Here is a 61714-nt window from a genome sequence, read left to right on the forward strand (position 1 = left end):
ACCAACACATGTAATTTTAATGACGTGTGACTTAATGACACTCGCGCATGTTCACGAAAATCTCATCAGCCCTGTTGTAATGGCTGCTATTTCCATGCGAGTCAGTTTTTCCACATAGTTCGTATTTAAAACAGCATATTTCACGCCGAATGAGGGCATCCATCTGCCCTGCTCCAACCTCGCATTATGTTCCCTGGTCTATCATCAGAATACCAACATTATAAATTTAATCGACTAACCAGAGCATGCATGCTTTGATTCATCTGAATTTCAAAGCAAAGTTAAACTGTATGACCCAGTCCAAGAACTGCCTCATCTTTTACAGGACTTGCACAACTCTTAGCCCTGAGTGGAGGTTTGGGTGGCACAGGTACTACAGGTGGCACAAGCGGACTCTTTGGCAGCAGTTCAGGTAATTACTAGGGTTCTTAATCGAAACAATTTAGTGATTCACAAAGACGAGAAGAGCTAAAGAAGCACGAGATGGGACTTTGGTTTTGCCAATGAGTGACAAAATGCTTTGGTCCCTTAATTCTCGTATCAGTATTAAGATATATCAAGACGTTTGGAAATATCCACCAATGGCATAAAGTCTTCTGGAAACGTATTTTATTGCGCATCACCTTTCGGAGCGCCTAGGTCTATAATGTGTTTATAGTGAACGTTTCTCTTGCGGAAATAGTACATCACATTTACCACTAGCTAAATAGCTGTTTTTATTCTGTTGTTTGTAAATAATGCTTTTCAACTTATCGTCACCCTTTTTGCTTTCGACAGGTCTCAGCCAGCAGCTGTACCAGTGCCGAATCTTGACCCAGCTGTTCCAGATGGAACTGTGAAGCTGTTCTTGAGGCTTCTGGAAATACTAAAATGACAACTATTTGGCATGTATTGCTAAAATGCATGTACAATAAACAACGTATCGTTAACAACTGATGTGTTTAGTTCTCATTCTCTGATTAGGGAATTTCAAGATAGACCTGGGCACTTACTCTCGAAACGTTCGTAGCCCTAAGAATTCTTAACTTTGATGGTAGCCAATGTGTTAAGAATGGGCTTAAGAAGTTCGTAGGGCTACGAACGTTTCGAGAATAGATAGCCTGGTCCAGATCTACACATGCCTGATTTGACGTGATGCACATTGACTTAGAGGAAGCTTTATGTAGAGGAAAAGGTTAACTGATGCTATTTGTACAAACTAACAATTATGCAAATGGTGATGACAATCCAAGAAACTCCACAGAAACGAACATGTTCTTCTCCGTCATAACAGCATCATTATCCCGTCCATGAAGTATTTTGCCCTCAATATTCTGTGCCTAAGCGTGATTGTTTAGGTTCGTGATGATAGTGTTAACTTGTATTGGGTACAAAAGGCGTCGAGTCACAGCTTCATAGCGTTTTGATTATATTTCTTTATTTTATCTTAGAATAAACATGCAATATGCCATCCATCCACAAAATCACTGAAAACAAAAGAAAAATAACAAATGCAAATACGGACCCGAGTCCAACGTATTTGCCAAGAGACCGATCCAGTCTGTCAATCAAAGCTGGCGCATGCGTCGATTTCGGCCAATCAGCAGGCCGGGTGTGCATTGTGGATTGTGACTTATTTCCGGGGTCAAACGAAGTCTCCGAAGCGGTGTATGCCATTCACACTCGCAGTATCTGTTATACATTACTGCGATTTAATGAGTACCTGCAACAAAACCATTTTGGTGAAGACAAACAAAATTAAGGTGGATCAAGGAATGCGATAGGCCTCACGATCAGTTAATTGTCGGCACCATCGTTCTCGAAACCTACGTCTGCTCGAAGTTGAGAATTTGCATGAATTTCCACACTTTCGCACGTTTGCAAAACCATTACCATTTGGATGACAACAACTAACAGTTCTAGTCTCCGCAAGTATTATAAACACGGATAAATTGTAACTGCCAAATTGTTTTTGCATAACGTTGTAGTCAATTCTGGACATTGATTTGGTAGACCATAAAGCTGAAACGAGACAGGCGAGAAGGCCGTGACACAATGTAAAGAAATCTGACAGCGATCTGATTTCGGTTAAGGAAGACCGAAATGGCACAATTTGTTACACTAAAGAACAATGTGATGGATATGGTTGCTTTCGATCTTACATATTCTTAAATTTGTCACACATTTTATGATGCTGTCAAGTTTCAAAAGCACAATCTGAAGGGCTACTGTGCAGCACACTATCCGCCAATAGCTCAAAACATTTGAGGAGTAATATTTTTAATTCAAAGGGACAGTGTAAGCAGATGCCCATCACGCAATATCCAAAATATGAAAAGCATTGGGTGTCCATAAAACCATGCCTTAAATATTTCGGAATTTCCAAAAAGAGATGTAGATCGAGACGAAAACTATGCCAGAAGAATAGTGACTTTCTGGAGTATTGGAGGGATTAAATAAAATTGTATTTCTTAACTAAGAGAATATTATTTCTCTTTAATTTTTGTTACCACATGAATTTGTTCATGCAGGAGAGGTACAGTAATACACTTTAGGAATATTACAGTCATTAAAATTGATAGCAAGATGTATTTTAATGATCTTACACCCTTTTGTAAACGTACATAGAAAGGTAGAAAATAAATAATAATATAACCAATTATAAACAATAATTCCTAACTGACTGACATATTAGATTCATGTGATTTGAAAGCAGAACCAGGCATAATTAGACAACACAATAGACATGTCATGGCAGAGCAATAGCTTGGAACTAACTTAGCAAATGCTACGTTTTGGCCACACCCTGGTCTGGCATTATTCAGTCTTGAAACAGAATAACTTACAAAATCTTAGTTGACTATTCATGTAACTGGAATGAATATTGAAACATACATTTAGCCCAGATTTGATGTAATGCTTCTTAGAAATCATTTGAGGTGGTTTCATATGGTTTCATCACTAAGCCAAAGTGTTGTTTATTAAGATGGACAAATTGTTCTAGGTTCATTGGTGCATGGTTATTTGGAAAATTAGCTTCATATTAAATTGCACACTGCGGATGCTTTAGGACATTTTCCTAAAGTTATGTTATGACTTTTACCACATTTTGAAACAACTTGAATATGTTTTTGGTAACATTTCTAAGTATTCCAGAAAAGGAAATAGATATGGTCTCAGATATAATATAACAAAGATTTCTAGAATCATTGTTTAAGAAGCAATGATGTCTAAATGTAATTTTACTGACACAACCCTTTGAAACTTGGAGGTATTCTTTGCACCTTATGTACGTTAGTAATTATCTCTGAAGAAACCTAGTTATTTGTTTTGGTAACTGTGGATCCTCTGTTCAGAGATTATACTGTTTCTGGAAGATGGGTAAGTGTACAGGTGCAGAGTGTATCTTGGATCTTCTTTGTGTTATGCTGGTGTTATATACCTGAACATAAACACTGGCAGTTCATGAAGTCCAGTATTGTGGAAGTTTGTAAATTAGAATTGCACAACAAAGTACACACAGAAAAATAAATTGAAGAGGATGATTAAAAGAATATATTTCTATATATTAAGTGTCATTTTAGGATGGTGTAGTAATTTGAAGATTGAAAATTTACTGAGATTTGCTAAGATTAGCTGCTGAATATTTGCTTCTTAGTATATCTATGTCTAGATACATCGACTAGTATGTAAATATTTTTCTGCTTTGTTAATCAAAGGTATAGACCCATGATTTCACATAAATGCTTGAACTAAATTTGAACATTGGACTGAAGGACAATCTATTTATAGATACCGAAACGATCTGCAACTTGAACATGTGGCAGTGTTCACGGTTATTACAAAATTACGATGGGAATTTAAAGGGAAAAAAACCTAAACAACATGCTTCAGTTTCATTTCCCTGATAGTATCTTAGACGGACGTGAATTGCCAGATGGATGAATCATTTCGAAAGAAAACACGCTTCCTACACCAGCCACTGACCGAGACAATTTTTCATCGGGCATGTAAAATATGTTCACTCGCTAATTATGATATATTAAAAATAAAATACATGTAACTTTCCGCTTTAAATATCATTCACAAACGACGGATACCAAAGTACCTCAAGCAGAAGTCATCAACGCCGTTCTTACGTTTCGACGGCGGTGACGCCATTGTTATTAGTCAGAGGTTGTCCCCTCTAACGTCAAGAAAGTGGGCGGGGCTTATCGACCCGGACTGGATTGATTAAATTTCCATAGACTTACATGTTACTTTAGTGTTTTATAGGGCACTTCGGATTTCAAAAGAACACGCAAGCCGTAAAATAAATTCACGGCTTTGTGAGTTTTCAAAAACCTAATGACAATAAGTAGACTTTAAATATTTTTAGACACATCCTGATAAGACATCCTGATAAGGTCACTGACTTCGAGGTCAAGTGCCATCAATGGTATTGTGTTTGACCTGCGTGTATCACATGGAGTTGTAATACCAACCCTGCTTGTTCTCGGTGTTTCATTTAATGTGCGTACCCCTTGTAATACAAACCAATAATAACGATTTGAATTTATGATCGTTTGTTAAACAACTTTATCTTAAGGACAATACAATTCTGAGATTTGATTTTTGGTTGGCAAGATAAAATTAGCAATAAGACTAGCAATCTTCATTTCACTTTGTTCGATTCACTTTTCTTGTTCAAAGTGAAAATAATGGGTACATATTCACTACATACAGACTATAGTTGGTGACATTAAATTTCCTAGTGATACTGCCATGGATGGCTGATGAATGTTCAATAAATACACAACTTATTCAGGACTATTTCATTTCGACTACAAGCTGAGGTCATAGAAATATTCCTTCAAAAAGAGAAGGGCGCCATCAAATTGTTTCGTTCAACCATACGTAAATTAACCTTTACCAAAGTTTCGTTATTCCTGAAACTGACCAACTCGTATACAGCGTTGCTTAAAATGACCACGCCCATTAATTATGCAAGAATTTAATACATACAAAGGATTTCTTATTCTGGGATTTTGTTGATCTGTACCATATCACTCAGAATTGTACCGTCAGGATTATAGATGTTTCCCTGTACATGCACACAGCATTTCCGAACATTTCCAGAATATTTCTGAGTGTGACGTAAACTAACCTCACTCACTCCAAACATTTCCAGCACACGTAAACATTTCCAGGCCGTTCCAAAGCGTGACAAAGCTTGAACTTTTGTTTCCTTAAACTACACGCAAAACAGTTTTATCAAACTACACTTCATATTTACTTTCATGATATGCCAGCATTGCCTCATGGCAGTGCGATGACAAAATGGTTCACCTGTGCATACACAAGATACACACTGAAGTGTAGTATTATTTTGATTTAAGCTGGATTTAAACATGATATATCCACCCAGAGTAAGAGCGATTTGGTACATGTCATATTGTCCGCTTGGTCATGAGAGGTCAACTGTCGGCACCATAAAGTGGTGAGATCTACGGCATCTACTTGTTCTCATTGATGGGGTCACCTAAGGACAATGGACACGGAAACATGAACACGTCACCCATCAAGCGAGTGCCACCACAAAGAATCTATCACTAACGCTGTCACCTTGACCTTGCGATAAATCGTGATGACCATTAGCATAATAAACGACAAGGGGGAGCTATAGGAAAGTTGCATTACCTCATCCTGACTTTCATACAGTACTACCAACTCTCTTGCTTCTACCATAAATTCTTCAATAGCTCAAGCTAGATATATGTCAGCATTTCGGTTTGTATTGTATAGGACTGAAATAAATAGAGTGAATGATACAATCTAAAAAAAGCACTTTCACTATTTCCAATGTTTGAATGCTTTTTCTTGTTAATTTGTGTTTTTTAGTCAAAATGTGAAATGAAAACCTACCAACACCATATACTTTTAAAGATTTGCAAAGTTAAGACAGCTGATGGGAGCATTTAATCACACTCGCGCTCCGTACACTTACACACATGCCATGTTCATGGCTTAAAATAAAACTTACTCACTCGTGTTCACTAAAATTTCGTTAACTCTACTGAAATGATTGCTGCTTCTGTAGACTGTTATAGTCTTTTTGTCATGTAGTTCTTGTTTAACAAAGATTATTTTAAGTCGAATCTGGAAATTAATCTGTCTGGTTCCAACTTCCAGTTAAAAAAATATTTTTCAAATAAACAAAGCGTCTCCGATCGACTTTGGTTGCGTTTTTCCAACATCTAGAATACATGTTGTCATTAATCTGATTTTCAAAGCAATCTTAAATCATATCACTCATTCTGTACATTAACTCTCCCATCTGCCATAAGACAAGCACAACTCCTGGCCCTGAGTGGAGGTATGGGTAGCACAGGTAGCACAGGTACTACAGAAGGCACTAGGTACTACAGGTGACTGACTGTTTGTCAGCAGTTCAGGTAATTATAGGATTCTTAATCGAAACAATTTCGTGATTCACAAAGACGAGAAGAGATAAAGAAGTACGCGACTGGAAGTTTGGTTTTACCAATGTGTGGTGAAATGATTTGATTCCCTAAGTCTGGTTTTAATATTAGGCCACTTTTGAATATGCACTCCATGACTCCATCTAAATATAGCAATTCTAGGACTGCATGAAAAAGTTCACTTCAAATGTAATTTCGTTGATATGATTATCTTTACGAATGTACTTTCCCACACAGAATGTACTGCCTTATATCAAGAACTTGAAAATATCCACATCCGGCATTAAAGTATTCTGAAAGCGTTAGTTTTACTATCTGCTTTCGGAATGCCTTGGTCTTTAATGTGTTTTTCTCTGACCGTTGTATTGATGAGCGAGCTTGTTGGAGTTCAGGCCGATTTTGGTGCTATGATATTAGGGGGTATCTGTTTGGTGCATGGCATTTATGTTCGGGATTTAATGCAATAAATTGAAAGCCACGTTAAAACTGTGCCTTCCCTCCACTTAATAAATGACGGAAAAGAATCTTTGAGGTCATAACGAGGTAAACTGACACTCCACAATGGCTGTTTTATTTCCTGTCGCGAAATATGTGATGCAGAAATAGGGATCGTGTTTTGCAGTATGACTGATATCATATGCTCTTATCTATCAAAAGTCATTTTGCGTCACATGACCATTGAAGGCGTTAATCGCGCATTGACCCACATGGCGTTCATTCGTTCAATGGCATCACCTTATAAAGTCGTTATGGCAACAGCACTCCATGTGCTTATAAGCTGAAATATCGTAGTGTTTTGAGGAGGTTCCTAGAGAGGTGACATATTTCAATTCGTCTTGAGCATAGAGTTTGCCAAAATAGGCCTTTGCAGTCATCGGCATGCCAGTGCACAAGTCGACATCTTTCATCTTACCTCACCTTAGGTTGGTGAAGCCCTCTTCTATTATTTTCAATGTACCCACTTACAAGCCAGGTACATTTCAATGTACCCTGCTACCAATGACAACTCATTCGGTACCTCGTGGTAGTAATTCTTTATTGAATCACACGGAAATTGCAATTTCTTGCGAATGCAAATCGATGGAAGAGAGATATCTCTAAATCTGTCTTTTTGTGTGTGTGTGTCTTCTGCAGAATTTAGCGATGGTTAAGAAAAGATTTCCCCCGCATTAAAAAAAATTACATTTTGTCAAAACGTTCAAATGTAGGGTCTGAAGATATTAAGAAGGGGAAATACACCGCCATAACTTTACCGAGTCAATCCCTACGGGAAAAACAACAAGATGCAAGATTCGAATCGTTTGATTCACACGGGTTGGCTGAAGTGTACGATCCGACACCCATGCTTCAAACAGTTCAGAATTAATTGGTGTGTTAATTGGTGTTCGGTAAGATAAATATGTTGTCCACTGGTCTCTCGGGGCCGAGGGTTGATGTACCCTCGATGTTTGGTTATGTCCGATACAAACATCGAGGGTACATCAACCATGCCTCCTTGTGACAAGTGACTTATAATGTACACGCACAGTGAGCGCGCACAGTGTGTGCACAGCTGTGGAATATCATGGCCTCTACTCCAGTTTCCACTAAATATCCATCAAATGTGTTATGATGATATTATTACGTCATATATATTACATAAAATCATGAAATATGTACGGTGCGTGTGGGTTGAGTACGCTTTTGATGCCATGGCGTAGAACACAAAATACAGATGGAAGTGTACAGTCGTACAACCAATTATCCTCACATTAGTGAATGAGAAGAAAACACACTAGTGGTTAACGAATTCATTGTTTATTGAAAATACCATACACATGTTCACAATTTATCCGAAGTAGTTGCCATTTAATCATTTCTAGAACCTCCGGGAACAGCTTCACAGTTCTATGTGGAGCAGTCGGGTCAGGATTTGGCATTGATACAGCTGCTGGCTGAGTCCTGTCAAGTGCAAAGGGATGAGGATCAGTTGAAAATGTTAAAGTATCATTTACAAGGGTATCATTGTCATTTCTATCACTTGCAAACCACACAAGAAAAGTTATTGCTTATTGTTTTTATGTTCTCTGTAGCAAGAAGACAAGCATGAGATTAATTCATATCAAACAATTCTTATGTGTATAGAATGTGGTTGTAATATCAAAAAGCACATTTTCAGCTAGAAAAGAAAATATAGCGCCGTCATACAAAATAGCCAAAATCATAAGTTATTTCATAGCAAAAAAGTATGAAGGGGTACACAAATATTGATTTGTTGAAGATGTCTAACATGCCAAAAGTTATTTGATAGTTTCATGGCTTTTGCTCCTTCGTTTTGTGACATGACCATGAGGTGTTGGGGCAGTGTCATAGAACATGTTTCGAAATGAAGAAAATATCATTTGTGCTGTTTCAAGTTCTTGACGTGTGAAAATACATTACGGACCATAAACTACATTGTAAAGATGGCTATAAAACGAAATACGTTAATGATCTGAACTTTGTTTCATGCCGTCCTTGATTTCTACATTTACAGGTAGTCACATTCATAAAGTTGGATCTCTCGGCCCACTCTGTTAGTTTTGTAAGTCGCCCTTTGCTTTACCTCTTCCTGCCTTTATGAAACGCTATATTGCTCTGGTGAAGAATTCCTATAATTACCTGAACTGCTGCCAAACAGTCCGCTAGTACCACTTGTAGTACCTGTGCCACCCAAACCTCCACTCAGGGCCAGAAGTTGTGCAAGTCCTGTAACAGATTGGAAAAGTGATGTATCGTATGAGTTGTATGGTCCAACATAATGCATGTACTCAAAGTCCTGCCCAATAACTTTCTAATGTTTGTATTCTAAGGATCATAATCGGAGTTTTGAAATGGACCACGCAGAAGATGGCTCTGTTTCCACCATCGAAATATCCGATGTTAAACATAAACTACTTGGAACATTTGACTGTAACAATTGCGCAGAAACAGCAACCATGATGGCAGTTTTATGAATATAAGAGAGTGAGCCTTGCTTTAAAGTCACATCAGCAGTATTTAAACCATGTCGGTTGAACATGACGTGTAGGTAATGTGCGTTACCTGAAAGTGATTTAATGCTTCTTTGGCTGTCTTAACTTCAAACGTCACAGACGATGATATGTTTTCATTCACAGTTTGAAAAAAGGTACGTAACAAGAAAAAAATCCCCAAAACATTCATACGTAGAGAATATCGTGAAACATTTAAGTTTTCAGAATATAGAACTTACTTTATGTTTATTTCAGCTATCAACAATACAACTTAAAATACTAATGTATGTTTACCTTGAGCTGATGCTGTTGCGACAAAGACGGCGACAAGGACCACAATCAAAACAGAAGAATTCATGGTTGAAGCAAGAGAGTTGGTAACACAACCGTCCTGTGTGAAAGTCAGGATGGGTTGATGCAAGAAGCAGCTTTCCTTCATATTTATAGAGGTTGCTATTATGGCGGGGTCACGTTGACAATGTCATTAGTGATACTTTCTTTGTGATAGCACTCGCTAGGTGTGAAGAGTTCAAATGTCCGTTGTCCTTAGGTGACCCCATCTATGAGGACAAGTAAATTATGTGGATATCACAAGTCTGTGGTGCCGACCGTTGAACCCACATGACCCACGAGGATTCTTTCAGTTGCTATAGCCAAGTCTGTCTTACTTTGGCTGAATATAGCACGTTTAGATCAATTCAGTTGAACACTCAAAATCATACGTCACTTCATGATCTATCATTTTTAATGCATTAATGTGATCGTACTCTGAGCAGGCTATAGCAAAGTAATAGTAGAGTAAATATAATATCTAATTTCATAAAACTATCATGGGTGGAGTTCAAAGAATTTGAAGTTTCAATTATTGTCACAACTATTTCACATCGCAACAAACGATATCATTTAAGTTGCCTCCCAATAACAAGTTTTTGATTTGTTTCAATCTATGCCTCCATCAAACATGGGTGTGTGCACACTTCTGTGCTCGACGCGTTTTGTCAGAATGGACCATTTGTAAAAACAAATCAGAAACATAGATGGAAAATGCAAAAAATCCCTCTTCATGAAGGGATCGTTTGATCTCGATTAGAATACTGTGAGTTTGGCGTTATACACAAAGCAAACATACAGAAATATGTTACGTAGACTAACGTTTAAAGTTATCATAGCGCTAACGTAACATGCACACCATGGGGATAGACTTACGACTAATATACAGCTCACATTGCCTTGTACAACGGCACCCGTTCGTTTCATTGGAATCTTACTATGACGTCAGCTTGCCGTCGAACTGAAATAGTTATGGATAAGGTGTGTGATTACTGACCAATCATTGGCCAGAAATTAAAGAAAGTATACAAATCAGTTGGATTTAACAAAGTTATATAAACATTATCAAAACGTCTCCAGAATGAAAACTGTGGATGATGCACATATGAAATACGATTTGATACACATATGAACTACGATTTGATACAGATTTGAATCACACCACTTCCCCATAATCATGTCTCTTGTTTGTTTCAATTTATGCACCAGCAAACATGAGTGCGTGCCTGTTTTATATTACAGGTGTGACCGTTTGTAAATAAAGCAAACGTTTATCCTCTGATGGAGAAAGACACCACCTCTGCATGTACGGGTTCCAGATTCGCCCTGGCATATTTCTCGTTATACTACAAGCAAACAATTAGATATATTCTCATTTAGGAGCGTTAGGATTTTTATTATCGCTAAAGTGTACAGTTAAATTTATATATAGCCTAGCAACGCAAACACCAACAAAACCGAAGATTACCGTCGAAAACCGTATTAATCACACCACCTCCTTATACCCATTTCTTGTTTGTTTCAACAGAAAAAATAAAGCAGTAAGACCTTGGCATGTAACCATATTAAACTATAATAAACAGTCTGTTATGTGCTGGCAATTTGTACAGGTACTGTTGCCGAAGTAGTTGGTGTATTCCATAACAGAACATATCTTCTGATGTAGCAATAAAATAATCAAGAAAGTCTCACAGTAAGAGTCACTATGTCATATGCAGAGATAAGCCATTGTGATATCAGAGACGCAAATGATCTCAAAGGACGATACACCAAGGGACACAAAAAAACTCAGTGGTCATATGCAGAGATAAGCCATTGTGATATCAGAGGCGCAAATGATCTCAAAGGACGATACACCAAGGGACACAAAAACTCACTGGTCATGAATATTAGCTGTTCATTTGATTACATCCAATAGTAGGTCTGAATTATTAGCCGGACTTAAACAACAAGTGACTATAAAACAACAACTGACTATACCAGTCAGCTACTACTGATAATAAACCAACACAATTTGATACACGTAGGTGAAGCACTGTAACACTGGTGGTATTTTGTAATGACAAAGCGCCCAATAGTAACTCTGTGGCGGTAAGTTCATCACTGTATGATGTTGCAATCCTCAGCTCCCGATAACTGCTCTCTGGGATGTGGGTTTGGAGGCGTCTACTTTAGTCTGCAAAGTTTACGAGATCACTCTCCAGACATTCGAATGCATAGGTGAGTAACATTGATCATTATATTTAGAAGGAACATTTATCACTTCATGATAAGAAACATCCGATCATCAAGCAAACGCCTCTCCTTTCTCCTTCATAGACACAGACTCCCGTGGTCGCATTCGGAGACGTGGATGGATGGTGTCATTGTAGCGTATCCGAAAGAAGTTAGACAATACATTGTCCAATAATTAGACAAATACGATTGTAATTCCACCTGTGAGCTGTGGGCATGATAAGTGACGAGATGGCCTTCAAAACCTGCTGTCTACATTGTCTACATTCTATTATTCATACCCCTGTAAACTAGCCCTAGTATTCCAATATACAGTAACATTTTGTATAAAGTAAGTACAATACCGATAAATCTGAAACCAATGAATTATTTTTTAAATATGTCCATATATGACAAGATTTAAATCTAGTTTATAATTTCTGAAAAACGCAACTTTCGATAACGAGAATATCTGTCTGACTGATTTAGATTGTCCAGAATAATTTTAGAAAACCCAAATGTCAGAAAAGTCAAAGATGAAATAATTGGCATCAAAAGGCTTGGAAACAATGGCTGTGGTGTACACGAATGTCATTCAGATGTCACCATGAACGTGTTGTATTGTCACAATGCTTGACATGCAGGTCAGGACCGGGTCATCGTGGTCTTGAGAATGTCCTGTCCAGACCAGACCTTGACTTGTCCATCATGATGGAGGCACGTTCTACACAGAAACGTGCAGCAATTCGGAGAACCATTACTGAACCATTCTTAATCCATGATGCCCCCTGAGTCATCCCATGTGTGGTTGTCCTGGCGATTTAGTAGCTGGCCTGTACATTTGAATTCCAGCTGGTGGTAAGAAAATTAATGCGGTAATGTTCTTGAATTATTTCGTACTTGTCTGTGCAACGCGAAAGAAGGGTTCTTTGGCTCGCTTTAAAGATTTTGTTGTTATTTAATGCCGAGAATTCTTGCCATCTGACGACAATGAGTAACTAAGAAACTAGCGTAAAAAAGAAACGCCTGCATATAATATTATGGTCTTAAAAAAATTAAGCAAATAATGGTAACATTAATTGTTTTATTGTGAAAAGCAATCATTCAACAACAGTATTTAATGGATAACAAGAAGATAAAGCTCATGATGCAATATCACATGAATGGCACTGGGGTGGATTATCCAGTATTCGATCACCAATGCAGAATCGACTGGGAGCTTTTACAACTTTCTGGGCAGCAGATATTGTTCAATATCGGGTGTGGCTACCCCTAGCAGTGATGCAGGCCCGAGCCCGACGTCGAACTGAGTAGGTGAGCCTTCGTGCTTCTTGATTAGGGATCCGACACCATTCCTTTACCATGGCAGCTGCCAAAGCGTTCCTCGCCCATGGCTGATATTGACGTTTCCAAATATGACGTCCCAGTTATTCCCAAAGGTGCTGAAATGGGGACAGATTTTGCAGAACTGGAACTTACTTTCGACACCAGAGTTAACTCTTCGCCAGTTTCGGTGCTGCCAGTGTGACACAGTCAGTCTGGCACGTCTGTGTTGGCACGTCTGTGTTGGCACGTCTGTGATGGCACGTCAACGTCATGCCCGTTATAGGCACGGAGATCATGAAGGCCACAGTGACTGTAAGTCTAATGCTGTTGGCGTTTGATGACGCCACAGCGTGTTTCGGTTCCTCTTTGGCCCGCCTGCAGTACTGCCAGTCTGTCGTAGACGTGTGACAAGCTTCCGATGGTGGATTTACAGCATTCCATGGTCCTATCCACATGCTCTTGTGTCTGTGACATATCGATTGCTCACTCCCTCTGCCCTGGAGTTCAACGGCGCATGTTTCTTGTTGTCAGTCGATTAAAATGATGTCAAAGAATAAACCTGGTTAGCTTTTACACCGTTGTATTCGTGTAAATAGGGATTTTCTTCACAAAAAACGAAATGCAAGTGCTCATGTTCACTGGGAATAGACAGGTTGTGTTCGAGATATGTCCAGAACAAAACATACACCATACACCAAAACAAACATTATGAATTTTGGTTATTTTCTCTACATGGACTGAATACATATTTCAGCCAGTGACCTCTGTTAAATGACTTAAGAAGAAGAGACTGATACAGGTAATTTTTGCATTTAAACTATGATTATGTTGTCTACGTAAATTAAATATATGTTTACACATTAAATATGTGAAAGTAGGAATGCACTCAAAGGTGCAATGCTTGTACGATTTTGTAAGTGAGTTATCGAGCAAGAATATGTTTCATTATGTTGAAAATAAACATCTTGGAATGGTCTATAGACTTGAGAAATAAATAACTCTCTAAATATCATCACTCACACCACATCACACCACACACATTCCTTCCCACCAAATTTATCATCCCATATCCAAACATATCACATCAACCCCCTGCTTAACACCATGCCCCTCCCCCAACACGTAAATCACAATACATGCACTTCGATCAACGTATACGCCTATTTCTCATACTGATACATCATACTGATCCGTCGAAATTCCGGATTAGAATGGAAACCAATCTACCTACGGTCAGGCAGCACAATGTTCTTTTAAACAGTCTGAGTTCTTTCTGTCGACTTGTACCACGATTTCTCGATCTGATGCGCCCGGAAAATCACACAAGTGGATAATACAGTGCAAACAAGAAGTGAGAGAGAGAGTGAAAATGAGCAGTTCCAACAGTCTGAGACTGAAGTTTTTATGCAAAAGAGTGAGTGAGTGAGTGAGTGAGTGAGTGAGTTTAGTTTTACGTCACTTTAACAATAATCCAGTAATAAGATGACGGGGGAGTCTAGAAATGGGCTTCACACATTGTACTTTGGTGTTATTAACGGAATATTGCCAACAGCGGTGTAAAACCCGACACACTCAATCATTCGATCACTCACTCAAAGATGCTTGAGGGTGCCTCAATCACCCGGAAGTGAGTCAAGTACCAAGAACACACAATGTTTATTTCACAACGGAGGTAGACTTGTGCTTTATTTCCTGACATACAGGTGATACGAAACGTTTTAGGATTTCTAAATTATGGCCATGGGTGGTGATTCAGTATGTGCACAGCTGCTGTCGGTGTAATAAAACTGATTTACAAGGAACGATCGACGTTTCGGTGCCCCTATATCTGATATGTCGGAATGGTTCTCTGTAGAATATTGTCGCTGATTACGTGTTCCAGGCGATATATCTCCTGTCATTTGTGGCAGTTACGTAGTTTGCACATTGATTACAGTCTTCCGATAGCAAACCCGTGGACTAACCATACGCTTATGGTATCAGAGATTAGTATGGGAACACAAGCACCGATAGACAGACAATAGACAGAAACGCTTGCATCCGTCTTCGAACAACAGAAAATACCCTGGAGTGTGTTGCATATGTCTTCAGACAGTTGGAACATAAATGTTTGCATCTGTCTTCAGACAGTATTACATAAACACTAGCGTCAGTCAACAGACTGTAAGCAAAATGCAACAAGAACATAAAGCAACAGTTTCTAAAAGGACAGACATGAAATGACGTAACATTTGGGAATAAAGAAAAGGAATTATATCAAACTGTTTCGTATGCAGCCGGTAATTCGTCTCGGATTATTTGTAACTGGTGGGGCTTAGAGTACGGCTAAGGCACAGGAAAGGACTGACAATGGTCAGAGCCAGCAGTGTTACTGCAAAAATGCCAGATCATTTGGCTTGCTATTGCCACTGTGTCAAAATAGCTGTAAATCCGCATCGGCGAATGCACTTATTAACTGTTGATTTACAAGTGTGGTTTAGTATGTTATTAACCGTCAAGAGCAGGTGTTCGTTTTTATGAGGTGCCAGACAGATGTGAATTAATCGATTCTTGGATTCTTGGAAAACAGAAGCATCACATGAACGTGGACGGACATTTTAACTGAATGAGAGTGATTTTACGCCGCTTCAGTAATATTCCAGCAATGTGAGAGTGGGGGATCATTAGAAATTGTTGTCACAAATTGTACCCCTATGTGGAATCGAACCCCGGTTTTCGGCGCGACTAGCGAACGCTTTACCCGCAAAGCTATCCTACCTCCCCTGCAACCCTTACTCCACCATGAATCAATATATCCATTACACATCCGTATAAGTCTAAATATATGGAAGGTCCAGATTATTGCAGTTTTCAGAGATTAGTGAGTAGGTTTATTAGTAATATTTCACCTGTATGGGGGCTGACTGTACATAATAGTGTCTGGATCAGCGCAATTTGAAACCGGTGGCATGTGTCAATCAAGTCAGCGAGCCTCACCACCCGATCGCATTAGTCACCTCTTAGCACAAGCATAGTTTACTGTAGGGCGTACGTCGTCCTTCATAAATATTTAACTCACGACGTGCATGCGTATGTGTGTTTTGGATCGATCCCGCGACCTTCCAATCTCAGGGCGGACTCTCTAACTGCTACACCGTGGAGGCGGTCTTTTCCTAAGGCATTTAGAATGCGCTTTCCCCCTCGTAATACAGAAGCTGACATCCGTATAAGTTACCCTATGGATGCAGTTAAAATCGGTTAAGATAATTTAAGGATTGTTGAGAATTACAGTACACCAACGTATCAACGAACACGCTTGTAACGAACTGACGGATGTAACGAACTGTTGGTCGGTGTCGGCTTCCTGTTGTATATTGAACTATGGGTTCACATTGTACCCAGAAGGGGAATCGTAACTTTAAGGCGTGCATTGTTTGCGAAGGTGCACACGTGCGTCATTGCGTGTGTGTGTGTGTGTGTGTGTGTGTGTGTGTGTGTTTCTGTGTGTGTCACTGTCATTCTGTGTGATGACTATTTATATCAAACTGTTCAGTGAGTAAGTGAGTGAGTATACTTTTACGCAGCGTTTGGCAATATTCCAGCAGTATCACGGCTTTTAGACACCAGAAATGGGCTTCAGACAATGCAGCTATACAGGGAATCGGACGATGCTCCTGGGCGTGACGAGCGAACGTTTAACCTCAAGGCTACCCGACAGTCCCTGTTCAGTGGAACTCGTTTGGTTTACAGCCCGGCCGTAACCTAACACATTATACTTTAACACTTACCGGATGTAGAAGAAGGAAAAGAATACCCCCTCTTATATCACATTTGTCAACATGAAACATCCGGGAGCTTCTGAAGGTCGGAAATACCTGATTAGTGCGACTGATAGTGACAACAATAAAACCCCGATATGTTCCCACACCGCTAACCCGATCTGACACTCACTGCAGGCAGCTCAAGCAAACACTAACTTGCGTGTATATCACTTAACGTAAAGTGTAAACAAACAATAGGACAGGACAATATTCTTTAAATTCTCTCTCAAATTGGATGCGTCAACTACTTTTCTGCTTTTTTTTTTGACAATTATAACATTGCAGCAGGTCCTTGTAAATTTGAAGGGTAAAATGTCCTGCAAAATGTATACAGGGTGTAAAAACCTTGGAGTCAACTTTGTGTAGAGACTCTTTCAGTGTTGTCACAACCCCTAACATACAGTCCACAACCCTGTGCACTTAAAAGAACCCACGAATACGTTGGTAGATGACCAGATGATGGCCACACGAATACGTGCAAACACCTTGTTGCGGGTACAGTAACGTGCAGTAAACTTGGACAAAGCACTGTGACTATGTGTCCCAGTTCACCCAGTTGTGAATGGGTATCTCGCAAGAATGGGAAAGCCATGTTAACTCGGTGCGCATAGTAGGCAGCAAGAGCTGTATGATCCCCAGGGAGTTGAGATTCAAAGTACGATGTGCCGTTGTGATGGACAATAAGTGATTGAGGGAAAACAAAGCCCCTTTCAGCAGTTGTAGTGGATATAGGCGCTGTATGTATGTATGTATGTATGTATGTATGTATGTATGTATGTATGTATGTATGTATGTGTGTGTGTGTGTGTGTGTGTGTGTATGTGTGTGGATGGATGGATGGACGGATGGATGTGTGCATACGGATGTAACATGGCTTACATTTGGGATCAAGTAAAGTACAGGTTCTAGTCCTTTTTGGGTTGAGACTCACACCAACAGAGTGAGGCACCTAATCGCCAGCACATAAAGTCAGCTGCCTAACCCATAGAAACTGCGACTTCCACTTGGATATATAGATATTTCTTAGTATTATTTGATAACTACTTGTATATTGCAACACCACGACCTCCTCTACCGGGCATAACATATACGATTTTATCAAACTTTAAAATTAAGTTTGATTTCTAAAATACCATCTTCTTATGAAAATCGAGCACTGTGTAACCATAGTTGTGTGTGGTGTCACTTTTCACTCCCACACGAAAACATTCGGAAAAGTAGGTTATTGCGACTGACGTTTGGGTTTGTAGTACAGGGAACATAATACTCCCTTATCTATGACCGCCATGGATAGGGGCAAAGCATCGGGCACTTCTCTATTCCTCTAGGCAGAAGGCCTATTGCAATCGTTCGGATTATTTATATTTATTATTCCGTCGGTTTTGTACAAAACGTAGCTTCTAAACCAGTTCTCTGAATCGCTTACATACAAAAGCATCTCGATGTGAAGATATTCCACTTAAAATCTCTAGACTATAGGCCCAGTAGAAAAGGGCAGATAATTCAATATTAATTTTAAAAAATCAAAGTTTGACAGCACATATCTCGAGAACTAATTGTTCCAACACTTCCACATCTCTTGTACAGATGTGCAATCGACTTCACAACAATTTTGCCTGGACAGCCAAGTCGCTGAAATGTAACGTTTGGTCGTTATGTTTTCAGTTTTTGGACAAGTTTTTCTGCAGTTTTCTGAGTAGTTCGCTTCCAAAATGTGCTGAGCTCGAACCATCAGCTCTAGACATTCCACATTTTCCATAACAATGTCCAGTAACCATTGTGCAAATTCTGCACAAAGAGTGCCAGGATGTAACTTCGATGGCCGCCATTTTGAGTGCTAATTCCGAACCAAAGTTCTCTTCAAGAACTTTCAAAGACTTCTCCACAAGTTTTCATCAAGTGAAAACTTAAAAATCGTTTTGCTTTTTTTTCAAATATAATTGAATTGTTTTGACAGTATACAGCCTGCTAAAGATAGAAATAATTCTTGTCCAGAACAGCCCATTCGTGCAATGCACTATATTCTCCTGTTTTCCTGCCGGCTCGTGGTAACGCTTAAGGGGGATAACTGAGCTTTCATGTCAGTTGAAGAAACCGCCAGTAAAATTTACCAACAACCAATAACTGTCATTATATACATGTATGTTTACGTAAGGCATTTGTTGGCAATGATCACAGTTACTCTGATCCACAATTTCACAACAAGACACTGAGGATATTTTTGCACTTATATTAATTTTACTTTATTGAAAGAAACTTTGCACCAAAATTTCTCACGAATTGTAGCACATTATTTATACTCTTTATACACATATATTTTCCTGATTAAATAGTTAAACCGATAAACAATGAAACAGAAGTAGGTATTAGTTTTATTAATCATTATACAAAACAATTAATTAACCAGATCGAGCGTGGAGTCTCGATAGTGGATATACAGCTAGAAGTGATTTAGGTAGATTCAAAACCAGTTTAACCATCGATGCATGGCGGATGCCATGGTAGGGCAGGACACGTTCACCATTCATTTCAAGTTAATTATCACATCTATTTTCCCTTTACACCAAATGGAATTTATTTTTCATGATGATATAGATGTTCTATATTTGACATAAGGATGCATCCTTAAAATAGTTTAAATGCACCACTTCGCTGCTTTCATTTGGATAGCTTTGCAAACCTAAGGTGATGTCATCCATTCAGGTAAGACAAATGACTTAGCTCTGCGCCCATAGCCACTCAGAGTTCTAGTAAAGTAAACAACTGTTTGAAAAGCCACAACCGTTATTATCCCAATCCAGAGTACGCAGCCATTTGTATCTAAACGATATTAGTTCCATTTTAAAGTTAATGGAGGAAAATTTCCTATCACTGGAAGTCAAATGATCCACACAATATTCCCATTTACTGTTCTTTAGAATCAGGTGGAAGATGGTATCCCTATTTCCTCTGAAGTCATATCATATGATCTTAGTCGTTTGATTGACTTGTCGAAATTACTCTGAAACATGTGTTTTTTTTCTGTTTGTTTCTATTTACAGATTTCCTGTAGTTTCTAAACCAGAAATTTAACTGTTGAAAATTTGAAAATACAGTCATTTAATTGTGGAACTTTCAAAGAATGAAAACTGTAAATTGACTAAATTGCAATGGCTAATTGAGTTCTACCGGGCAACATAATGGAGCCCTAAGTTGCTGCTCGTAACTATATTTCTTTTCATTGCTACTTAGACTCACATTATTGTTATCATCATCATCATTTTTTTACCGAATACAATACCATATCTCTCCCAACGTTCCTATTGTTGATCACTGGATTGTCTGGTCCAGATTCGATCATTTACAGACTGCTGCCATATACCTAGAATTTTGCTGAGTGAACACTGAACCAACCAGCCAACCATCCAACCATCCATCCAACCAGCCAGCCAACCAGACAACCAACCAGCCAAACAACCAACCAACCAACCCACCAATCAACCAAGTTAGCAATTAGTTGCTGGGGATCATATCATCAGCATTTTCAGTATTTTCTTTAAACAGATAAGGTATTGTTGCCTGTTTATCCCAATGACTATGAACAGGATGCATGCCGCTGCTCTAATCGCGCGAGGCAGATGTAACTTCCGACCCCAATAGTATTCGACGCTTGTCAGCTGGAGTCAGTATTTGGTAGAACGTGTACACGGTGATCAGAGGCAATAATGTTACACCGATCAACTCATTCTCCGATGGCGACCATTCAGTGGACGTTGTGTGTAGCACTTTTGCCTGTGGCGCTCTCTCAGTATATTGGCATCACTGGGAACTGTTCAAACGATGTCACAGATTCTTTGGAAATATGGGGAACTGAGGTAAGTCAAAGGCCTTGTTTGGGCTATATTGGGGTCATAACGTGGAACGTATAAGGTTATCATCAGTGATAGCGTGTTTGAATTATGCTAAGCGTAATATATTAAGGCGGTGCGCGTAGCCGACACACGTCGGGATAGATTAGTGGTTAAAGCGTTGACTCTTTACGCCGATGACCCGGGTTCGATTATCCACATGGGTGGAATGTGAAGCCCATTTCCGATGTTCCATGATATTACTGGCACAATGCCATATGTAAAACCATTCTGACGGACTCAGTATTGAATATTGTCTAACACACAAGCTCCTGTGCACTGTGATTACCCATGTGTTTCTGGTACATGAGTTCAAGCTGTAGTAGATACGTGGGTTCACGTGTTTAGATGTGTGAGAACACGTTGTATTATGTACGTGTGTACAAACTGTATTGGGTACGTGTGTACAAGTTGTATTGGGTACGTGTGTACAAGTTGTAGTAGGTACGTGAGTACACGTTGTTGTAGGTACGTGTGTGTAAATTGTATTCGGTACTGGAGTATATGTTGTATTAGGTACGTGAAGACACATTGCATTAGTTCCGTGTGTACAAGTTGTATTGAGAACGTGTGTACACATTGTATTAGGTACGTAGGTACACGTTATACTAAGTATGCGGGTACACATTGTATTGGGTACTGGAGTACAAGTTGTATAAGATACGTGTGTGTACGTTTCATTTGGTACGTGAGTACAAGTTGTTTTAGGTACGTGGGTACACGTTGTATTAAGTACGTGAGTACACGTTATATTAGGTACGTGAGTACACGTTGTATTAGATACGTGTGTGGAAGTAGTATTAGGTACATGTGTACAAGTTGTATTAAGTATGGGTACATGGGTACAAGGGTACATGGGTACAAGGTGCATTTTGTACATGATTACACGTTGTATTAGCCACGTGGATAAAAGTTGTATTGGGTACTGGAGTACATGTTGTATTAGCTACTTGGGTGCAAGGTGTATTAGGTACATGAGTACTCGTTGTATTAGTTACGCGGGTACAAGTGGTATTATGTGATGGATTATGGATGGTGGTTACTCTGGGATGTGAAATATAGAACTGTCTATTGATGTTGACAATATGTTAACAACTAAGAATTTCTGTCAGGTTCTTGCAGATGCTCTTGCTGTTTTGTACTCTTCACAGTGCATCTTGAGTAATATTCTCCTGCTGTCTGTGTGACTGGGAGGTCCACTCCGGTCTAACCCACATATTTCACGTTGTATTGAATGCCACAAATGGGTTTGACGATGTGTACAGCATTTGTTCAGTGGAAGGTATTTCCTCAACTGTGTCCACCCGTGAAGATCCAGGTTAGAACCGGTCTTCAGTAATTCATGCTTGTCGTAGGAGGCGACCAAAAGGATGTCAGGTTCACTAAGGCTGCATAAAAAACGATTAAATGTTTCCCGGGCACATATTTGTATAGAAGTGACGAGAGCGGGAGGACCTTGTAAAAAATCTTTTTAAAAAGTGACGGGGGAGGAACAAATTTTTATTTTTTTTCTCACAGCGTGGGAAGTTTAGTAAATATCAATGAGTTGTAGATTCAGTCACACTCGTTCTTAAAGACACACAGTCCTATAGTAGACAAATGGATGATTGGGACGTGGTAAAGTCATTTCTTTATTTAAATGACATAAACAATTGTTACGCGTGCAAGAAAAAGTGATGCACCGATGATCCGAGAAACACTACACTATTTTTGTTTAGCTTAACTGAAGTTATATCCTATTCCATTTGAATGCTCTATTCTCATGATGTTGATCACTTAATTTACTGACCCGAGTATTTACAGACCGCCGCGATATAGCTGGAACAATGCTGCGTGCGGCGTAAAGCTAAACCCAGTCACTCACTCACTCACTCACACCTCAACATTGTCAATGGCAGGTTTGATTTGTTTTGCGGAATCCCTTGAAGTAGCATAGAACACCATCCTCAAAGTCCGAAATATTTAGGGGAATGGAATTGAGCTTGTCTATGGTCTTGTGGCCTTGTGGCCTTGTTGGGGACTTGTTGGAAGCATGTTCATTGACACTGACATCTATGCCATGGAAGGTATCAATTATGTTTGGAGCGAGGTGTTGTTGGTGTCACAGACTTAAGGTGTTAAGTGATGTGCAAATGACAAAAGCTCTTTCGATTGGACTCAGTGAACAATAGAACGGAACGTATCTCTGTGTACTTACATTATGATCCTAAATTTGATATGTAACATTGTATGATATGCAAAGGAAAAGCTCGTGAAGCTTTTGGATCTGAATTACAGATTTAAGTTTAGATAGACTTGGCCGGTGGAGGATGGGGAAACGAAGTGGATCTGTTCCTTACTCCTTACTTACTTCCTTACTCTGCCCATGAAGTCTTTTAGTGCCTTCGTACCATTATGCTTCCATGCTTCCATTATCCTCCTCACTCAGTTAGATCATTATCTTAGGGATGGTCATTCTTACACACCATTCATCAAGAACAAGACTGATGTCTCTAACTTAAAGAATATAATACTCTGAATTCAGATGAGTCTTGCCCAAACGCTTGTAACTGCAAAAGATTTTTCGCTGTTCAAGGACTCTTCAGATGTGCAGTGAAAACTAAGTGCTTTCAAAATCTCTAGACTCGTCTTTTATATACTCTTCTAAAATGAAACTTTACATGTTGTTTTGTGGTTTACTTACTTATTGCGTATAAATGATTCAAACATGACATCACTGATCAGTTACAGTAAAACCATCGCTTTACAAATTTCCATACCACGATAATCTAGTACGTGTTTGAGGTAAGTGTTAAATACCACACAGGGGTAGTTGAAGCCACTTGGTCAAAGTAAAATGTCTGTATCTGGTGTGATCACAATGAGCATTGATAACAGCTTGGCAGCGGTGACCCACAGAAGAAAGGAGATGTTGCTGCCTTGAAGAATGCTTTCATACCTTTTTCGAAGTGCTACGTCAACTTCTTGTAGTGTCTGATCAGCAATCGTCGATCAAGAATATTCCATACATATGTAATGGGGGAATCAATCGTGCGGCCAAGGTAACACCTGGGCATTGCTTTGATTGAGGAAATCCTGTCAAAAACCTGCAACGTGTGCTCGAACATTGTTATGCTCCAAAGAACGTTTTCTGGCTAAAAGTCTGACTTCCCATAGCCAGCTACGAACTGTCTGGCCGGATTGCTGTGGATGACACAGCCTAGGTGTTTGAACAAAGATGTCTCACTCGGATGTAGTGATCCTGGGTGGCGGTGGTAAATCTTGGTCGACCTGACCCGAGTTCTGTCATCAACACTGCCAGTACATGTGTATTGTTGCACCGGGTCCATAGTTTTGGGATGGTCTGTATGGACAACCTGAAGTGCCTTGCCGCCCCATGCCTCAATGCCCGTCCTTGTTAACGGCCGATCGCCTTGTGCCGCTGAGCTTCTGTCAGTCTGTTTATTCTCTTATCGTCTACAGTGGCCTAAAGCAATGCACGTGGAGTACCATTGGTATGGATTTTTAAAGTTTTCAGTCATAGACTTCAGCTCAAGGTAATAAAAAAATTCATGAAGCTTGTGCATTTCATGTATGGTGCATTTTAGTGATTGACAACCGACATGAGTGTAACGTTACATTTTTGTTCAACGTTTCTTTTACCAATTGTTTTATCGACGGCAACCATTCCCCTACATAGGGATTCTGCATGAATTGTTCTGCTTTTGAAGAGTATACATCTAGTCCTGATATGCCTGCATAAATCACTTGTGTGTGTGTATTGACCCGTGAAGGTCCCGGGGTAGAATCGTAGAATAGGCCTTCAGCAACCCATGCTTGCCATAAAAGGCGACTATGCTTGTCGCAGGAGGCGACTAACTGGATCGGGTGGTCAGGCTCACTGACTTGGTTGACGCATGTCATCGGTTCCCAATTGCGCAGATCGATGCTTATTTTGTTGGTCACTGGATTGTCTGGTCCAGACTCCATTAATTACAGACCGCCGCCATATAGCTGGAATATTGCTGAGTGCGGCGTAAAACTAAACTCACCCACTCACTCACTCCATAGAAATGTGAATAATTATAAGGGTTTAGGGGAGAGAAAAACTTGAACTGGCCTGGGCTTGAAACTCAATTGTGTTACTACATTGCAGAGAGACGATTTGTCATGCCAGCTGTTGGAGATCGACAGTGAGTATCGCAGGATGTCAGCATGATGTATACAGTTATCGACTATAAGCATATAGTTACACCCATGTCCGCGTGACCCATGCTGCTGGTTAATGTCACATATCATACATTTGTTGGATACTTTAAACGAACACGCAGTTAGATGTGCGAATGTCATGCACGCTGGTGGACACTGACAGTGACTATACACTCATATGACATATAAACATCATCCATCTTTTGGATATTGACAGTGACCATACACTCGAATAACATATTTACAGAATAACCAACAACCATTCAGTGATCTCACATATTAACGTCAGGCACCTGTTGGATATTGACAGTGACTATACACTCATATGACATATAAACTTAATACATCTGTTGACAGTGACTGTTTACAGAATACCCAACGACCATTCAGTGATCTCACATATTAACGTCAGGCACCTGTTGGATATTGACAGTGACTATATACTCATATGACATATAAACGTAATACATCTGTTGACAGTGACCATTTACAGAATAACCTACAACCATTCAGTGATGTCACATATAAACATCAAGCATCTCTTGACAGTGACCGTTTACAGAATACCCAACGACCATTCAGTGATCTCACATATTAACGTCAGGCACCTGTTGGATATTGACAGTGACTATACACTCATATGACATATAAACGTCATACATCTGTTGACAGTGACCATTTACAGAATAACCTACAACCATTCAGTGATGTCACATATAAACGTCAAGCATCTGTATTATATTGACAGAGACTTTACACTCACATGACATGTAAACGTCATGCATCTGTTGGACACTGACAGTGACTATACAGTCATATGACATATAAACGTCATGCATCTGTTGGATATTGACAGTGACTATTCACTCATATGGCATGTAAACGTCATGCATCTGTTGGATACTGAGTGACCATATTAACGTTATGCGCCTATTGGATGTTCACAGAAACATATATAGTTATTTATATTTGTGTAACGTCACGCATTCTGATGACTAATCACAGCGGCTGTAGAGGGTTGTCACATTTCATATGTAAGCCTCTTTTAGAGTAGTGTCATTTTTCGGTGGTATGGATGTTGTGATTGATTAAAAGTAAATATGTAGTGCTGTTCTACTGTCATGGAGGATGTAGGGTCGGTTCGAGATTCGTTTATTCGTTATAAAGACATCGATATATCCAAAATTGATGATATCTATTTATTTATGTTTGGAGGCTGTAACGACAGATTTCTGCCCCCTAACGTCGGAGGAGACTTCATGGGACCACCGCAGACTCTAGAAGTTGATGGGGCCCTTTACAGAAATGAAACATTTGGAGTGGGCTACCCACAGGTAGTGATCACTTGGACACCGCCGGCAACAGGTATATCTTTAAATAGTGTGTGAGCATCCTCAATTATATTTCATTATGGTCAATAAAATCTAACCTTGCAATCACACACTAACTCACTTCCCCATACATACACAGAACCACACACAATACACCCAGTTCGAGAACTATTATTCCCCAGTGGGTACGTACTGTGTTTCATTAAACATACACCTTTGAAGTTAAACCAGGGTGAAACTCAAACCTGTAATGGCTACATTTGTTAACGATTACTGTTAAATCAGTTTGGTATTAACATTTGGTGTCAATTACACCCTGTTTTACTTATAACGGTTTCATTTGAATCTAAATAAATGAAGACCCATTACGTTTTATTCATTTTTTGTAGCTTCCGGATTCCAGAATCTGAAAGGGTTCTATGTGAAGATTCGGAGGGTCATTGCAGGCTATCCGATGCCCGTATGTTGGGTGTTTGATTTCTCCAAAAACAATTTTTCTTCCGAGGACTATAAGGTAATCACGATCATATGGAATACTATAAGGACGTCTTGATGTCCATACCAAACTGTGCAGAATCGCAAGTCTGACCCTTAAAAGTATGAAGCTAAATACAATAGGGGGTTGATGCGCTACATCCCAATAGCAAACTTTCAAGATTAGACTCATGGTGGCGGAAAACATTATTGACCAAAGCCTGTTCGTCTCCCCTCGCCGCCATATTTGACGATATTTATGCCGTTTGGGGATGCTATGGTTGCTGTATTTGGATTCTATGACTGCCGTTTCGTACGCTCGGCGACCATTCTCGGGCGATCTTGTAGCTGATACTCGAGTTTTGTTTCTATTTCAAACGATTAGTTTTTCGTTACAGAGCTTTTGCTTCGGTTTTACAGGATATTGTTGAAGGTTTGAAAGTTTCTTTTCCTATTTTGATGATTTGTGTTCTGTTGTGGCGAATACGAGTTCACTTTTGATGATGAGTTCATCGTTTGTACGGTAGGGCTCATCTCCACTGTTGGTAAAAAGCTAAAATTAATATGGAAAAGTGAGAGGATGTAACCATGGAAACTACACCAACCAATGATTTTTCGGACTACAACACTGAAATAACTGATAGGAAATTTCAATTTCAGCTGACGTTCAGGAAGAAAATGTTAGGTTTTGAAGGTGGTATCAACCATCTGTACCATCTGCAGCTTTACACCCTGCCCATGTCATCTGCATCAAAGTGGCAAAGTCAGTTCTTCAAGCTCCAGTCTCCAGGTAATCAGACCTTTTGTTTGTGTGTTTGTGTGTTTGTGTGTTTATCGATCCACACTACAATATATCAGCTATATGGTGGCTGTTTATAATTATTCTAATCTGGACCAGACAATCCCGTGATCATGAACACTGATCTACGGAATCGGGTGACGATGACATGAAAGAGCACAGGACGCTAAGGAAAGGAAGCTGAATTCTCGGCAGGTTACGTGACCTTCAACAAAGCGATGGAACCTTTTGTTACGAAGCTGAATTGTTCCCAGGTTACGCAACCTTCTACAAAGCGATGGAACCTGTTGTATGTCTGTGTTGAATGATGAGATTACGTTCGTCGTTGCGCCATGACCGTTTAGTAACACGGACTGAACTGGCAGGGACGTAGCTACCATGATAAAAGTAAGCACGGACTTGCATGGGATTGTTGCTACAAAGACTGGGCAAGCTCTGAATACTATCTAAATATAAAGCTGTGTAACCTATCGGGCTTACACGAAAAGAATAACTTGTTAAGCGCCTGACTGGAGTACCCTTGGCATCACGTGTTAAAGAACTGAATATTAACTAAAACGGCCGAGGGGCTCCTTTCACGAAGCAATCTTTACTAAGTTTAACTTCAACTCTCATTCTTTAACATTGCACTAAGGTTACCTTAGTGACTGACGATCACCTTTGTGCTCTGTGAAAGGAGCAGCTGTTTCATAAAGACAGTTTCATAAAGTCTTATCCGATCTAATGCCATCGTTAGTCAGTATTATATGTCATAACACCTGAATCAATTCAGCTACTCACAAAATATTCGTAACGCTGTCGTAACTTATTAGTTTATCAGAGGCTTACGAATGTCGTAGCGCTACGAAGGCTTCGTAGATAGGGACGCTGGTCCTCGTCGTAACAATTCGATCGTCGGCGTACGTACGTGTATGTTGACCCTCAGCGTCTATATTCTCTATCCAACAATACGAAAACCGAAAAAGAAACAAACTTTTAAAGATTTCCTAGGGTTCCATCTCACCGGGGCTCTTTTTCAGCTTCAAGTGAGTATCATTTAGTTTTACGCTGTCTTTACCAATATTCCAGGATTATCAAGGCTGGGAACACCAGAAATGGGCTTCACACATTGTACCCATGACGGGAATCGAACCCGTGACATGCGAACACCTTAACCACTACCACACCATCCCCTTTTCAGTTTAAATGAAATTATTATGACTATAATCATTAGTCTCTTGGTCATGGTTGTTTGTTTGTTGCAGATGGCAATTCACCGCTGTCGTGGTCAGCCGCTGTGTCGTACACAGATGTGTATCCATCAGCCCCAGCAGAAATTACAGCACGTTTCAGCTTTGCCCCCAAAGATTTCAATTTCACAAATTACATCTTTACCCTAGTGGGAGAAAGAGATACCGTTAATGTAATCGAAAGATGCGACATTTCCACTCTCCGAGCGTCCATTTGTCAGGGCAAGGTAAGTCAATGACCATGTGCTTCTTTCGCGTTAATTCAGTAAATTATTTATTGGCTTTTAGTTTCCTTTAGAGCAGACGTGTTGAATGACAGACTTACAGACAGACCTATTATAATATTACTACATTATTATAAGTTTGGACATGTGTAGTTTGTTATATATGTGGAAGGGTCGATGACAACAAAAGGAAGGTGTTAATAAAGCCTATCATTTTGTCATTTCTAGCGAGCATATGAAGAAAGGAAAGCGTGTCAAAGTTTTTTTGTTTTTTTGTTTTGTTTTAAAAAAAATAAATTAAAAACAACAACAACAAAAACAACTACAACAAAAAACAAAAAATAAAAACAAACATAAAAAATCCAATCAATTGTATGTAGTGACATTCAAATGAAAGTACACACCAGGTGCTCTTTGGGGTTAGTTTCCAAACCACAACGCAATAATTTTAGAAAATGGTTTTATTGGAATTATTGGAATTGTGAATTATGAATTATAAAATTTGGTTGCATGACAAAAACACCACAACTACTGAAGTGTCGAAAACACCGACCATTGCCCAGAGATTGAATGACAATCAATTCATATTTCATCGCGAAATGTCCATTTTCACACATGCCTCTCCAGGGACGTGTACTTTTTACGATCCTCGCCGAGAGACTGTGCAACCTTCACAGTCCATTCAAAGCAATCCAATTCTCATCTCCTTATCCCTTTCCATTCAGTCCCATCCCCATTCGCCATTTTCCGCTCCATCCAATCTTCTTCCTATTTAGTAATCACGTCAACGTAAAGTACGGGTGTACATGGGTGTGGAGCCAATTTATGGTTCCGACACCTTTATGTTGCGGGAGTATTGCTGAAAGCGGCGTAAAACCAAACTCATTCACTCTCTAACATATGTTATTTTTGGGATTACACTTCCTTAGTGAAGTACAAATTCCAGCACTTTTTATTGAGGCGCGTCCCATCCAGGATTCGAACCCCCACTCTCAGGGTATGGCAGCTAATCGCCAGGACACCCACCCTCTCCTTCCTTGCGTCATGTCCGCTGGAATACTCGATGATACACGGCCTGTCGTAGCTCATTAGTATATACGAGAACTTCCTTATTTTTTTCTTTTTTCAGACCTACGATAAACCTGCGGCTAATGCTACCTCTATCACAATTATGTTTACCGTAACCGTGGTCGACGTATACCAGATTAGGGTACGTACATGTTTACATTACATCAAAGATGTCTTAGACCCATATTACAGGAAAATGACTCTGTATTCAGTGGCACCGCTGATTTTGTAACACTAGTGTTGCTCAACACCACCGAATTATTCACTTTCGGCACATGACATAAGTATAAACCAACATTGAATATAACATCATCAGTTTTTCTTATGCTATAGATATACAATTAATTAATAAGAACACGGTTCTTTAATGCACTTTGTTATATATTTAATTCTAAGGAGGAATACTATCTCAGTTGGCACAATAAAACCGACAATTGTCTGACATAATTCAAGCAGCGTTCACATAATGCTCTTTACATAATGCTACAATGTAAATTGAATCTCACCACAAATAAACGGTGGGGGAAGCCTAGCATAGTGGCATTGAATGCAATGTGTGAAGCCTATATCTGGTGTCATATTGCTGGAATATTGCTAACAGAGGCATAAAACTAAACTTACTCACTCACCCTCCCTTCCAGATGGAGCCTGATGATCCCTACTGGAACGATCCCTTTCGTTGTTTGTGTTACGAGAAGACATCCAGCGTTATGCGCACGTGTGGAAGGTGCATCCTTACCGTGACAGGGGACATTTCCGTGGGAGGTAGGGGAGGACATATTATGTTAGTTACATCTGCTGTTTAAAGGCACTTTGTCACACCACATTTCTCTGAAAAATACGTAATGCATTTCTCTCAATAATACCCCTGGGAAGCTGCCTCTCGCGCCTTCTATCAGCCGAACATTATTTCACTCGACCCCCCATAGAGTTATGTTCCTCGCGTGCGACAGTTTTCTATGAGCATATGTGGCAAGCGTTGTCTGTTCGGAAGCTGTGGGTCTCGAATTTCAGTTATCAAGTTCAGACAAGTCATAAGTTAGAAGTCTTTTATTGCATCAAAATGAAGCTAAATGAGTGCACATGCAGCCAATATATAAAACTGGCGCAAAACGGTGTCGAAATTGTGTGACATTGTGCTGAATCTCGAAGCACGAAGAGTGCGTGAGTGAGTTTAGTTAGCGCTGACTTAGTCAGAGTACATTTGTACACCAGCTGCATAGATCGATGCTCATGATCACTGGATTGTCTGGTCCAGACTCGAACATTTACATACCGCTGCCATATAGCTGGAATATTGCACAGTGCGGCGTAAAGCTAAACTCACTCACTCCTACTTATCGACGTCGCAGAATTAGAAGGTTGTATCTGCAGATTTGCAAATGTTTAAACTTCTGAGATAATCGAGAAAAACTGTTTTAAACACATAGTTCTTGAAATGTTTATTTGAACCTTTTCATGTCAGTAAAGTCATAACAAAGGAGTATTTTCATGCTATGTACCTTATTCAGAGTCCATTTTAAGAGGCATTATTTATTTTTAAAGTTTAATTTCGTTTTGATTCTGACACATGTCTCGAAGTTCCCCAAAACAGTGGTCGTAAGTGACACATACTTCCTTTTGAGGCTTTGTATAAATCTGTACTAAGGCTGTAAATGGCACTTACGGCCTTTCAGGTGACCATGATAGTCTACCCTATACGCAGAGATACTTCCAGCTGTGTATTCCCGTTTGTACACCATATTGAGGGATGCTTGTGCAGGAGATTTTATGATATAATTGCAAATAAATCTGTACTGCGTGATGTTTTAAACATTGTTAAACGTATCTGATGAACGGGAGGCAAAGATTGCTGAGATTTTACAAGTCTAGGATGAAAAACAAATTCAAGGTTATCATTTGCATGAATCTGTACTCAACTGAGCAATATCAATCGGTAACATTACTTCAAAAAGAGCAGTCACAACTGGATATAAATGAATGAATACGAGAAGATTTCTCAGCAACATTATCCACAGGCAACAAATAACCTAAATGTTTTTCCTTCTGGAATATAACCAGCCATTTGCAAACTGATACTCAATTGACAAAACTGACAAAACTAGACAATTCTAAACACGGCTATGGTTTCACACAGACTAATTAAACTTAGTTACCATACATGATTCTCTGAAATAACAGTAACCCTTTTGAAACATTAAGTATATTAAGGAACTGTCAAACCTATTTGTTAAACGAATGATTAAAGAACAACACTTTCATGAACATAATTATTTCTGAGAAACCATTTCAAAGGAAGTTTTCAGCAATATTTTTCAAATATCTGAATCAGAGCTCTCCTCTTCGTCTGGCTCGGGGAGTCTGTCTTTGGTGTGGTCACAATGGGCCAGTGATGTATAGAAATACCTGCAGTTTTCTGGAATAAGGCCTTTGGAACACTAGTTTAACAAATCTCTGTATTTGGCATCGCTTATAGGCATGGCTGCAGAATACAAAGGTCTAACTTCAACACCTTTGAGGGATTTAGCACGTTGTCCAGCTGCATGTCTGATATTTGCCCTGTTGATTGAGAATGAGCTGTATTCATCTCCAAAATCATATTTGAAGAACACATTCTGAGATTCATCCTTTCTGTACTGAAATGAGTGAATCTTTGTCCACTCAACTTTGGTCCCATCAGTAGCTCTGTTTCTGTTTGTCACCAGCGTATCAACTATAGATTTGAAGTTGTAGACACTCCTGCGGTCAACCTCAGTCACTTTGTAGTGAGGAGGTTTTTGCTTTGCATTTCGAACAGCAGCCATCCACTCCATTGGAGCGTACAGTTCTGCATATTTTGTGTACCTCTCTATTGTTGCATGTACAGAGTCCCCTTCCATTTGTGAATGTCCTCTTTCAAAGTAATTGTGTGTTATCATCTTGATGGGAAGATTTGTGACTGAAAGCAAACACATTGTCGAAAACTGAATGTTTCTTTGTTGACCAGTGCAACTGTCTGAGTAGTAGATAAGTTCGTCGACGGGTTTTTCATTAAGTCAGATGTCTGACTATGGCTTGCAAAAGTGCAGCAATTATCACTTGGAGGATTGTCCAATGGTAGAGAGTGCTGATCTTCTCTGCTCTGCTCAGTAAAGCTTGGTATGTTATCAACATTGGTTTGAAGCACTGGAAACTGATTCAGATCGGGACGCTCTGCATGCTCGCATGTACTCTCTTGGATACAATATTCACTGAATGTCGTCTTCGTAGAGGTAAGATTCTTCTCTGCTCTAGTGCCATCCTTCTGCTGCTCCTCACAGGTAAAAATGTTCTCTGCTCTACTGCCATCCATCTGCTGCTCACATGTAAGATTATTTTCTGCTCCAGTCTCATCCATCAGATGGTCCTTACAGGTGAGAGTCCTCTGTGCTCTGTCATCCACTTGCTGTCCATCACTTGTAAGAATCTTCTCTTCACCTCTCCCCTCCATCTGGCGGTCCTTACGTAGAGGAATTTTCCCCTCTCCAGTCTCATTCACCTGCTGCTCCTCGCAGGTAAGTATCATCTCCGCTCTGTTACCATTCATCTGCCGCTCCTCACAGGTAAGCATCATCTCCGCTCTGTTACCATCCACCGACTGCTCCTCACAGGTAAGCATCATCTCTGCTCTGTTACCATCCACCTGCTGCTCCTCACAGGTAAGCATCATCTCCGCTCTGTTACCATCCACCGACTGCTCCTCACAGGTAAGCATCATCTCCGCTCTGTTACCATCCACCGACTGCTCCTCACAGGTAAGCATCATCTCTGCTCTGTTACCATTCACCTGCTGCTCCTCACAGGTAAGCATCATCTCCGCTCTGTTACCATCCACCTGCTGCTCCTCACAGGTAAGCATCATCTCCGCTCTGTTACCATCCACCGACTGCTCCTCACAGGTAAGCATCATCTCCGCTCTGTTACCATCCACCGACTGCTCCTCACAGGTAAGCATCATCTCCGCTCTGTTACCATCCACCGACTGCTCCTCACAGGTAAGCATCATCTCTGCTCTGTTACCATTCACCTGCTGCTCCTCACAGGTAAGCATCATCTCCGCTCTGTTACCATCCACCGACTGCTCCTCGCAGGAAAGCATTGTCTCTGCTCTGTTACCATTCACTTGCTGCTCCTCACAGGTAAGTATCATCTCTGCTCTACTGCCATCCGCCGACTGCTCCTCACAAGTAAGAATCTTCTCTGCTCTACTGCCACCCATCTGCTGCTCCTCAAATGCGAGAATCTTCTCTTCGTTAATCTCATCCATCTGATGGTCCTTACGGGTAAGAATCTTTCGTGCCCCACTGTCCTCCACCTGCGGCTCATTAAAGGCAAGAAACTTCTCTGCCCCATTGTCGCCATACACTTTCGGGGCAAGAGCCTTTGAAATACAGTAACTGTTTTCAATTTCCTCAAAACTTGTGACAAGTGCTTCAACAAAACTATCATCTGACATCTCATCTTCATTGATGTGACTTGCAGCAACAGTGCTATTCTGTTGTGGAAGATTGGTTGATAGAGATTCATTAATGGTGACGTAAATATTTTCATTCATGCAGATACTAGCTTCATCCAAACTGTCATCAGACATGTCAGTAGCACCGATATAGGTCTCAGTAATATTCAGTGAAATATAATTTTCACCTATGTCACTAGTTTCAACCTTCTTCACACGTGACTGTTTTCCCCTTTGTTGCTGACCCACTGGTTTGATCTGTTAATTAGCACATATTATGGATTTGCAGACAATAAGTCCAAAAAGACAAGGATGGCAAACGTACAACCTTTTTACTGCACAAACATTAATGTAACAACTTGTATGCCTACTTTAAAGTCTTCCAGTTAACAATTCCTACAATGTCAGTTTGGGAACGTGTTAAATTCGTCCCAAAGACCAGTGTTTTAGAATTTCCTAGTTTTCATTAGCACTAACCTGCAACAAAAGATGAAATTATTAGTGTATATGTATCTGTTTGAAAAACTGTGATATGACTTCCAAATCAGGTGACAAAAAGTCGTAAGTGTCAGTTACGACCCTGAAGTGATATACCAGAATCAGCAGAATGTTTACAATTACAACCTTTTTATCTATCAAACTTTCCTCACAAAATTGACAATGATATAAACATATACTCTACATGTTTCTGTAAATATGCAATAGCAAACATACACGCAACATTATATTTCAATTATTTAAGCCTCTGCATTGCTTGTAGACCGTACTTACCGAATTTCTGTCACTGTTCACACCTTGCATGTTTCCTGGACTCGATGGTCACCTGATTTTGTAGATTCATCGCTGTGCTATTGCAAATCCACCAAAATCAAAACCTGGATACTTTGGTCCATGAAATGTAATATTTTAACTATACCATTTAAACTGTTCTTTCATAGAACTTCAAAATTGACATAATTTGCACATGTTTAATTGCAATACATCTAGGTAGTCGGAAGTACCACTTACAACTCGTTGTTTTTCCGCCTCATCCTAAACTTAACACCAGAGGGTCGTAACTGATGTCAGAGTGTCACTTACATCTTTTTATTTCTACGTTCAACAGTGCATGAGTATTTACGACCTTTGATAAATTCAATGTATCAAAAAAATGACGAGATAATTTCACGATTTTTTTAGAAAATGCACAAGACTAATACAAGTAAAAAGAGAACAAAAAGTTTTTTGGGGCGTAAGTGTCAGATACGACTATTTAATTCTGCGACGTCGTTATATCTTTTGTGCATTTTTGTGTCTTTGTTGTTTATTTCAGTGTTTATTTCTGTCCGATTCCTATGTTCCTTGTTTTCATTTCATCCATCGTCATTGTCATCATCGTCATTGTCATCACCGTCATTGTCATCATTGTCATTGTCATCATCGTCTTTGGATTTCGCTGTGCACTAACACTGACTACAGCAAGACAGTTTACAATCACAACCCAGTAATTTGTATCCCATTAAATTGCCCAGGACAATAACTATGTTGCAAAGCAAAAGAAACGCAAGTCTGTTTCGTGAAGTTATTATAAGACGTAAACACATAAACATCAACGCTTACTTTTATATGATTCCTTTTTTTTTCGAAAATTGCGTTTCTTTTGCTCTTCAGTATATTTTCATATCTGTACACCAATGACAGCCCAATGATCATTCGCCGATTTGGACATTTGTTTTAAGTGGTGACCACTCGAAGTTTGACGGTATCTGATACTACTATCCTATCATATCATAGCTCGCTTTATCTCTGTCCGTTTCAGCACCCTCTGTAGTGACCCGTTTGGAGCATGTATTCTCGTATCACTGACGATTACTGTGGAATGTTGTTTCATATTCTTCGTTTCATTACACTTTCATATTTTCATATTCCTCATATTCATATTCATATCAATCATTCCTGTTTTCGTTTGCTGTATTTTTTTACTTACTTTAATTATTTTTTCTTTGTCATCACTATGTCAATTTATCTTTGTGTGTAGCTATGGAACTTTATGAAATCAATCTGTTAATTTTTATCGGTATTATTACATCTCAACATTTAAATTTTGAACATAAATCAATTATGCTTTCTTAGGATACATGTCAACCAGTGCTTAAGGATGAACCACGACAGGCTGGTCGTGAGTTCGCATTTATCGCTGTGATGATCATTGCCTTTGTAGCACTCTAAGCGTCCTTGTCATTGCTACGCATTGCGAAGATCGATGCTCATGCTGTTGATCACTGAATTATCTGTTCCAGAGTCGATTATTTACAGGCCGCCCCCGTATAAACCTGGAAGACTGCTCAGCGCGGCGTAAAACAAAAATCACTCATTAGTACCATCTTTGTTGTTATTAAGTACCTTTTTACTATATGACTTAAAGTAGAGTTTCCTATTCCCAATGTACAATTGCCGTTGACTGATCAATCTGTCTTCATTTTAAGTCGGGTCACCAGACACCAGCTCAACAACGGCACGTGGTACGTCTGAGACAGGTAAGACAGAATAAGGGTATTTATTTAGTGAGTAAATGGTATTTTAGGTCGCAGTCTGCATCATTTGGGCGTTGCTAGAAGACAAACAAACCACGTCTGATTTATCGAAGGCTGCAGACGTGTTTCACTGACTGAATGGAGTTTTTCGGGGTCGCTAGAGCAGCTTGAGGATATTCAAGCCAAGGCCAAACAGGCCAGAACGTTTGATTGGGAGAAGGCGACGTGAATGATATATTACAGGGTTACCATGGTGACATGTTATTTTTTGTCTGTTTGTTGGTTAAGGCTGCATTCGCCGATAGTCCAGCTATATGACGGCCATCTGTAAATAATCGAGTCGGGGCCAGACAGTTCAGTGATCAACAGAATGGACATCGAGCAAGTCTGCGATTCTAACCACCCGATCCCTTTAGTCGCCTTTTACGACTCGCATAGGTTGCCCAAGAACAATTCTAACCCGGACCTTGACTGGTCTAGTCACGACCAAATATTCCAGCTAGCCGGATACGATGTAGCACCATCAGCCAGCATCCGGAGCCCGACCACTATATCAATATACACTGCTCAAAATAAGTTAAACACAATATTTTAAAAATATTAATCTACCAGAACTCGAGACTGTCTGGTACAGCACCCCACATGTTGGAACTGCCTTCTGCCATGTGCATACTGCCAACTCACAACGCTGATCAAAGTCAGAGATTAAAAACTATATATGAAATGTTGAGATGACCCTCGACTCAAAATGTATAAACCATTATGATGTATTTTTTAGATAACTTTTGTAATAATACAGGGATGAAAGTTAACTCAAACAAAACCATGATTATTGTCTGTAGAAGACGGGGGCCTCTTCGTCCTAGTGAGAAGTGCTTTTAAAATGGTTCCCTGTTGAAAGGGTATCTTTTTATTGGTGTTTAAGACTAGTGTTCAAGCTTATCAGGAGTAAAACCCAGATATGTCTTATATCTCAGGTCTCTAAAGCTATCACGTCATTAACTGTTTCCAGAGGTAAATTGGCAACATACCTTGCACTGATCTGCGTAACATTTTTGATTCAATGGTTGTGCCTATCATTTGTTATGTTATGTTTACTTCTTATTTGCAAATAAAATTTTGCAAACATTACGTAACAGTTAAAAAAACTCCCATTTCAGCATTTGTATCAAATTCTAGTGTAGACGTATTCATATGCCACACAATAGACTCCAACATCAGTGTTATTTAATGTTAAGATCACTAGATAGCTTAACAAACGTTAGACACATATTCTTTCAATATGGATTCGGGTATGCTTGACTAAGCCAAGAAGTTGGAAAGGCTAAATATTTTGTGCATTTAATTATTCAATCTAAGACAAGGTATATAACTTAAAACATTCTTGGTTCTCATCAATTAGTGAATCTCCTAAGTGTATATTTTACAAGGGTTTCAAAACTTTCTTAAATGTTGAAAGATATCTGTGTTGTGATATTCCTTTGCTCGTGAGAATTACTATGTCAAGGTTTAGATGCAGTAATTTTGACACGGCTTTCAAATGTGGCAGGTGTAATGGAATTGAATATAACGAAAGGCTATGTCCTTTCTGTAAATCCAGACACCAGCATATACACAGAAAATGAATATCATGTATTATTTATTTGTAATGCCTATGAATATATAATGCTTCAAACATACATAACAAAGTTTACTAAACATCTACTTATCATTCTGATGTAAATCTTTTGCAAAGCAAAACTGATGCTGTCATATACAATGTTTTTGCCTGTGTTTTTACCATGTACAGAAATTTATAAACTCCAGGACATAGAACTACGAAGTTGTTTAGCGCATCTACTAAATTCAGTCTAAGTAAACTTAGTCTCAGTGTTATTCGTTGCACTCCACCATTGAGTCTCAGTGTCAGTCTGCTACTAAACACGATGACAGTCTGACTGTATTATGATCGAGGGCCTCTTTACTGAATAAATACTGTCGTCTGTCTGTTTGTATCGGAGGTCATCTCAAGTTTTTATATGCTCCTGGGCCCAGCAGTTTATCCTACAACTTAGACAGAGCTGGTTTTATTGTCAAATATGGGTCCGTAATGAAGGTGACAAAGAAGCCCCCATGGTCCTCGTTTGTGGAAACGATCAGACTGTCAACTGACAGTTTCAAAGGAGATGAATGTTCAGCTTCAGACTTTTCAACCTGTTTCATTGTTGATTGTAAACATACACCATGATCAGGTTCCAGGTCTGATTCTGAGTCTGATTCATTTTCAGATAATGCAGATTTCAACCTGTTCCATTGTTGAGTGTGTATATACACCATGATCAGGTTCCAGGTCTGATTCTGAGTCTGATTCATTTTCAGATAATGCAGATTTCAACCTGTTCCATTGTTGAGTGTGTATATACACCATGATCAGGTTCCAGGTCTGATTCTGAATCTGATTCGTTTTCTGATACTGTAGACGTAGGATCACCATCAGAATCCTCAAAACTGTCAACAGACAAACTTAATCAGGATCATTCAACATTTGCAGGCCGTGATAATAATGACAATGTAATTTTAATTTACTCTCCTAAAGTACCGTATCTTTACAATCCAGGAACATCAACAACAACGCACACAGGGAGAGAGGACACAACAATAGACACCCAAGACAGTCATTCTGTGACTCCTCCAGGTAAGGCGGTGATTGGATCTGAGATTAGAGTTGTGTATGAAAGATCAACAACAACAAAAAAAACCCAAACGTACCTGTGATGTTTTATTGAAAGAATTTGAGATCAGTTTCATTGTTATTTGTAAGTCAACGCCGTCCACAGCCATGTTCCAGCTATATGGCGGCAGTTTGTAAAAATTCGGCACTGAACCAGACAATCCAGTGATCAACATGAGTAAAATAATTGCGAGAACGGTACATAACCGTCTGGTTTAGGTCAAAACAATCTCTTTCAAGACGTTCAGTCAGACTTTCGACCAGATCTTGGGATGATCATTTAGAACGACTTGATGTCAAAATGAAAAAGACATTGGGAAGTACATCTACTTAAATTGTATCTACTGGCCTTGTTCCTTGACACACAAACTTTTTGTACTTGGAGTTTGTGGATGCTCGATTGTAGATGTCTTGAAGGATAGAACTATGCGCACTGACACATGTTTCTATTGGAACTTTGCAGCAGATTTCTGCAGATTGTAACTTGTGTAATCAACTACATAATGTGCTTCAATATTTACTGCATTGCCAAAAATATGTAAATCAACGTAAGGCGTTGGTGGAATCTCTTACAACTCTCAATATTGATATCTGATTGATTTCTACGGTTGGAATATCACTCATATTATGTTCCGACTATGTTCTGAATGTCATTCTTGATTTTATTAAAGAGTGTGGCAGATTTACTACTTTATAGAAGTTGGGACTTGGCGACCTTTGTGATGGGCAAGGTGTAAATGGGCACAGTTGGTTGAACACCTTTTAAACTTGTAATTATCAGTCGATCATATTATTTAGAAGCGGGAAAGGTAATATAACTTGATAGCCTGCGACATCGCCATTTACTGTCCGACTTGCATCGTTTCGACTTGTCAGAAACCTCTGGTATTATGATCCTGGACGTGCTTTGTTCACAAACGACGGACATGTTTCAGCTACAACAGCTGATGTTTTGACGTCAGAAGATGTGATCACGGTTGTTACAGCGCTTGCTGGAGGTCTGGTCGTCATTGTCTGCTTGTCTTTGGGGGTGGTTCTGCTCTGGAGGAAACGTCGTTCAGGTATGCAGATGTATAGAAGAATTTGTCCTATGGACAGGGACCGGCTAAACAATATACTCGGTGGTTTTATTTGTTTGCCCACCGCAGTGATCCAGCAAAACGACGACCGTCTGTAACTAATCGTGTATGGACCAGTGATCAATAGCGTGAACACAGACATACGTGATTGGAGTACGATGACATGTTTTAAAGTCAGTGAGCCGATACCATTTGTCGCCTCTTCCGATATACATGGGTTTCTGAAGATCAATTCTAATCGGCTCTACAAGAGATTAGTTATTACCATTTCGACATTGCATGTACCTATATATTTATTATACACGTTGATTTATTAGCTAAATAACTTAATTTATTCATCTTTTAACAGTAAATATGTCACTGTGTGTTCAACGTTATGTCTTCAAAATTACATGGGGCCCTAGAATTTAAAGCATCCGCTCATCACTCCGAAAACCCGGGTTCGATTCCCTGCATGAGTACAATGTACAAAGCCCATTTCTGTTGTTCCCTGTCGTGATAATGCTGGAATATAGCTAAAAGCGGCTTAAGACTGAACTCACTGTCTCACTCTTCAAGGTTAAGCCCAAAGCCGGGGGGTGTGGGGGTCTACCCTTAGCTACAGGTAGGAACCTCGTTATTGCACATATCCAAGACGAAGGTTCGTTCACACACATTCTTGTATCCGAATTCATTGTCGTAGAAACGCCGCCTTATTAACAGACCACACGCTATTCAAAGTAAGGGAATAGAAGCCGAGTAGAATACCACCTGACTATTATTTACATCCTGTGTTTGTTTTCAGCTGCAAACGATTTTACGGTTAACACAAAGCCGGGCCAGAACCATCTCCGCCATGATCAGTACACTCATGGTATGCTTGAAACATTACTGAATAAGACACTGAGTGAATTTAAGTCAGATCGTAGGTGACTGTTTTGGAGAGCGTTTGGAATCCGTCTGGGGACATCACTATGTCTTAGTATGTTTTAGTACGTTTTAGTATGTTTTAGTACGTTTTAGTATGTTTTAGTATTTTCCTGTTGGGTTGTAACACGTTGCATACCGCTTCATAGCCTGGTTGTGAGTGAGTGAGTGAGTGAGTGAGTGAGTGAGTGAGTGAGTGAGTGAGTTGTTACATTGGCAATATTGCAGCCATATCGTTACGAGAACCATTAATAAATACATTGTATGTGGAGAATATTAGAAACCAAAACCCCGTTAGGCATGTTTGTGTGTTTGTTAACTTCGCATTCAGTAATATCTTAGCTATATGACCACGATCTGAAAATTATCGGGACCACACAATCCACTGATCAACAACATGAACATCGATATACGCAAATGGGATATGGTGGAATGTGCCAACCTGAGCGTTGGGGTGCTTAAGACCAATTCTAACCTTTGCGTATCGAGTCTGATGGCAATTTATAGAAGTATTACAATGCATCCATATTCCGACAAAATATATTTTCTTTCGATTTCCATCACACTATTGTGAAACACTTAAGGAAAACGTGTTGGAACATATCGAACATATAACATATATCTTCTACATATAGTCATAAGCAGGTTAGATGACAGGGTCTGTTCGTAATTCATTATAGAGCAGTTAAATTAACAGACAGCCTAACTCTCTATTTATTTATCTCTAAATCTATCTACTCCAAGGGCAGCTGAATAGTTTTGTGGTAAATGCGGTCGACATGGGCACAATGTGTGAAGCCCATTTCTGGTCTCTCTGCTGAGTTGCTAAAAGCGGCGTAAACCCCTACTCACACACTTACTCATCCACATCCATGTCTTCCAGCTCATCCTGTGAAGAAGGTGTACTTGTTGTATGCCGAAGATCACAAAGATCACATTAATGTGATCACCAATCTGGCCATCTACCTGAAAGACCACTGCAACTGCCAGGTGTTCTTCCTGCCATGGTTTCGTGGCACCATCCAGACAACGGGCGTCTACCAGTGGATCATGACACATATCGACCTGTCGGACTATGTGATCATCATCAGCTCGGAGGCGGCGTACAATCTGTTCGACACCCGGAGCACCAGCACCACATACAGGGCTGAGGACGAAGGCCCTGAAGGCGATACCTTCTCCCCTGCAATGACCCATGTAATGGCTAAATCAGCCGAACACGATTTCTTCAAGAAGACGATTCTGGTATACTTTGAGTACACGAATGAGGATTTCGTCCTGAAGGAGGTAAGCCCGGGAGTTCAGTACAAGTTGCCGAAACACTTCAAGGAGTTGATGTGGCACATCCACGAGGTCAACACGATGACCAGGAGAAAGGTTGAAGGCATGGATAACCTCCAAGCCACAACAGGAGGCCGCAACGTCTTAGAAGCTGTAACCAAAGCCAAACATTTCCAGACATCGGATCCCGACTGGTTTTCTAAGAGGTTCCAACGACAAGATTCAGCCTACGGTTCTCAGCATGAAGATGAAGTAGAGGACTCTGTCTCTTGGAAACAAAGGTCTGTTTATGTCAACGAAGGATATGACGATGAAGTGAAGAGTGCTGTAACCTATAATACGGCCTATGCCATAGCTCACCTCGAAGATATGGCTCCTCCCAGTGAAGTACTAACTGACACGTCGACAAACTTCATCAACATGCAGCTTCAGCGAATCAACATGGGCAACGGGGGCCTGAGCAGCACACCCCCATGCCTGCAGTACGAGAGCTATGGATTCACTCCACCCAGTGAGTCAAGCACACATACTCATATGACCGTCGACGTGGACAGCATCGGGAACGAAGACGTGGACGTGTATTTCCCACTGGACATTTCACTGGACATGGAGATAACAGGCAGAGACGTTTGAAAGTCCTATTTATTCACGTGCACCTGTTTTGTAAACACGTGTAGGAGCCTTTTGACATCAGTTGGCAAAGTCCTCCACATATAAACATTGTTCATACCATGTTTACCTGCACCGTTTTTAGGATATGCAGGTGTAAATTTGAGTCCTTTATTATCAGTTCGCTAAGCCATTCACATGTAAATAATGTTCGCACCATGTTTACATACTCTGGTTTTAGATATACAGGTGTGCATTTGAGTCTTTTAATATCAGTTCGCAAAGTCATCTACATATGAACATTGTGTATACCATGTTATGTTATCCTGGAATGTTTTATGCATAGCCAGAAACTCATTACAGCTTTTTGTAACAGGTAGAGATGTCTTCCATTCAAATGGAGGCATCTCCAGTTCTGGACATTACTGATATCTAAAATCAAAGTTAAAATATCAGTAGTTGCTTTGAAAACCTTTTTAATCTATTACTATCAATTATACAAGTGAAATGAACGAATGTCCAAATTATCTCTATTCAAGATACCTCTAATTGTTTCAAGATATCCCCAATTCCGTTCAAAATATTTCCAGTTCATTTCAAGACATATTCGGTTCAGTTCACGATATCTCCAATATATTTCACGATATCAGCAATTATTCTCAAGATATCATTATTATGCTTCATTACATCCGTACCTTTTTTCAAGATAGATGAATTTCAGTACAGATGTCATAATTATCTAAATGCGAAATATTTTTTTATTCGTGTCAAGATATATTTAATTCGTGTCAAGATACATTTAATTTCGTTCAAGATATCTTCATTTCAATATGCCTCTATTTACAACAAAGACATCGCTAAAACAATTCAAGAGATCAGTATTTTTCAGTTTATGTGAAAACGGCTTCCCATACGGATGGATGGATGTGGGTGGGGTGGTAAAATTTATTGAACCTCGTGCAATAATGACAGCGAGAGAACGGGTTGCCAAAGCCGAATACAAGTGTATGCCGTGAGTAGGAAGTGTGTACATTATTACATATAAATCTACAAATAAGAGACTGGTTATACATTTTAGTGAGGAGGTGGTTTGTGTGTAGACCAATTGCTTTGCAGTCACATGATACCCATAACAAAACATTGTTAAACGGTAAGGTCTTGTATTTGTCACACAAACCCGTAAAGATACGGGTTGGAATTGGTCTCCAGCAACCCATACTTGTCGCAAGAGGCATCTAACTGGTTCGGTTGAGAAGGTTCGCTGACTTGGTTGACACATGTCATCGTATCCTATTTACGTAGATCGATGCTCATGCTGTTGATCACTGGTCCAGACTCAATTATTTACTGACTCACTCACTTATAACACATCACTCCTTTGTGAAAGTGACGTTAGTTTGAACTGCATTACATCCTGTGAACCTTTGTATTAAACATATATTTTTTTCTGTTTTATGTAAACTTGTTCTTGTAATTCAAAGTCTGCCAACAGGCACAATTAATACTTTGCCTTCAGTGTAGAAATAACGTGATGTAATAAATTGTCTCTCGCACTTCACGCTGCCTCTTGTTTCTCCCAAAACTTGGGATTGAAAATAATGCACAAAAGAAAGCATACACCATGTACACAATATCTGTGTACATTCAAGTCACAATCAAAAAACCTTTCACAATATTCTTATTACATTTTTAGGATAACCAGGTGTGTATTTTGTTCGTAGGTATAGTTTTGAGCGGGTGAGTGTTTTTTTTAACCCTGCAGTCAGCAAGGTCCAGATTATATCACTGCGGCATCTAACTAACCTGGGGCAAGCAAACTAGTGATTGATAACATGACCAACTATCACCTCCAGCGACCAAATCACATATGATCATCCTTGTTTTCAGTTATTCTTACGTAGCAAAGGGCGGTAGGGCAACATACTGAGTAAAGCGTTCGCTCGTCACACCGAAGGTTCGATTCCCCAAATGGGCACAGTATGTGACGTCCATTTTTGGTGTCTCCCGCTGAAATATTGTCCAAGCGGTGGAAAACTAAACTCACTACATTTAATGATGCAAGCGTTTCAAAAAGTCACAATGAAGTGTTGTTACAAGGTTGCGTTTTGGTTCATACGGACATGTTTTTGTTTAAATCATTGTCACAACAAGACAATGTCCGTTCTTGAATTCTTTAGTATGAACCGCTCACCTCATATTGATAAAAATCAACACTAAAACAAGTCACCGCTCATACACACACAGGTTCAAAGAACCGCAGGTGTATGTGTTGAAAGCAGGGCATAGACCTTTGACCCTCACATTCAAAGTGCAGTAATCCACCTGATCCAAATACACAACCACGTGACCTCGAAAGATAAAACCGTCTTCCTTAAAGGTTACATGCAACGTAAAACACAACTTTGCAGATTCTGGTACCTTTCGATATGCATTTACCGAAACAAATCATAAAAAAATGCCAATTCAACCTATAAAGTTGGAAAAATAACGCGATGAAAAAACCCCCGCGAAATCGAAGTTCTAATGCTTCACTAAATTCCCCCCAGGGCTGGGGGAAAAACTGGTTTCAACAGCTGTACTGCGCTGCGTCCATAACGCATGCGCAGTGAATAGGTTCGCGGAGCTTGAAACAGTATGCATGCCCAGCCTCATAGGTCGTGAGCAATAGTCTAATCTTGGTTGTGTACACAAACAATTAAATAATCTACGTAATTACGTAATAAACTTGTTGATTGTGGTAAGTAGTCTCTGTCACAGAGAAAGCTCAGTGTCTGGTTTGTTCACACCTGTATGTCTGCCTGCCTGTCTGCTGAAGACAGTTTCAAGTCCTGCTTTGTACTTGGACGAATGACAGATTCCAGCCACGCAGTAGTTTACCATCTCTACTGACATGATTTTTGATTGGATCGATCGCAAATTCAGAGAACATGTATTTTCCAAACCCAACATCTCTATATACATTCTTCATGGATAACGACTTCTTTTCGTGTATATGATTTTGTTTGACAACGGTATATGAATCCATACTGAAACGACGCATCAAGTACATTAAAAGAAGTTGTTATCCATAAGGAATCTTACTTTCTTGTGACTGGCTATACTTCTAAAATGCCCATCAAACAGATCATCTGTCTGTTCACACAATGAACCCTCAGCATATCAGCAAATGAAACAGCCAATCGGAAGCCGTCGTTACACTTGAGTGCACATATACCCGCTATGACTGGGTTCGGTCTCCCGAGGGCTTCGTTTCGGGGGAAGTAAGCCCAAGTACAAAATATTTTGAATCGTGATTGTACGCTTATAATTTTGTTTATTTGTTTGTTTTTTTTTAAAGCAGCAATGTATATTATATGTCATGAATAAGTGATAAATGTGTTTTAATTATGTTTGATTTTTTTTTGCTGCATGTGACCTTTAGCACTGGTTTTAGAGGTGACTGCATTTGTCATTTTATTATTGTTTAACGCCGCTGCCAGGATGCGCGTATTCCAGCTACACGGCGGCGGTCTGTGATCAATATCATCACAACCCATTGATTAACAGCATGAACATCGATCTGCACAATTGGGATACGATGACATTTTCAACCAAGTCAGCGAGCCTGACCACCCAGCCCGTACGACAAACATGGCGGTGCGCGCTCCTGTACATATAGATCGGGTAGTAAATAAGTTGAAGTTACGCAACGACATGCGCGGAGAGTTCTTGGATGGGTGACCGTGTGTGACCCTGTGTGACCGTGTGTGACAGTTTCTAGGACGTCCAACATGTGATACATGTGGTCAAACCTTGGGCAACTGAATTTGTTCATAATTGTCTCTGTTAACCCAGCTGAAACTGGCCACTCGGTTAACTTGCTGCGAGACTGTTAACAGCAGGGTGGTTTTTTCGGGGTAATAATAATAAGAATGTGCACTTTGAGCAGGATATCCAGCCTATAGTAAAGGCTCGTTATGCATATTCTCATTCTCATTCTTTTTATCATTATTTACATAGTTTCAAAAAGGTAAAAAGTTACAAGATAACTGAAAATTGACCGTCCTACACGCGTAGTTCACCTTTAAAAATATGCAGCTTTCATAAAGTTGAATGCATTTAGTGTAAACACGCTTTCCCGGATGTCACTGAACAAATAGACGCAGATTAGCGGTTGATCTTTTCTCAGGGTAACTTTAAAACAGGTCATTGTGCTTCATGAAGTGACGGTTAAGTTTAGACGGATCCTTGTTGGCGGGTGCTGTGTTGGTGTGGTAGTTTATACTGTCCTCCCTTTTCATGGATGACCTCAATGCCCTCCTTCTTTCGGTAGGAGGTGGGACGACAGGGTGTGGTTATGTATGGGACAAAAGAAAACAATCCAGGGTAAATGCGGGTGGTACTAACGGGTGCAAACGGGATAAGGCTCTGAAACAGGTGTCTGGCGCGATGCGTCCCCCTCCCCCTGTTACTCTGTCTTCCCCTTCTGTCAGTCTTTCTCCCTCTTCATTCTTCCTCTTTCTCTGTCTTTCTCTTCCTATCTCTCGCCTACTCTGTTATCATTTTCCCACGTATGCATCAGATATTTTTATTTTTGCAATCCACCACAAAACTTGTTTTTACTGGGGCCATGATCAAACAGCTTCGGAGCATGGGTATAGTTTCCTTTGAAATCTGTTTTAATTGAGCAGCCTGGATTGTACCTACACATGTGAAACATAAACACAAAGACTAGAGTTGCAGCGGCCATAAAATGTCCGAGTCCCGAGATGGAATTTGTACCACGGACATTCTGATCAGAAAGGCAGACACCTTGTCCACACACAGGCAAAAATAGGGGTTGCGCAGCATAGAGAAAAATTACGTCTTCTTACATGCGAGCGAAGCGATGTTCTCTATGCTGCGCAACCCCATTTGTGCTACAGGTTGTCTGTGGTCCACGTGACCAAGCTGGAATGGTGCTGAGTATTGCGATAAAATATAAACCAACAAACAACTGTTCAAGTTATATGGAGGTGGTCTGTAAATAATCGATCAGACAATCAGGTGATTAACAACGTGATCATTACGCTACATTCACCAACTCACTCTGGTCGATGGGGTAGCCTAGTGGTTAAAGCGTTCGCTCGTCACTCCGAAGACCGGTTCGAGTCTCCATATTGGCAGAATGTCTGAAGCCTAGTTCAGGTGTCCCCGCCGTGATATTGTTGGAATATTGCTAAATGTGACGTAAAACTAAACTCTCTCATTCACAAGCTCACTCAAAACAGAGACCATGTTATACGGTCTCTACTCCGCTTTTGGGGGTTTGAAAGAAATATTTGATGAAAAATGTGCCTAAGTGGTTAATATAAGAATATTGACTTCCTGATTGGTTGATATAACATAAATAAAAAAGGAAACCCGAACATGTAATTAACATTACATATCGAGACGATTTGGTGAAAGGAGAAAAAAGAAATTGTAATTACTGCTAGACACATATTAGATGATCCTGCGCACTAAACGCATTTGTGACAAGAGAGGCGGTACAACGAATTGGGAGAGTACACTTGGCTGCTACAGGTAGCTTGACGATTATGCACGTGCAATACGTGCTAACCATGACATGAAATCAACACCGCATATTCTTTCAATTGATAAGACTGCAATTTCAGGCATAAGATACTGATATTCCACGCTAATCTTTAGTTAAGACGAAGACAAATAGATGATTGGGGCATTGACAAGCATTTTAGATACTAGTATTCAACAATTTTGTTAAAAGAAAAACCCAGGAAAATGTCATTTTCTTCGTGAAATGGATCGGTGGTCCTAAACATATTTGCTCAGTATATTGTGTTGATTCAATTCGTTGGGATTGTACCTGTTCCCAAATCGAGTGTGCTATAACAATTCATACGTGAAACGCACGGGGAAAATGAACTTCTCGATATTTATCAGACAACCTGTCTCCTTCTTGTTTCAAGTGGATCGTTCTGTGGGGTCAACTGTCAGGTCGTGGATCATCTCATATTTGTTTACCAGTAGAATGTTTACCAGTAGGGAGAGAAAATAGGAATATTCAGTGTGAACAGGATATATAGTACGAACAAAAAGTACTCTAAAACACTTCAAGTCTTCCATTTGCAAGAGTCTGTTGTGTTGGTTTTTTGTTGTTGTTTTTTTTTTTGGGGGGGGGGGGGGGAGGGGGGGGGGGTTGGCGTTTGAATCAAACATGGTGTTGGTAGGTTTCAGCACCTTTGTTTCTCGCTGTTTCTTTTATAATCTTTCATCTCACTCAAACTCAACGAAAACTGAATCAGTTGCTTCACTGCCCGTTCTAACTTGTTGTTTTAGGGTGCCCATTAAGCACAAAAAAGTTTCTTTTACATTAGAGTATAAATAACCACACCGCTTTTAAGTTTATGGGTGACTATCAAATTTTAGGGTGTTCCCATACTTTTTGTTTGTAATATGTTATACGAAGAATGACTCAACGACTTCTGTGAGGATGTGTTTCTCGTATGTTATGTAACGAAATTGTGTTTTACGTTCACCGTACATGTATGCATAAGGCAACGTTCATAAAAACTGCGATGCATCCCATTTAAACTTGTGTTTGACTTTCTCTGATCCAAGCTCGAATCTGTGAGCACAATTAATTAATTATTATCATAATTAATTGAGTCTGAAACGCTGAGATTTAGACGAATTTCAGAAATGTCCGCATCGTAGAAACCACCCTTTATTGCTTTAGAAAACTGCTTTTTTTATGGGGCGTCAAAAGTCATAAATGATGTCAGAGACCATATAATAGAGTCTATTATATGCTCTCTGATGATGTTAAAAACATATTGTGACACACTGGATTCGATCCTCGATCCAAAGACAATGAGTGCGGAAGAGAAAACAATTCTCGTACAGAGTTGTGTCCCTTCGTTGACCAAAATGAAAATGGCTGCCACCGATACTGCAGGCACGATTGTCAGAAGGAATCGTCCTGGTACTAAATCTCAGGTGGGTTTTACTGCTTTTCAACACGTGTGTATTTATTATTGGTGATTTGAGCGTGCTGTCCTGTTGAGTAAAATCCTGATTTGAAGAAACTTACGGATTTAATTACGATTCAGTCGCACAATAAAACAATGTCTGACTCTGAGACAACCTCTGTCAACTTGAAGTTGAAGGCAATCGGTTTCATTTTCACGGTTTGGCATCAATGTTAATCACAGACGTGTCAACAAATTACAGTCTTACTACAGGTGTATATTTGCATCTTTCCTTAGCCAACGATATTTGTTTAAATAACCAAGTGCTTTCACCCATCACCCATTCAGGGCCATTGACAATTTGATGGGATAATGTCAGATGCTACGTTAAGACAACAAACAATGAACCAGGGATCAAACTTTGAACAAGGTATTTCATACTGTCTACATCATCATAAGGGAGTACTGTACTTTATCGGGGCACTTTTTCAGATTAATTAGCACTTCCTAAAGATCGGCAAGGGTACCTAACCGTAACCCCCTAACCATAAGGATGGTAAAGTATGCCTTAAGCCTAGCCCTAAGGACAGTAGAGGGTGCCTAACCCTAACCCCAAACCCTTACTCTAAATATCATAAACATGGTAAAGGGTGCCAAACCCTAACCCCAAACCCTTACTCTAAACATCATAAACATGGTAAAGGGTGCCTAACCCTAACACTAACCTTAAGGATCGTAAAGGGTGCTGCGCCCAGTAAACTGCATTCTAGCCCATCATAAGTGGGAAAGATTTCTGCCCTTAATCCCCAGTCGTTTTTATCATTCTGCTCATAAGAATAGATTTTTTTATAATAAAATGCCTCCCCAATCCCTAACCCTTAACCAAACATAATGCAAAATCTAAACCCTAAAGCCAAACACAAACCCTTAGAAATAATCATAATAATTAGAACGCGCTCTAGGTGGGGGTTATGGGTGGAACTCTCAGTGATTTGGGTGAAATTTTGAGTGGGTCCAAATTGATGAAAATGATGTTTCCCCTCTAATGTTAAATAGATGGGCAGATGTAAAATAGAGTGGGTCCTCACTGAATTTGATGAGTCAAAACACTCAAAAACCCTCTCTTGAGCCAACACTGAACTCTTACCCATAAGGGCTACAATTTGGGGCTAGAATGCAATTTACTGGGTGCAACACCCTTTACGATCCTTAGGGATGGGGTTGGGCACCCTTTATGATTCCTAGGTTTTGGGGTAGGTTTGGGCACCCTTTACAATCCTTAGGATGAGGGTTAGGCATCCTTTATGATCTTAAGGGTTAGGGCTTGGGGTTAGGGTCAGAGGACTAATTAATCTAGAAAAGCGTGCCTGGTTAATTGCAGTACGCCCCAGTTTTGTTTGTATTGTTTTCATATGAACACATTTGCAAGTGTTCTTTTCACTTGACTGAGTAAAGAAACATGTCTTAGTATGTCATGGTACCCACTATTATTGTAGTAGTTAATGACACTCTACCCATGTGGAGAATCACATTCAGGTCTTAGGCATGACGCGCAAACTCTTTAGCCACGTTTTCACCCCACTAGCTGTTTTCTATCACAAGTTCTTAATCTATCAACAGACTGGAAGTAAAGTGATAATGAGTAACAAACTGAGTTAAAGAATGATAGAGGTCAATTTACCAATTGCTCAAGTAAATTGTTACAGGCCTAGTATCACTAGTAAATATATGCTTGAAACTGTGTGCTCAACTTGCAGTAGTATTTGTTCCCAACTTATCCAGAAGATCTTGAGCTTGCATGATAAAAAAATGGACTGTTTCACCAATACTTACCTATAGTTTAGAAAAACGGGCGTGGTGAGTGAGCTGTCCCAGGTGCCAGGCTAGTGATTCAGCAAACTTGAGGTGCCGGGATCGAACCCACCTGTGACCAGATGTAAAACCTTGAAGTCAACTTTGTGTGTAGACCCTTTCATGTTGTCGCAACCTCTAGTGTACACACACAACCCTGTGCACTTCATTGGCAAATGACCAGATGGTGGTCACATGAATGGGTGCAAACAGTTTGCATTTTCAGCACATGCAGTAAACTGGCTGTAAACAAAGTGGTGTGACTATGTGCTCCAGTCCACCCAGCTGTGAATGGGGACCTCGTAAGGATGGGAAAGCCACATTAAGTCAGTGCCTTGTGACTGAAGAGTTGTATGATCCCAGAGAGTAAAGATCATTATATAATGATAATGATGATTATACAATGTCATGTTTGCATGGTTTGAGATTGGCATCCAGCGTTTGAGGGAAAAATAGTGTGTTTGAGCAGCTAAACTGGATATTGGTGCCATACAAATATTAGCATAATGATACTTGTCATATTGAAAGATATGTTTGCTACTCTTGGACAGTACTAGTGATCTCTGTGAGAGTTGTAATGTCAGTTTTATACTGTGTAGCTGGAATTTAACTCACAACTTTATTGTTCTTCCAGAACTGGTGTAGCTGGCAGGATGAGTCCTTTGAGGAGATGGACAGCACCCTTGCAGTGCAGCAGGTGGGATACTTACCATGCTTACTTGTCTGATCTCGATCACAACTGCACTATCAGTGCTCCTGTTACTATCATTAACCCCTTCCTTTGGGTAGATACTGTTATTGTTTGTTCATACAGCCGTGAGACGTTTGAAGGTTTGGGTTAGAATATTGATCTTCAGTAACCCATGCTTGTCATAAGACGCGACTAATGGGGTATGGTGGCCAGATTCACTGACTTGGTGACACGTTTCATTGTATCCCAGTTGTGCAGATCGATGCTCATGCTGTTGATCACAGGATCGTCTGGCTCAAACGCGATGATTTACAGACCGCCGCCATATAGCTGGAATATTTCTGAGTGTGGTGTAAAACTTACTCTTTCACTAGGGGCGGTGGGATATCCTAGTGGTTAAAGCGTTCGCTCGTCACGCCGAAGACCCGGGTTCAATTCCCCACATGGGTACAATGTGTGAAGCCCATTTTCTGATGTCCCCCATCATGATATTGCTGGAATATTGCTAAAAGCGGCGTAAAACTAAACTCACTCACTACTCTTTCACTATCACTGCTCCAGTTAGCACAACTGATGCTACAATGTTTTTGTTTGTTCATACAGTGATGAAGTTGTTGTAAAAATGGAGTAAACTGATGTTAACAACAGACTTGTACCAGTTATTTTCAGACACTTCTAGGATTCATTGAGTGACAGATTGTATTGGTAAACTTTTGAGGCACCTGCAAAAGCATTCAAGCGCCAGTAGAAATTACCTATTTTATGATTGCTCCTCCTTGACACAAGCTTTATCACATGATCCTGTAGAAGTGTTGTCTACTCATTAATACGTTCTGGAGTCACATGCTGACTTTTTGTAGCCTTGTCACTGTTTGAATATGATGCTAACAGTAATATTGCTAGTCATTTATATACAAAGTAAGTTCATCATTGATATGTGAATACATATATAACATGTATAATTGAAACACAAATGGTTTACATTTTAAACTTGCTCCACTCAGTTCCCCTGAGACATACACACTTAATGTGAACTGCACTTGCTCTGGTATTCACCATTAATGTGACCTGTACCCAGAATTTGATAATCTGACATTCTTGTTAATCTATTAATGCATCAGATTAGCAAGACTTGACTGTATATATCTGTTAATGGTGAACTAAATCAACATTGTTTTGAAGACACATTCAGAAGTTATGTTATTATTCAGTTCATCCAACAAGCTATCAGAAAGGACTTCACCAATGTTGTTGAGATCCTGACCCCTCCAGAAGGCCAAGATGAGGGTGTGTGGAAGTATGAACATCTCAGGTGAGTGTTCCTCACTGTGGAAATCAGGGGTGTTGGGGTAGCCCAGTGGTTGAAGCTTTTGGTCATTACGTTGAAGTCACAGGTTTGATTACCTACATGGGTTGAATGTATGAAGTCCATTTCCGCTGTATTGCTGAATATTGCAGCAACCCAACTTACTTAGTCACGACTGAGATCCTGACCCAAAGTCTCCCTCATAATATACTCAAACGCAGAAGAATAGCAAGTTTTTATCCAAACAGGAAACAAACTCATAACCCTAAATTGATATGAGGCTTTTGCATATAGTTACATATGATGGTGTTATCAATAATTTGTTTTGCGTTTTGGAAGGCCCAGGTAAGAACACATCAACAGCGGAAATCACTTAACTGCACCATACCAATGAACATTTGGGTATGGTGCACGCACTTCTTGTCTAAGCGAACATTGGTTGACATAAGACTGCACAAAAGTTTTGCCCGTCACTCCTTGTTCAACAATGCCACATGTAACTCAAATTGAAAGAAACCAGGCTATCGAACGTTAGGAAGCTGGAGTATCTGCCCCAAATGTTGCCTGTCATTTCAACGTACACATGACCACAATTTACCATCTCCAGCATCGATACCACAGGTGACCTTCATTGAGGCAAGCGGCCATCAAAGGGTCTCCACCCTTCATCAAAGGGGCATATTTACAGTCAACACCAGCTGGAACCGTTCTTGTCAAGCGTTTTAGTACCTTTCGAAAATGTAATAATGCCACCAGTGTTAGTAGCCAATGAAATGTCCTCAATCAATTTTTTGTCTATCTGACCCTGTTTGTGTTTCTTGGATTTAATTTTGAAATGATATGCATACATATTTTTTATACTTGACTTGTGTTACTTTTGTGTGTGAGTGTATATATGTATCCACAGCTTTAGCTAAATTATATGCACAGTTATTACTTATTTTGTGTCTATATGTTCTTTTGGGGCAAATGTTTGATGTTTTCTTGAAACAATATATAATGTTGTTTTTTCAGACAATTCTGTATGGAACTTAATGGGTTAGCAGTTAAGTTACAGGTATGTAATTATGGCAGTTAAGTTACAGGTATGTAATTATGGCAGTTAAGTTAAAGGTATGTAATTATGGCAGTTAAGTTACAGGTATGTAATTATGGCAGTTAAGTTAAAGGTATGTAATTATGGCAGTTAAGTTACAGGTATGTAATTATGGCAGTTAAGTTAAAGGTATGTAATTATTTGAAAATTCATTCATTATTGATAGTGAAGTAGACCAAACTTAAGTGGAATTTGACTGGAATATTGCTTAATGAATTGTAAAACTATGCTTACTCACTAATATAAGTGGGAACATGACTTATTTAGCCTTTAACTCTCTTATTATTATATATTTTCATAAGCAAAGTGACTGCAACCCAGACACATGCACCCAGATGACAGCCACTGAACAGTGGATATTCCTCTGTGCTGCACATAAGACACCGAAGGAGGTAAGGGTTTGGAGAAATACCAGTAATTATGCTTGCAATAACTTAAAGATCTTTTTAGCCATTTGTAGGAAATACTGGTAGCATACATATTACCATTATCAGGTGTGAAATAGCTGGAAGATTATGAGCTAATGGGGTTTAAATGACAGACCAACCACTGTTATATGTGACACGTCTTTTTACATGTGAAATATGATTTTCACCAAATGAGATTGAAATAACTGGTGTGACTGGCAGGTATTGCTAGTTTTCTGACAAGTGATGTATTGCAATGTATGTTCCTGGTATGGTATAATGGGTACAACATTTACCAAGTTTTGTCATTATCTTACTGTTTAAGGTGAACACTAAAGAGTCCTCTTTCACAATTGAAGTTTCCCTAAAAAAAATTAAGTGATAAAATGCCCCAAACAGTATTTGCTACACCTTAATTTACCAGCTGGCCATCAGGGCCTGCTGCTGCCTGCAGGCTTTAATATCTGCAGGCTCTGAATGAAATCTCCAGGCCCAGTAGGTTAAAGGCAAACCAATATAAACAAAATAAACTACAGTTTCACACAGTTTCTACAAAATCAAGCGAAGCTTTAAGCCTGTGGCACACATAGGAGTTTTCACTTGTTAGATTGGTGCTGACATTACTACGCCAAAGTGCCAGAATACCAAGATGTGTAACTATAAGTTATCGTAACATGATGGGTCATGGATGATTCCAGAGTTTTAATAGACAAAAAAAGGGGAAACATTCCAGTCGAAAAATAATCGACATAATTTACTGAAGGCCATAAGGGCCTGCACATAATTGAAACTGCAAGTCTGATAAAATAACAACTGGCACTGGCCCTCCGGTCGGCCGTTATTTTGAATGCTGGCCCCAAATGCAGGTTAATCTCTGATGCTGTCTTTCCAACCAACTCATGAACCACTGAATCTCCTGTTGTTTAAACCTTAATCTGCGTAACTTGGATAGTGATAAGTTGCTGATACCTAACTCACTCACGCAATCACTCAGTGGTATTATTCATGTTGTGACAGTGCCCAGCAATAGACTACACCCGGCACACCCTTGACGGAGCAGCATGTCTACTAAATAGCAACAAGTACTTTCCTAGCAGGTGAGAATATCTCTTCGTTGCTTTGTGAAACGAAAGCCCTGTAGTGATTCTGAGGGAGAATAGTGCAATTGGGTAGCCTGAGGTTAAAACACATGCTCGTCACTCAGAACACCCAGGTTTGATTCTCAACATGTATAAAATGTCTAAGACCCATTTCTATGTCACCAGCTGTGATATTGCTGAAATGTTGCTGTCAGTGATCAAATGCAACTCCCAAGTTTATGTTTTTCTTCAGAGTAAGCATCAAGGAATCTTCAGTAGCCAAGCTGGGTTCTGTCTGCCGTCGTGTTTACCGAATATTCTCACATGCATACTTCCATCACCGAACCCTGTTTGATGAATATGAGGTAAGCATTTCATTTGCAAATTTGATTCGGTTGTTTTATGTACAATATTCACTGGGTTATTCAGTGCAAAATGGACCGCCAGTATCCCATATTAATAGGCCAGCATCTCTTCAGCAGTGCAGATGTTATCTGCCCATGAGTTACTGGACTATAAGGGCTATAGGTGCTTGGCAAGAGAATGGAGATGTCAAAGGTTAATCTTGGAATTTACTATTAGAATAAAGGAAAATATCTGAAAACCCTGTAACTACACATTTTAATGACTACAGAAATTAAGTTGATTAGCATATATGAAATTTCAAATTGTACTATTTTTCTGAAAGTATAATCTTCAACGTGGTGATGTCAGCACCAAATAGGCGTATGGCCCTAACCCTGCACTTCATGGGGTCAGGGGAGTAGAGGATGGGGCATTATCACACCCTGTCTGAAATATAAACCCTGAATAAAACTTCACCCAAAACTAACTCACTCACAGACTTGTTTCTATGGAAACACCCCACCTCTCTCCTCCAAAATGATACCATGGAAATTTTATTTCTGGTTTTTATTTTTAAGAGAGTGAAATATATTTTCAAAATGGACATTTTGCAGGCTGTCTGCATCGATGCATTTTAACATGAGCCTTCATTACATACTTCTTTACACCTGGCTTAATTTCATCAGTTTTGTGGTATCTCTTGGAATGTACTTGAACACCGCATTGCTTATCAATGGACAACAGCTTCAACAAGGCAAGGTGACCACACCCGTCTGTGTTTAGGTTTGAATCTTGGCCTTTAACTCCCATAGAGATCCATAGCGATCCATCCTTTTGTTAAGAGAGAACTAACGGGATCAGGCTGAGTGCCTTGGCTGAAACTGTCACCATATCCCAATTTCGTAGAGCGATGCTCATGCTGTTGGTCACTGGATTATTTAGTGCCTAAGGGACACAAAGGTATAATATTATTAACTCACTACTCCCTTAGTTGCGCTGTAATGCCTGTGCTCAGTTGCACAAAGCAATCTTAGCGCTAAGATGATCATAATGCTCATACTCCGACAGACACAGGACACAGACTTTGCGCTAAGGTAACTTGGTGCAAGTGGTAAATTTGTTGAACTAATACAATTTATATTGTATTTGTCCTTTGTACCCAAACAAGTGTACATGTTCTGTATGTTTTCAGAATGAGACTTTCCTATGTCGTCGATTCACCCAGTTTGTGACAAAATATAATCTGATGTCCAAGGACAATCTCATCGTTCCTATACTGGAGGATCAGCAATCTATAGAAGGGGAGAGTGAAGCCTAGAGTATCTGTCCTTGCCAGCATTAACAGTACAATACTCAACTGCACTGTTTTTGGTTCAAAATAAATAATTATAACATTTACAATAACATTTAGAATACATTAATGCATAAATAGTTTTAACTATAAAAAATGTATTGTGCTGTTTTAATGACTAGTATGAAGTACTGTGAAGATGACTAGTACCATAAACACCACTCAAGTACAAGTGCCAGGGACAGTTTAAACCTGGTAGATTTTCTCGGATATTATGGGCTTATAGGCTATTAAAATTACAAATGTCAGAAAAAATAACGAAAACAGCCAGAGAGCTCTCCAGTATCCACTTATTCATACATTGTATCAATATATTTACTTAATAACATCAGAAATCATCTTTTTATCACTGCAGTTTTTATGAATTTGACAAAAGAAATGAATTTACAGATGTGACATTGATAACACATCAAATACTGTATATTATGTATATAAATGTGTATTTATCAGTGTCATAGTTTTTGCCGCCAGCCGTGTGTTGTCATGTACAGTAGACTCACCAGTCAAATATTAAAACTCTTGCATGTGTGTCATTACCCTTTGTTCATATATATTCTGGGCCCACTTCCACAGAGTGATCTTAGCGCTACAAAGATTTTAACCCCCATTCTCCAACATGGTCTTAAGATAGTCGTAGTGCTAAGATCATTTTATGCAAGTGGGCCCTGATCAAAAGAGGTCATATTTATTTCGTTTAGGTTTTTACTGAAAACTTCTGTCGGTCCAGTCATGTCATAGGGGTCCCTGCTCTAGTTCCTTCTCAAGGATCATTTTGACCTTCTGGATGCTGAGGGGTTGTTCTACGCATGTTTTCATAACATTTAAAAAGTGAATGTTGCGTCAGAAACACTGTGTTACTATGAGTTGACAATCAGAGAGATATGTATGATAATAAGTTAAGTTCCAGTGGTTAAATTCCAGTGCAAGTACTTAGACAGCATGAAAAGTAGACATTGTTGAATATGTTTGTTTTGTACTTCGTTATGGGTTGAAGAAAAACAGTAAATTTCTCTGTTTTTATTGTACACCAAAGATAGTGCTGTGCAAAAGTAGATTTCATTTGACATCTTTACGGAACCTTTGAGCAAACAGAATGTTACTATATCTGAATGACAAAACAATGTATCAAAATGATTTGCTGTGGCTAACAGTGGAGATCAAGACAGGAAATTTCACACAGAATTCTGTGAACTATATTTGTGAGTGTGATATAGTTTGAATTTTTTTTACCTCAAAGTGAAGGCTAAGCAGCAGGGCCAAGCACCTCTGGCATCCAGGGGGTCAGTTGTTGAAGTAGAAATGGAAAGTAAATTGACAATCATACTCATATCACAGTCGACAGAATAATATGTATCTCAAATAATATACGATAGTCTTGACAAGTTTTTGTAGAAACATAAGAAGAAATGTAGATTTTGTGTATCTCTTGCAAGCTATTTGCTAAGTTTTATGTACAGCATCATCGTGTCGTGTAATGTAAAATAAACTGTTCGTATAAAGGTATTTTGTAATATTTTCAAGGAAAGTGTAAGATTATTGCCTTTCTAGGACTTTAAGTGCACCACAGCTGTGTTGAACAGTAATAGGATGTTATAGCAGCTGTTGTGCAGCATGTTTGAGCATGTTCACATGACCACAGCTTTGTGTTTACCCGTGAAGACCCAGGTTAAAAATGGTCTCCTGCAACCATTGTTTGTCTTAGATGTGGCAGTGGGGTAGCCCAGTGGTTATAGTGTTCACTGGTCATGCTGAAGACTGAGGTTTGAGTCCCCATTTGGGTACATTGTGTTAAGCCCATTTTGGGTATTTCCTGACACAAGACTTGCCATTCTACTAAATGTTACATTGTTGTTGCCATGAATTCACTGTGCAGTTTTGTTTTGTTTGTGATTAACGCCACACGCAATATTTTCGCATTCTAGATGAAAGACTTCTAATAGAACAAAAACTCAAATTAAATATTTTATTCAGAAAATATGTATATGAAATATCAGCTTGTGCAAAAACTTATTGGTTTTGGGTGATAAGCATTTCTTGAAGACAAGATATAACATTAATGACAAAATACAAGGACAATTCCCATGACACCATGAAGTATAAATCCATGAAAGACAGGTGAGCATTCAGGAAGAAAAAGGTTCAAACAAACAAGTGAAATAGTGCAATGATTATGACACTGTTGAAAGACAGATGGCCAAACAGGTTCAGTATTAAACAGTAAACATTTGTACACATATATGAAAAATGACATATTCAAAAAGGTGAACATGGTATTACCCAACATCACACCACACCACCTCGCCAACCTTCATAGCCCATTGAAGAGTCCAAGCTCTAGCAAATTCAGTTCAGTTAAGCCCACTATCATGGTCTTCTAGCATGTCCAAGGGTCACAACTGCCCTCCTTGGATGATTGATTGAGAGAGTTGGGTTTTACGCCCCTTTCAGCAATTTTCTTCAGAAGACTGGACCACACATAGTCAGCTACCCAATTCATTGCAGGCTACACATCACAGTCACAGTGGGGTTTACATCAATCATGAATCCCTTCAAAGATAAGCTTTAGATCCTCAGAAATTATTCCTGAATCCTCCTTCAAAGACAAGCATTGCTCACTGGGGATTACAAATCCCCTCAAAAACAAGCATTGAGCACTGTGGGTTAACACCATCTTGAGGCCCGTAAAAAGCTAGCAAGGGCAATGGGGATTCACATCATTCTTGAATCACTTCAAAGACAAGCATTAGGCAGTCGGTGGTTACA

General features: G+C 39.6%; 2 protein-coding genes across 3 annotated transcripts; both read left to right on the forward strand.

The window, feature by feature from the left end:
- Positions 1-20819: 20819 nt before the first annotated feature.
- On the forward strand, positions 20820-45426 carry LOC137255708 (uncharacterized). Its single transcript, XM_067793198.1, has 13 exons — positions 20820-20957; positions 25126-25162; positions 26394-26543; positions 26899-27023; positions 27644-27773; positions 29027-29238; positions 30365-30445; positions 30945-31068; positions 37243-37293; positions 39887-39964; positions 40936-41061; positions 41864-41932; positions 42869-45426. The coding sequence occupies exons 1-13, from the start codon at positions 20835-20837 to the stop codon at positions 43897-43899; spliced, it is 2337 nt and encodes a 778-aa protein (XP_067649299.1). The 5' UTR covers positions 20820-20834; the 3' UTR covers positions 43900-45426.
- A 4409-nt stretch (positions 45427-49835) lies between these two features.
- Positions 49836-60450, forward strand: LOC137255801 (MOB-like protein phocein). Of its 2 annotated transcripts, none has more exons than XM_067793341.1 (9): positions 49836-49851; positions 50725-50853; positions 53311-53373; positions 54579-54679; positions 55688-55730; positions 56072-56161; positions 57194-57273; positions 57509-57620; positions 58793-60450. In XM_067793341.1, the coding sequence occupies exons 2-9, from the start codon at positions 50728-50730 to the stop codon at positions 58916-58918; spliced, it is 741 nt and encodes a 246-aa protein (XP_067649442.1). In that variant the 5' UTR covers positions 49836-49851; positions 50725-50727; the 3' UTR covers positions 58919-60450. The 2 variants fall into 2 exon arrangements, with proteins under 2 accessions (XP_067649442.1, XP_067649443.1); XM_067793342.1 differs by having other exon boundaries at positions 50761-50853.
- The last annotated feature ends 1264 nt before the right edge of the window (positions 60451-61714 follow it).

This window comes from Haliotis asinina, chromosome 11 (genome assembly GCF_037392515.1).
Source record: "Haliotis asinina isolate JCU_RB_2024 chromosome 11, JCU_Hal_asi_v2, whole genome shotgun sequence".
NCBI classification, from domain to species: Eukaryota; Metazoa; Mollusca; class Gastropoda; order Lepetellida; family Haliotidae; genus Haliotis; species Haliotis asinina.

Excerpts from the sequence above, each read along its gene's own strand:
- LOC137255708 (XM_067793198.1), top strand. The coding sequence starts at position 20,835 with ATGGCGACCATTCAGTGGACGTTGTGTGTAGCACTTTTGCCTGTGGCG. Across the intron at positions 29,239-30,364 it reads CGTCCATTTGTCAGGGCAAG|ACCTACGATAAACCTGCGGC; the intron begins GTAAGTCAATGA and ends TTCTTTTTTCAG. Across the intron at positions 41,062-41,863 it reads CTGGAGGAAACGTCGTTCAG|CTGCAAACGATTTTACGGTT; the intron begins GTATGCAGATGT and ends GTTTGTTTTCAG.
- LOC137255801 (XM_067793341.1), top strand. The coding sequence starts at position 50,728 with ATGAGTGCGGAAGAGAAAACAATTCTCGTACAGAGTTGTGTCCCTTCG. Across the intron at positions 54,680-55,687 it reads TGGAAGTATGAACATCTCAG|ACAATTCTGTATGGAACTTA; the intron begins GTGAGTGTTCCT and ends TTGTTTTTTCAG. Across the intron at positions 55,731-56,071 it reads GGTTAGCAGTTAAGTTACAG|CAAAGTGACTGCAACCCAGA; the intron begins GTATGTAATTAT and ends TATTTTCATAAG.